A 72,089-nucleotide genomic window follows, 5' to 3' on the forward strand; every position below is an offset into this window, starting at 1 on the left:
AGGTGTCCATTGACACTGTACCTACCCCTGGCCTGGGTAGTAAGCCCACCCGGAAGAAATTTGGCTCGCAGGTGGGAACCCCATCCTGGGTGGCAGCTGCGGGGCTGGCAGGCTCCAAGGCCCTTGCGGCTGGACGGGAACTCCATAGCCGGCCTGGCTGGCTGGGAGGGGGTGTGGTCCCGAGCAGCAGGGATCCACGGCTGGGCTTACCTGAAGCAACAGGCGGGGAGTTGAGTGGCTTGGGGCCCAATGAAAAGTCTATGCCACTTAGGCCCATTGTGCTGCTGGCCCCTGGCTCGGGAAAGTGAACATTGGTTGTGCCAAGGTCCACTCTGGCAGCCCGGTGCCGGCATGCTGGGGCGTCCCACTTACTCTGAGTTGGCTCAACTGCTTTGGCAGACCAGCTAGGGATTGGCTGTGTGACGGTGGCGGGAGTCCCCATTCCTTGGAGTGCCGGCGGCGAGGCGGCTGCGATAACTCCTATCGAGGTTCCCACATCGCTCCTTGAAGCAGGGTGGCTCCGCTGGCTTCGCCTTGCACTGCCAGGTCCTGCTGCAAGCTTCGCTTCGGCAGTTGCTCCTTAGGCCAGGCACCCAGTTGGTGGGCAGCCTCCACGGCCTTTATCACTTCCACCATCCCAAGGGAAGGAGAGTAGAGGGTCTCAGGAACCGTTGCTGAGCCCATGCCTGCTGCTCCCTCCATAGGCTTCTTTTCCTCCTCCATCTTCCCTGAGTCTTCACGTCGCCCTGGGTTGGGTCGGTGCTTGGGGCTCAAGACCCTGAACAGCTCCCCAGGGTTGAGGAAGCTGCTCTAATTTTAAAGAAGATTCGGGTTAATGTCAGGGTTCCAAGTAACACCCCCAACGAAATCAAACTCCGAGGCTTGAAGTGCCTCAAAGCTCACTTTTATTAGGGATGTCATATTGGCACATCTGGGAAAACACGAATCTGAAAGCTTCCGGGCTTTCCTCACCCACAAGAAAGTTCAAGACCTTGCCCACATCTCCCACATGTCCACACAGCTTCAATCAGTTCTTTCCTGAACAGAAGACATCCTCCAATTTCTTCTTTGCACAGCTGCCGGACACCATGGCCTTGAACTTCTCTTAGAGAAGTTTGTTATGGCTATCTCTACTTCACTCATGCAATCCCCCCTCCCAACTGATTGTGGCAGGCCTGGATCCTCAAGGCAAACAGGTAAATGGCTTCCAGGCATGACAAGCTTGCCTCCAGAAATTGTGAACACTCCTTCACTGGATGTTTTTAAGAAGAGTCTAGATCAGGGGTGTCAAACTGGCGGCCCACGGGCCGGCTGCATCACGTGCAGGCCATGCCCATCCCAGCTCTGCAAAGTGAAAAAATGGCACAAAACGTCACGTGATGGCAACGTGACACCGCGGGTTTGACACCCGTGGTCTAGACAGTCACTTACCTCAAATTGTATAGGTTCTCCTGCTTGAGCAGGGGGCTGGACTAGAAGACCTCCAAGGTCCCTTCCAGCTCTATTCTATTCTATTCAGTTCCTCATTCAAAATCATCCCATTAGCTCATCTAGATTAGTTGAGAAGATAGATAAAATAATACAGGTAGTCTTCCACTTACAACAGTTCATTTAGTGACTGTTTGAAGTTACAACAGCACTGAAAAAAATGACTTATGACCATTTTTCACATTTATGACCGTTGCAGCATCCCCATGATCATGTGATCAAAATTTGGACACTTGGCAACTGAATCATATTTTTGACAGTTGCTGTGTCCCAGGGTCATTTGGCAACCTTCTGACAAGGAAGTCAATGGGGAAGCCAGGTTCATTTAACAACTGTGTTACTAACTTAGCAATTGCAGTGATTCATTTAACAACTGTGGCAAGAAAAGTCGTAAAATGGGGCAAAACTCACTTAACAAATGTCTCACTTAGCAATATAAATTTTGGGCTCAATTGTGGTAGCATTAAAGCAAAGGAGATCAGCAACTGTTGCTTACTCCTTTCATCTCAAGGGTGCTCAGTCATCTAATCAGAAGACTCCCCTCCCACAGAAATCCAGAGTCCTGTCTGCATCCCATCATCCATCTTTCTCTCTCTGACACACATGTGCACACACTCACATATGCAGCAGGCTAAGTTTATCTTTCTCCCAACAGCTGGGAAGTCATGTGTTACATTAGCACCCCATTAGAACAGGGGTCTGCAACCTTAAACACTCAAAGAGCCATTTGGACCCGTTTCCCACGGAAAACACCAGGAGCCACAAAACCTGGGTGGGCGTGGCCAACTCAACATCACTCCCACCCAGTCACATGACACCCCCCCCAGCTATGCCTACCCAGGTTTTGTGGTGCCCGGTGTTTTCTGTGGGAAATGGGTCTCTCTCTCTCTTCCTCCCTCCCTCCTTCTCATTTCTGTTTTTCTCATTTCCTCTTGCTCTCCCTCTCCCCTCTCTCTCTTTCTTTTTCTTTCTCTCCCCGTCTCTCTCTCATTTGTTTTCCTCTCTTTTCCCTCCCTCTCATTCTCTCCCTCTATCATTTTCTCATTTCTCTCTTTCTCTCCCCTTTTCTCTCTCTCCCCCTCTCTCTGTATCTCTCTCTCTCTCCCCCCTTTCTTTCTGTATCTTTCTCTCTGTATCTCTCTTTCCCCTCCCTATCTTCCCCTCTCTCCCCCCTCTCTGTATCTCTCTCCCTATCTCTCTCTCCCCCTTCTCTCTGTATCTCTCTCCCCCCTCTCTCCCCCTCTCTCTGTATCTCTCTGTGTGTGTGTGTGTGTGTGTGTGTGTAAATCTGTATCTCTCTCTCTCTCTCTCTCTCTTTCTCTCTGTCTCTGTGTCTCTTCTCTCTTTCTCGGAAAGCCGAAGCTGGGCCAACCCGAAGAGCTCTCCTTGGGGATCTTCGCTACTCCTTTTCTTTCTTCTTGGCAACTTTTTGGAAATCTGGGCTGGCTGAGGAATGAGCACCAGCCGCAGCGGAGGCTTCCCTTCGGGCGATTCTTCTCCTCCTCCCCCTCCTTCTCCTCTCACAACCCCCTGGCCAGATGTGGCGGGGCCAGGAGGGTGTGCACGAGCGGGAAGACCCTCCTCAAGTGAGCGGCCGGCCGCCCTGTGCTGCGCTTTGGCCGAGCCCTACAGCTTTCATGTTCTACTCCGTCCTCCAGGGGGTTTTCTTCCCTCTCTAGTCTCGGTTTTCCGGTGCGAATGTGCAAAACCCCCGTTTTCCAGTTAACCCGTGGGTTTCATCTACGGAGCCAGGGCAGTCCAAGTATGAGGGGTCGTTCCATGCTAGGGGCCACAATAAACCTGAGGGTCTCTACGTGATCCCCCAATTGCATTTCAATGGGTTCGGTCACAAAGCTGGCTGGGCCCCCTCCTGAAATCGATCCGTCCAACTGACAGAACGCAATGGGCCTTTTTAACGTTTTTAGCCTCAGGCCCATTTTCTCCACCACTTTCGGGCTGATTATGCACCTGGTGCACCCAGAGTCTAATAGGGCTAACATCTGCGCATGTGCCCCTGTGGACGGCACCCTTATTTCTATGTGGATGAGCATGGGGCCCTCAGTGTGACTCACCAGATCATCGGAGTCGGAGTCAGAGTCCGTCCCGCTGTCGTCCACGGTGGTCGGAGTTCCCAACTCACCCTGGTTTTGGGGAGCGAACTCAACGACTTCTCCTTTCAGGGTGGTTTTGCGAGCTTTTGCGGGTGCTTTGTCAGCCTTCTTTGGTCCCGAGCCGGTAGATTTTGGCACTGGCTTGGAGAAACATTTGGCAGCCCGATGGCCTTCCTTTCCACATTTGAAACACGTGAATGGCTTCGATTTTGGTTTGAATTCCGCTCTCCCCGCGCCCGCCTTTGGCGCTCCTTTGTGGTAGAAGGGGGATGACGGGTCCCCTGCACGGCCCCCTCAGAGTCGGCTTCAGGCCAGCTCGATTTCCACATCCTCAGCTACTACATACCAACTCTGCAAGTCTTCGGGGACCCCCCGTGCTCTACAGTCTTTGTATAAGTCTTCATTCAGTCCGTCCTTGAAACTCTCCAGTAGGGCCGCTTCTGACCACCCTGTCATGTAGGGTGCCAGTTCGCGAAATTCTTGGGTGTATTCTGCCACCGATCTCTGGCCTTGCTGGATACCCTTCATTCTGAGTCTCGCTTTCCGCTCAGCTAGGTGGTCTTCAAACCACCTCCTAAGAACCCCCATGAACAGGTTGTAATTCCTCAGCAAGGGAGAGTCATTATTGTGGAGGACCACCATCCATTCAGCTGCTACTCCCTCTAAGACATTCGTGATGCATCTCACTCGTGCCGCATCTGATAAGTAATCCTCCCCCCAGTCCTGCATGTGGTTCCACACTTGGGTCAAGAAAAGCCCCAAGGTCTTCGGGTTCCCATCATATTTTCCGGTTAGGGGGGGAATTTTTGGCTTTTTGCATCTGCGGGGTGGGGCCTGCAAGGCTGGGGGTCCCTGGGCTGCTGCCTCCCTCGCTTGAGCTCCAGAAACCTGAGATGTTTCTTCCCCAGCTTCCTCTTCCTCTCCCCCACAGGCTGTCTCTTCTGGATCCAGTCTGGGGTAGTCTCCTCCCTTCCCCACAGGGAATACATAAGACTCACAGTTTTTCTGGCTTTCCTCGGCATTGTGGAGGAGTTGCATTGCCTGAGCAATCATGAGGCTCTCCTTTTGCTCTTGCAGCCACACCGCCTCTCCTTTACGAGGTCTGGAACTGGTTACTCCTTGGGGGGTCCTCCCCAGGTCCGGCAACCTTCCTACTCCCCTCGACCATCTAGCTTCCTCTGGCTCCTCTCTCAGCCAATTTTTTTCCATCCATTCTGCAGCTTCCTTCTCCACTTGAAGTGAAGTTATAGTAGAGCCAGCAGCTCCCATCTGGTCTCCTTCACTCTCTTGGTCAGAAATATCTTGGGTTCAGCCCCCTCGGTGTTAATCCGGGATGGCTGGAGATGAGATTCTGATTAATGTCAGGTGTGCTTCCTTCAAAGTCCAGGAAAGAATGACCCAAACTCCATTGTTTACAGAGAAAGGTACTTTTACTAGAAGATGAAGTGAACGCAACCAAAGGAAAGCAGAATCTAAGGCAAAACGTGCGAAAATTGCATATAGAAAGCATCCCCTCCCACTGTCCACCGTAAATCATCCAATCCAAAGGTCTCCCAGGGGTCAGGTGGAAGCACACGTCTGGCAGCGTCATCAATCAGGAATGCCACGACCGTTGGCCTGACGGCAGCTTCAAAGATACAGTCCGGTGGCTTAACTATCGGTTTCATTTTCCTCCCGCATGCTTCCCCCCCCCCATGCTACCTGGCTCTCCCCCCTCCCGTTACTATGGCAAGCAAAGCAGAAAAGGCGGAGGCTGACACCCACGGTAATAAGATCAAAATTTGGGCATTTGGCAACTGGTCCCAGTTGGAGTTGTAGGTCGAGGACTACCTGTATGCATTTCTGAATTTTGCAGTGCAGTTTGTCACTTTCTGAAGAAAAATGGAGAACTATCTGCACAGAATATGCCTATATTCATTAACATTTTTATAATAATTCATTATGTCAGACATTTGTTTGCAAAAGCTGGGTGAATTCAGCAAACCCTCAAACAAAAGGGTGCATATTTAGAGAAACGTGCACAAAAATATCTCCCCGTTACTGAGTTCACAAACATAAGAGAGGCAGAAACACCAACATTCATATATCCAGCTATTCCAGTTCTATAGCTATGGGTAGTCCTTGACTTACAGCAACAGTTGAGACAGTTGTTAAGTGAATTTTGCCCCATTTTATGACCTGTCTTGCCACAGTTGTTAAGTGAATCACTGCAGTTGTTAAGTTAGTAACACGGTTGTTAAGAGAATCTGGCTTCCCCATTGCCTTTGCTTGTCAGAAGGTCGCAAAAGGGGATTGCATGACCTCAGGCCCCTGCAACCCTCATAAATTTGTGTCAGTTGCCAAGCATCAGAATTTTGATCACTGCAATCGTCGTAAGTGCAAACAACAGTTATAAGTCACTTTTTTCAGTGCCATTGTAAGTGATGTAAGTCCTCTATGGTGGTTTCCAGATGTGTTGAGATCACAACTCCCAGAATTCCCAGCCACACTGACATATCTTCCTCTAGATCAGCGGTCCCCAACCTTTCCGGATCTGTGGACCAGCAGTGGTGGTAGCGGGCGGCGGCAGCAGTGGGGGGGGGGAGGGAAAGGGATGGTTTCTCATGTGCAACCTAATCTTGAGCATGTGCAAATGGAGCTTTGCACACTCACCCGCCGCTTGTGCGGCACAGTTTCCAATGGCCCGCAGACTGGTAGTGGTCCAAGGACCGGAGGTTGGGGATCCTGCTCTAGATGTCTCTAGTTATTGGAGATTAACTCCACATTCTTCTCTTTCTTGGGGGTCTTCATGTTGACCCTAGTTTGTCTTTTTAATAAAATAGGTTGTCCTTTTTTTTCCCTATTGTGTCAATAATCTAGTCATGTAGAAGAAAACTATTACTGTACAGTTCATTAATTTTCATACTATCTGTCAGAACCCACTAGCGGGAATGGTTGCTACCCACTATGTAGGATTAACTGTTGCAAAACAAACTTAGCTTTAGGCTGCCATTAAAAAAAAATAGCCTTGGAAGCCATATGCAGTCTACAAGCATCATAAATCAATTGTTTATATATAATCTTTATTGAAACTTTTAAACAAAAAGATAAAAACTAACACACACTAATATAAAGTAGAGAAAAAGAAAGGAACAAAAGAAAGCAAAGAGAAAGCAAAAAGTGCAAGAAAAGAAAAAAGAAAGAAAAATATTCAAATATTTGTCACAGTAGTTATAAGTACAAATATATATTTAACCTCTCTCTCTAAAATTGCATTAAATTACTCATCTTTCTATAATCTATCCCATCTAATCATCAAAACCATGAATTGCAAGTTCATTTTTTTTTACACAAAAAAGTCCATAAGGGACTTCCCCTCATCAAGAAATGCAGATCGAGTCTTTTCTCTAATCAAAGAAGATTAGAGAAAATGTATCAATTTCCGCAAAATCTGTCAGCTTCACCAACCGTTCCTTCATAATGAGTAATGTCAAATCTTTCCATCTCTGTGCATCTAGTAATCATGTCGCAGAATCCTGTCACAATCCAAAGGCACTGTGAGAAGGGCCAGTGAAAAAGTTGGCAACCCTACCAACTTTTGGAAGTTCCTAATAATGAAAGGATGTGAGCTCAAGAACATCTACTGAAAGCTGCTATTTTAAATTAAATTAAGAGATTTATTGATCTCAGCAAGGGACTTTGTCCAGCCTCAGAAACTGTCAAATCTCCGTAGTCCTTGTACTGCAGTGGAATTTCAAGGCTGCAAAGGTTAGATTGGAAGCTGAAGAAATAAGAGAACAGCACAGACATTTCCCTATTAGGGAAGAGGTGATGGAGCTGGAAGACATGGCAAAACTGTTTTAATCAAAGAAAAGAATTTATCCAGTTTTGTTTCCGCTTGGAAACTGCATCTGGACTTTAGGCTCGAAACAGAAAAAAAAACTGTTGAGTTTAGGTTTGGATGATTAGATTATTTTGTTAGTCCTTACTAAACATGTAAAGCAAAAATTTGAGGTCGTTACTGTACTTACGACCACAATTGACCCAAAAATTTATGTTGCTAAGTGAGAAATTTGCTAAGTGAGTTTTGCCCTATTTGAATTTATATTGCCGCCTATTCGCCCATGGCGACTCAAGGCGGCTTACAGAATATAAAACCACATTTAAAACAATAAAACTAATAAAAAGAATCAAATAAATTATTATAGTATGATATAATAAAATCACCCCCCACTCCCCATCCCCTGCCCCGGCGACAGCAGACCACACGAGCCATTTAATGGGCTCCATCCCGCTCTGGGTTCCCCAGGCCCGCTGGCAGAACCAGGTCTTCAGCGCCTTCCGGAAGAGTATTAGAGTGGAGGCCATTCTAATCTCTGGGGGAATGATGTTCCAGAGAGAGGGAGCCACCATGGAGAAGGAGCGCATTGCAATAGTCAAGACAGGAAGTGACTAGGGCATGCGTGACTGTGAGTAGGGATTGTTGATCCAGGAAAGGGCATAACTGGTGCACAACCCGCAGTTGCGCAAAGGCCCTCCTGGCCACGACCACCACCTGCTCTTTGAGCAGGACTCATGAGTCCAGGAGAACCCCCAGATTATGCACAGGGTCTGTTTGGGGTAGTGCCACCCCATCTAAGACCAAAGTTGGCAATTCTCCCTGAGCCAACGAACCCCAAACCCAGAGCCACTCGGTCTTGCCAGGGTTTAGTTTCAACCCGTTGCTTCCCATCCAGCTCCTAACAGCCTCCAGGCACTGCGAGAGGGAGGACACACTGCAGTTGTTAAATTAGTAACATGGTTGTTGAGTGAATCTGGTTTCCTCATTGACTTTGCTTGTCAAAAGGTTGCAAAAGGGGATCACATGACCCCAGGATACTGCAACTGTCATACATGTAAGTCAGTTGTCAAGCATCCAAATGTAAATCACCTGACCACGGGGATGCTGCAACTGCCATAAGTGTGAAAAATAGTCATAAGTCACTTTTTTCAGTGCCTGTGATAACCCAGGACAAGGCATGAAGGTCACACAGCCATCTGAGAGTTCAAACTCCCTTTAATGCTCCAAATTTCCCCACAAATGCTCCCACATTCTTGACAAGTCCCAGAGCAAAGCACGTGCACACACGCACGGCAGCCTGTGGCTGCGCCTAGTCCAGCAAAGCAAAGGAACAGGGAAATGAGTCTACGAAACAAGGAACAAACAATGAGTCTACGAAACAAGGAACAAACAATGAGTCCACAAAGTAAGGAACAAGGCATTGAGTCAACGAAGTCAGGAACAAGACACTGAGTCCACAAAGTCAGGAAGAAGCAAGCAGTCCTGCAAACTCCAAGTCAGAGGTGGGTTTCAGCAGGTTCTGACCAGTTCTGAAGAACCAGTAGCGGAAATTTTGAGTAGTTCGGAGAACCGGCAGTAAAAATTCTGGCTGGCCCTGCACCCATCTATTCTCTGCCTCCCAAGTCCCAGCTGATTGGGAGGAAATGGGGATTTTGCAGTAACCTTCCCCTGGAGTGGGGTGGGAATGGAGATTTTACAGTATCTGTCCCTTGCCACGCCCACCAAGTCACGCCCACCAAGCCATGCCATGCCCACCAAGCCACACCCACAGAACCAGTAGTAAAAAAATTTGGAACCCACCACTGCTCCAAATGTCTGTACCGGCACACCAAACTCTACCAATTCAGCGTTTGTTCCCGACAAATGCCCCTCCCCACAGCGTCTCCTTAAATCTCAGTCCCCAGGTGTGCCTTGTGAAGAGGGGCGGGGCACTCTCCTCCCAAGTCGTCAGGTCGGCCTCCGCTGTTCCCGCCTTCTCTCCACTCTCTGTGCTCGGAGATCAGGAGGGGGCAGTCCTTACTCATCGCCTGAGCTCTGTCGTTCCTCATGTCCACTGCTTGCCCTCTCTCGGTCATTCTGCCCCATTCCTCCCTGCTAACAAGCCTTCCCAATCCTGAGGGGCCTTGGGCTGCCTCGGCCTGCTCCTCCCCACATTCCTCCGAAGCCAACGAAGCCACCCTCTCGATTTCTGTCGGCTCCAGCTCTGGCTCGTCCTCCTCCACAGATTCACGCTCTGACGGGGGCATGACAGTGCCATTGTAACTTTGAATGCTCATTGAGTGAACTGTTTTAAGTTGAGGACTACCTGTATTTTTTATTTAACTGCACTGAAAAAAGTTGGAAGTCATTGCTTTTTTATTTCTTTTACCCTACACACCTTTCCCCCTTCTTCACCTTCCCCTATTATTTTATTATCTTCCGTTTTCTTTGAATTTTGTAATAAACTTCAATGAAAACGTGAAAAGAAAAAAAGAAAAAGTAGAACTATTAAAATTAGAACCCTACTAAGAACTCAACCTTATTTCTTGCTTAAACTTAAGCCATGGGTAGAAAAACGTGGTAGATATAGCCATGTTTAAAAGTAGCAGAACTTCAGATGTTGGAGCATTTGAGGTTTCCAATGGGTGCAGGAGAAGACAACTAAACCCCTCCCTGCCTGCTTCCAAAGAGAACAATCTCAGTTTTCAGGAGTTTCTTTTGTTTTCTTTACGATCCTGCACATTCTTTCCCTGGAATGCAGGGATCAACCTCACACCTGTTGTCATTTTCCTCTCAACAAATCACAGTATCCCGGGAGGTTCTGAGACTCTTCCTATTTTACTATATCCTGCTTTATTTTATTATTACCAATTCAATCATTGGTTGAATTAGGTATTTGAATTACAACCAAACTATAAGTGGATTATAAGTATCTGGAGAAGTGAAAATGAAGAAATTTAAACAACCAGCACCAAGTCCCTCAGCAGCAGAAACACACAAAACCTCAGAGATAACAGAATTGTGAAATTTGATGCCGTCACTCCTGGCTGATATAAAACAGGAATTAAAAGAAATGAAAGAAATAATGGAGAAGAATGAGGAGAGAATACAGAAAGTAGAGGAAAAAGCAGAAAAGACAGGAAAAAAAAAGTCGAGGAGTTGATACAACAAAGTAAATCATTGATACAACAAAGTAAAAGAAGAGTGGTACTGTATGTTAAAGAAAGACTAGAACCCAAACAAATTTTTGAAGATGAGGAAGGCAGGTTCTTGATGGTCGAAATTAAAATGAACTTCAAACAAGTACTTTTGATAGCATTATATGCACCAAATGAAAAACAGGAAGAATTTTATCGGCGATTACACAGGAAAATTGTAGAACTGAACTATGAAAAAGTATGTATAAAGGGTGATTTCAAGTAAGTAACTAAGTATTCAAGATATTTGGAGACAGAAACACTTGAATGAGAGTCAATATACTTTTTACTCAAATAGACATTTATCGTGGTCAAGGATAGATATGATTTGGATGTCAATTGGACTTATAGAAGCGGTGCAGGAAGTAAATATTGGCTCAAACATATGGGCAGACCACAGCTCAGTAACAATAACAATAACATGGAAAGGGCAAAAGAAAAAGATAAAATGGACCTTGAATGCAACAATATTAAATGAAAAAGAATTTCAGAAATTTGTGGAAAAGGAATTGGAAATTTTCTTTAAAATAAATAAAAAGGAGGACACATCACTCCAGAATGTTTGGGATACAATGAAAGCATATATTAGAGGCCTGGCAATAACATATTTGGGGAAAAAAGAATAAAAAGAAATGCCAGAAACAAGTAAGATTGGAAGAAGAGTATAAAAGTCTGGAAAAAGAGTTCCAGAAAAATGGCCAAAACAATAAAAAAATCAAGAAATTGATGGAACTGAAGAAACACGAGATAATTTTAAATGAGCAAGAATCATTAGCAAATCAACTGAGAACATTGAGACAGAATTTTTTTGAAAATGCAAATAAACCAGGAAGATGGTTAGCATACAAATTAAGAAAAGAAGAAAAGAAGGAGAAGAAAACTATTAAATACCTTCAAGATGGAGAAGGGAAATTACTGTACAATATAGAACTGAGGGGAAAAAAAGTAATCCAAGAATATTATCAAAAACTCTATTCTCAAGAGAAGATTTCAGAGGAAGAGGTACAAAGCTACCTGGAGAAATCTGACTTAATTAAAATATCAGAACAATATAAAGAAATGCTAGAAGAATAACAATGATGGAACTAACAGAAGCCATAAAGAGACAAAAAAGTGGAAAAGCACCAGGACCAAATGGTCTACCAGCTGAACTGTATAAAACACTACAAGAAACGATTAGTAATGTAATGTTGGACTTATTTAATGACTTATTATTGAAGGCTAAGATGCCAGACTCATGGAAAGAGGCATATGTGACACTTATACCTAAAGAAGATACAGATTTACAATTGATTAAAAACTATAGACCGATTTTGTTATTAAATGTAGATTATAAGATTTTTGCCTCGATAATGGCTAATAGGTTGAAGAAACCACTACTGATCAAAATGGCTTCTTACCAAAAAGACAAATCAGAGATACCATGAGGATGATTTTAAATACTTTAGAATATTATGAGACTCACCCAGAAAAACAAATGGCGTTGATGTTTTTAGATGCACAGAAAACTTTTGATAATGTGAATTGGCAGTTTATGATGATACAATTACAGAAAATGGACTTTAGGGCGAGATTTATGAATACCATAAAAACAATCTAAGAAGGACAATTTGCTAAGATAATGATGAATGGAGAAATGATGGAAAAAATCAATATAATGAAAGGGACTAGACAAGGTTGTCCACTATCACCACTATTGTTTATTCTGATTCTAGAAGTCCTAAACAGAAATATTAGACGAAATGATGAGATAAAAGGGATGAAAATTAAAAAAGAGGAGTATAAATTGCAAGCGTTTGCAGATGATTTGGTATTCATTATAGAAGAACCGCAAATAACAGGCCCTAAACTATTAGAACAGATTGAAAGATATGGAAAAGTCTCTGGTTTGAAAATAAACAAAGACAAAACAAAAATCTTGGTGAAAAATACAACAGAAAAAGAAAACAGAGAGATAAAAGAAAAGTTAGATATACAAGTTGTGAAGAAAGTTAAATATATGGGAGTACATTTAACTTCAAAATGTGCAACAATAAAGGAAGAAAACTATTATAAATTAAAACAACAAATTGAAAAAGATTTGGAAAAATGGAAGAATCTCCAACTATCACTTATGGGACGGATTGCATTGATAAAGATGAACATACTACCAAGATTGTTATTTATATTCCAGACGGTGCCAATAAAAATTGAAAAGACATACTTTCATCATCTGAATAAAATAATGAGGAAATTTATATGGCAATGGAAAAAAGCAAGAATAAGTTTGAAAATGCTACAAGACACGAGGTTGTGAGGGGGATTTGGTTTACCAAATTGGGAATTATATTACCAAGCAGCAACATTGACATGGCTGAAAGAATGGATTGAATTAAGAAATATAAGGCTGTTAACACTGGAAGGGCATGATTTGCAACTGGGTTGGCATGCTTTTTTGTGGTATGGTAGAAATAAGATACATACATACTTTCATAGATATTATATAAGAAATACATTACTATTGGTTTGGGAGAAGGTTAGAGATAAATACTATGTGAAAATACCAATATGGTTATCAACGATGGAAGCTTTAATACACCCAAATGTTTTTAATTTTGGAAATATTGTTAGATATAAGGATTTGTTAACAGATAAGGGGGAATTGAAAGAGAAACGAGAACTGGAAGAACAGGGGATTGAGACAGATTGGTATATGTATATGCAGATAAGAACAAGATATGAAAAAGACGCTAAGTTACATGGTTTTTATTTGGAAAAGACTGAATTGGATAGGATATTCACAGGAACGGAAGAAAATTTAATTTAAAAAATTATAATTTTTTGCTATATATTGAATTGGAGGAGGAACAGGTAAAAGAAACAATGATAGCTTGGGGAAGGAATTTTGGACATTCAATTGAACTTGAACAATGGCAACAACTATGGGAAAGGAACTATAAATTAACGATGTCCACCGCATATAAGGAAAACCAATATAAAATGTTTTATAGATGGCATATGCCACCGGAGAAGTTAGCAAAAATCTTTAAAGATAAATCAGCGAAATGTTGGAAATGTCACCAACTACCAGGATCTTATTATCATATGTGGTGGACATGCCCTGAAGCAAAAAACTATTGGAATAAAATTAAAACCTGGCTGGAAGAAATGACACAATTACGTATTGAATTCAAACCAGAGGTGTTCCTATTGGGTATCCTACCTGACAAAATTAAAAAGGAATATATTTATTTGATTATACACGTAATAACAGCTGCAAGAATTGTTTATGCTAAAATTGGAAATTAGAGAAAATACCTTTGGAAGATGAAGTAATAAAGAAGATTTTAGATTGTGCAGAAATGAACCGATTAACTTTGTTGATTAAAGATAGGGAAGAATCAGAATACTTTAGAATATGGAATTATTTTTGTTGGTTGGAAAAGAGATATAAATGTTTAATTTTATAACTATGTGTAAAAATTTGATGGCAAGAATATGGTTATAGGAATGAACTTTTATAGTGGTTTGGATGATGATTAAGATAGAAGAAACTGTTGGAACAAGAAGAATAAAAAGAACTGAAGAAGTCAACACCGAGATGTCACAGGGGAGGGATGATTGATGTATTAAATGTTTGTTTGTCTTAAAAAATAAAAAACTTTTTTTTTAAAAAAAATCACAGCATCCCACACAAGGGGTGTGGGGCCAGTGGGGAGGAAGAGAGAGAGGTATTCTGGTTACCTCATTATAAGGGATCCCAACCTGCCATGCTACCTCTGCTCCTGGAGAAGCCAGTGCTTGCTCAGAAAGCCAGCGAGATCTTTGGCCTTTCTGCTTCCAGGTGAAGATAGAGGGGAGACTAGCATGTGGGGACCTAGTAATGCTTATGGGTACCTGTATAGGGTGACATTTAATCTGCATGCTTGGGGTGCAGGAATGTACACATACCTTGAAGGAACAGATGCGGAGATGGTTTGGGCAGATGTAACTTTGGACTTAAAAAGACAATGTGAGTCTTTATATAAGCTCAAGACATTGCCTTAGGTTACCTTGGACCCCTTCCTTCCTTCCTTCCCTCCCTCCCTCCCTCCCTCCTTCCTTCATTTTCCTTTCCTTTCCTTGTTATTTTCCCTCCCTCCCTTCTTTCCTTCCTTCCTTCCTTCCTTCCTTCCTTCCTTCCTTCCTTCCTTCCTTCCTTCCTTCCTTCCAGTGGTGGGATTCAGCCAGTTCGCACCACTTCGGGAGAACCGGTTGTTAACTTTCTGAGCAGTTTGGTGAACTGGTTGTTGGAAGAAATCATTAGGGCAGAGAACTGGTTGTTAAATTATTTGAATCCCACCACTGCTTCCTTCCTTCCTTCCTTCCTTCCTTCCTTCCTTCCTTCCTTCCTTCCTTCCTTCCTTCCTTCCTTCCTCATAGATTTAAGTAAAATAGCCAACTCCAGTCTCCATTCCTTCTCCAACAAGTAGCTACTTGGCTGCTCTGCAGTAGGAACGGCCCTCTAACTGAATCAGAGTTCAGTTCAGTGGTGAAATCCTCTGCGGGTTGCCACCGGTTTGCGAGGTGCGCGCCAAATGCACGCTGTGCACACATGCGTGGTGCGTGCCAAATGCACGCTGTGCACGCATGCACAGTGCACATAAAACACACGCTGCATGCGCACATGCACAATGCGCACCAAACGCACACTGCGCATGGAAAAAGGAGCCTTTTGAAGGTAAATAGAACAGCGAGGGGGGGGAAGAGCTGTGCCGTGCGATTTAGATTCGCTAGAAAGCAGGATTTCCTGCTTTCTAGCGAATATAAATCGTGCGGCACAGCTAATTGTTGGAAATACCGGTTTGGACGAACCGGTAGCTTTTTTTGATTACCAGTTTGCCCAAACCGGTAGCTTTTATTACTACCAGTTCTCCCGAACTGGTGCAAACTGGTAGCATTTCACCCCTGGTTCAGTTATGTCTCTTCTACTCATTAACCTGGATTTTCTGCCATTACTCAACTAAATGTCTAGAATGTTTACAATGCAGATCTATGAAACAGATTTAATAGAATGACCAGGAACAGACATTCACCTTTTTTTTTACCTGATCAAAATTCCTACTCTGCCTTTCTAATGTGTACTTATTATATAAAATGATTAACAACAGTTACAGGAAGTGCAAATTTAAATAAAAAGAGAGTGAAAGATGAGTGGGTTATTTGGTTTAAAAGTAGAATCTAACAATATAGAGAACAAAACATAAAAAATAACTGAATTAGCAGAGCTCCAGGGAAAGTACCTACCACCTGCAATCAAGTCAAAGAGGAAAATGTTAATATCCTCTTATTAAATTATTAAAATGAAGTCAAAAAATCTGGGGCAGCAGGAAAACAATGCTTGGCACCTAGTGCATATTTCTAAGGGGTATTTTCCATTACATGTTTCCAAGGAATGTGCCACTGAAAAGGCCTTTTCATCATTAAATCACTCAAATGTGAAGGCAAAAACTAGAACTAGGAGAAATTTCCTGACAGAACAATTAATTGGTGGAACGTTTTGCCTCCAGAAGTTGTGGGTGCTCCAGCACTGGAGGTTTTTAGGAAGAGATTGGACAACCATTTGTCTGAAATGGCATAGGGTTTCCTGCTTGAGCAGGGGGTTGGGCTAGAAGACCTCCAAGGTCCCTTTCAAGTGTTCTACTGGTATTAAGTAGGCAGAGAAAGATTGTGCATCTAGAATGAGACTTAGAAAAAATACTGTAGGTGAAGACATGATCTTTTAGAAGGGATTATGAGCTATCAAGTTGTTGTCGACTCTTAAACACCAGATAAAATTTCTCCATTATTTAGAACAGGAATGTCCAACCTTGGCAACTTTCAGACTTGGGGACTTCAGCTTCCAGAATTTCTCAGCCAGCATGATTGGATACCCCTGTTTTAGAAGAAGAGGTCCCTCAAATGTACTGTATGGGCACAATGGCAAACTTGGAATGTGGCACGCATGTTAGGGGCACACTCCCAACATGGCTGTCATGAGAGCTGGACAATCCTAAAACACCTTTACCAGAAGTCAACTGGGAAAGGTGTTCCTCTCCAGCTTTTTAGGTGTGCAACCTCACAAAGCTGGATAAGATCAAGGAAGAAAGATCTATGCAGATTTCAGGAATGGGTTTTTCATACTCATCTGGAACCAGACTGAGGAATTTCCCAATCTCATTTATAGGGAGTTCATTAAGACTGAGTTTCTATCAATGACTTGACATGCTTCTTCCAGGTTCCAAGCTTCCAATGGACCTGCCTTCATTTCCCCATTGTCCCCCTCTCCCTTCTATTGTTTTCCCAACCTCCCCACAGTGTCTCACCCAGTGGTGAAATCTAATAATTTTCCCTACTGGTTCTGTGGGCGTGGCTTGGTGGGGGGGGTTCCTGTGACTGAGTGGGCATGGCCAACTTGACATTGCTCACAGCCATGCCCACTCAGTCACATGACCCCACCACCAAGCCACACCCACAGAACCTGGTAGGAAAACACTTTTAATTTCTATTCTGCCTATTTTCCCCTGTCCCAAGATACCACAGCTTCTTTTTTTGGTGCGCCTGGAGGCGCTTCTTGTGCCGAAAGATGCAGCAGCTGCAGGCTTCTTGTAGCAAAAGTTACCAGAGCTGCTCCCCTTCTTAAACGCACCGCCACCATCGCCGCCCTGTTCCATGCGCTGGCCGCGCATGCGCACACTGTTGCCTGCTCTCGCTGATGAATGACAAATGAATAAATAAACAGTGTGCGCATGGAGAGGATTTCACATCGGAATCGGCACACGTGAGGTGCGTCACCATGGCCCTGGAGGGGATGGCTGCTGATTGGTTGGTGGGTCTCCATAATGAGGATTCTCCCCTGCTGAGGAATTATGACAAGTTTATGATGGCCCTCCGAGTGCATTTTGAGGACCCCTTAGTTGAGCGAAAGGCTAGAATCAGGATGAAGTCTATAAATCAGGGGCAGAGATCGGTGGCCGAATACACCCAGGAGTTTCGCGAGCTGGTGCACCACATGAGGGGGTGGTCCCAGGAGCCCCTGATGGAATGTTATAAGGATGACCTCAATGAGGACGTCTACAAGGACTGCTGCTCCCGAGGGGCCCCTCGAGACCTGCAATGCTGGTATGTGCTGGCAGCCGACGTGGAGATTGACCTAGTCAGGGATCGCTATCGTGGGGGCCGTGCCTGGAACAAGCCTTCCTCCTCTTCCCAGAAAGGGGCTCCCAAAGTTGCCGGAGGGGGGCCAGCTTCCAAGCCTAAGTCCAGACCCGGCTCCAAGTCAACCCCTGCTGGAGGGAAGAGAGCCAACAAGCCGCCAGCAAAGAACCGCGAAACAGCCCTGAAGGGGGTGGAAGTCATTGAGTTCACTCCCCCTGGCCCGGGGGAGTTGGGAACTCTGATCACCACAGGGGACAGCGAAACTGAAACTGACTCCAACGATGACCCCCTGGTTAGTCAGCATGGGGGGCCCATGACCATCCTGGTATAACTAAGGGTACCATCATCCAGTGCCCATGGGAAGATGCTAGCCCTCTTAGACTCTGGGTATACTAGGTGTGTCATCAGCCCAGAGGTGGTGGAAAAAGTGGGACTGAGACTAAGGACAATGAAAGTGCCCATCGCATTCTGCCAGTTGGATGGGTCAGTAGCTGGGGGGGGGGGTGCAGCCCACTTTGTGACTGAACCAGTAGAGATGTGGATGGGGGACCACCGTGAGACTTTGAGCTTTATTGTGGCCCCTGGTATAGAACAACCCCTCTTGCTTGGACTGCCCTGGCTCCGGAAATGGAACCTGCATGTGAATTGGAGGAAAGGCTTTTTGCACATCCACTCCACCCAGCAGGGGAAGGAAGTGGGAAAACCCTTCTGCATGGCCAAAGCTGCAAAGGAGTTGGCAGCAGCAGTGAGCGAACGCATTGCGGGGGAGGAAAAAGTCCCTAAGGAATATTGGGACCTCAGGGAGGCATTCAGCAAGAGGGCATCAGATGTGCTCCCACCCCATCGGCCCATGGACTGTGGCATTGAAATCCTCCCAGGGGTGAAACTCCCTAAACCAAAAATCTACTCCATGACCCCTCGTGAGCTGGAGGAGCTGTGGAGCTTTATTGATAAAAACTTAAAATGGGGCTTCATCCAACCAGCTAGGCCAAGAGTGGCCACCCTGGTACTGTCCCGGGAGAAAAAAGATGGCTCTCTTTGCTTATGCGTAGAAAATGTTTACCCACTGCCCCTTATGAAGGACATGTTAGCTCACCTGGCCAAGGGGAAGATTTTCACTAAGCTGGACCTGAGAGAGGCTTACTACAGAGTTCGGACTAAGGAAGGGGACGAATGGAAAACTGCCTTCAATTGCCCCCTGGGTTGTTTCCAGTTTAGGGTGCTCCCCTTCGGACTACAGGGGCCCCCGGTGGTGTTCATGCAATTGATTAATGAGGTGCTACATGAACATCTTTACAAGGGGGGTCCTGGTCTACCTGATTAACATTCTTACTTACATGGAGACCATGGACGAACATGTGAAAATAGTGCGGTCAATCCTGAAAAAACTCAGGGCGGCTGAGCTGTATGCTAAATTGTCATAGTGCGAGTTCCATCAGAGTAAGATTGACTATCTGGGTTACCGCATATCACATGAGGGGATAGAAATGGATCCGGAGAAAGTCCGGGCAGTCCTGGAGTGGGCGCCTCCATGCACCCGCAAGCAGCTGCAAAGCTTCTTGGGTTTTGTCAACTTTTATCGACAGTTCATGTCCTCGTTTACAAAAATTGAATTACGAATTACCAACCTCCTAAAAACAAAGGGATGTGGCCGTGGGGGCAGTGCTAATTCAAGCAAATGCTGATGGAACTTTACAACCCTGTGCCTACACCTCCCAGAAATTGTCTGAGACCGAAAGGAGATGGGCAATCTGGGAGAAGGAGGCTTTTGCTGTCCACTGGGCCCTGTTAACCTGGAGGCACTTTCTCGAAGGGGCGAAACAGCCTTTTGAGGTGTGGACAGACCATAAGAACCTAGAGGCCCTAAAAACGCCCCAGAAGTTGTCACCCAAATAAGTCCACTGGGCACAACACTTTAATTGCTTTAATTTTTCTCTGTGCTACCTCCCTGGGGGAAAGAACTTTATGGCAGATGCTCTCTCGAGATTGCCTCAATACAATAGCACATGGCCGGAAGTAATCCGACCGGTTATCCCTTCAAAGCAGCTGGCGGCTCCTGTTGCCACTAGAGCCCAGGCGAAAGGGGACCTGAACCTATCCACCGACTTAAGCGAGCAGTTAAAAGAAACACTAAAAACTGACGAGTGGTTCATATCCCACTCCAACGAGTGTACGCTTCGTGATGGTCTCGCATGGGTGGGGGCCAAGTTGTACGTCCTCGCCAGGGGAGCAGTATTACAACAATCCCACGATGCAAAAGTCACTGGGCATTTTGGGTTTGTGAAGACATTACACTTAGTTAAATGACAATTCTGGTGGCCCTCCTTAAAGAAGGACATAGAGGCATACATTGCTAGCTGCCCTGTATATGCTTCGGCAAAGAGGCCACCTGGGAAGTTGCCTGGGATACTCCAGAACATTGCCAGACCTGGAGCCCCTTGGAAGGAGATATCCATGGACTTTATTGTTGAACTACCCGAAAGTAGTTGGAAATACCGTCATTTGGATGATTACGGACTTGTTCTCCAAACAGGTGCACTTTGTACCATGTCCCAAGATTCCATCAGCAAAGATTTTGGCTAAACTGTTCATTCAGCATGTGTATAGGTTACACAGTGTTCCGGAACAAATAATTTCGGACAGAGGGGTTCAGTTCACCTTCCACTTCTGGAGGGAGTTCCTGAGGTTGCTAGGCTCCGCCCAAGGGCTAAGCCCCTCCCACCATCCTCAGACAAATGGGGCTTGTGAAAGGGCTAACTCGGTATTAGAACAATACCTCAGGTGTCATGTAAATTACCAGCAAGATAACTGGGCAGACTTACTGCTGTTTGCAGAGGTCGCCTATAATAACTCCATACACAGTAGTGCTGGTTTTACCCCATTCAAGGTGGTGTTGGGTCAGGACTTTGTGTCCATCCCAGAACTACTGCAGGAAAAACCTCAAATACCTTCCTTGGTGGACTGGATCGAGCAGCTTCAGTTTATCTGGCCTGTAACTCGTAAGGCGTTAGCAAGGCTCACCAAGCCCATAAGAAACAAGCGGATAAGAAAAGAGCTAGGCCAAGGGACTACCATGTGGGGGATAGGGTTTTCCTCTCCACTAAATACCTACAAACTACCCAAAAGTCAAAAAAACCTGGGCCTAAATATGTGGGCCCTTTTCCTATTGTACGAATTGTAAACCCGGTCACGGTACAGTTAGAACTACCAAAAAAACGCCGGAGGATCCACCCAGTGTTTCATGTTAGTTTACTGAAACCTGAACATATCTCCTCGATTTGTCTGGACCAAAAAACCCCTCCAGTTCCCCTCCTCATCAAAGGAGAGCAACATTTCGAAGTCAAAGAGATCCTTGATTCTAGAAAACATAGGGAAAAAGTGCAGTATTTGGTAGCTTGGAAACATTTCCCTTCCTCTCAATCTGAATGGGTGAATGAACGAGATGTAAGAGCTCTGAAACTTTTACAGTTATTCCACTCCAAATACCCTGATAAGCCTTAATTGTGTTATTCTATATGTATTGTCTGTTTTTATGTAGTTTAGGAAGTGTCTACCCTGTCCATTTTATTTTATTTTATTTTCTAGGACTAATGTCTCTTCTGCAGGAGGGCCAAATGTCAGCCTCTATGTTGCTTGCTTGCTATCAGCTGCCATAGTAATGAGGGGGGGGACTGTATAGGTATTTGGGAGGGGGAAGTGAGCTGGTGGAGATGTCTCGTGAAAGGGAATGAAAGGGGGGGATTTTCTCATTGTCTACAGTGCAGCTGAATAGAGTTGCTGATAGTCCATCAAGGTCAACCATTCTGGCATACCAGAGGGATGGGACCATCTAAAGATGCACCTCACATGATGCCTTGGGGGGCTGGGGATTGGACATTCAGCCAGGGCCCTAGGGGGGAGGGATTTGGGAATACTTTCAATATGTAATTTTCATGCCTATTGCCTCAGATCTTGCTTTCTTTTTGTTGCATTCAGTTCATGCTCAGTAAAAGTACCTTTCTCTACAAACATGGAGTTGGGAGTTTTATTTCTTGAGTTTTGAACGGAGGAACACCTGACAGTCCCAGACCAAGGTAAGGAGGGGGAAGAGTAAGCAGTTTATACCTCATTAGAGTTGCAATCATTTTTCTCCATCGTTCTCAGCTCCTGTGTCTTTCTACAATGAAATCCCATTTTTCCTCCATGGTGCTATCTTATGAACAGAAGATGTGATTACAAATAGTCCTTGACTTCCAACCATTTGTTACAATGGTGATCACATGACTCTGGGACAGGTGCAACTGTCATAAATCTCTGAGGAGCTGACGGAGATGAAGCGCCGGAAAAGACGCCTGGAGAGTAGTTGGAGGACCAGCCACTCCGAATCTGACTGAACACTGGTGAGGTCTCATATTAAGACCTACCTAGTGGCGATAAAAGCGGCAAAATCTAGCTATTTTGCCGCTCTTATCGCGTCATCAGATAATCGCCCAGCCACCCTGTTTAGGGTGACCCGCTCCCTCCTCCATCTGGAAGCGCGGGATGATCCCTTGCAGGGTCGAGCTGAGGATTTTGTGCAGTATCTGTATGACAAGATCGCTCAAATTCGGGAAGGCCTGGCCTCTGACTGGGTAAGTCCGGACGGGATGACTGAGGCAGGTCTTGAGAGTGTTATCTGGGAGGAGTTTGATCCTGTGGCTCCCGAGGACATGGACAGGATCCTGGGACAGCTGAACACGACCACATGTTTATTGGACCCGTGCCCCTCCTGGTTGGTACTGGCTTCCCGGGAGGTTACACGAGGCTGGCTCCAGAGGATTGTTAACGCTTCTTTGAGTGAGGGAGTCCTGCCGGCCGCTTTGAAAGAAGCGGTGGTGAGGCCCCTCCTCAAGAAGACCTCCCTGGATCCGGCTATTTTGGCTAACTATCGTCCAGTCTCCAACCTTCACTTCGTTGCGAAGGTTGTTGATAGTGTGGTGGTGCGGCAGCTTCCCCAGTACCTGGATGAAGCTGTCTATCTAGACCCGCTCCAGTCTGGCTTCCGGCCTGGGCACAGCACGGAAACGGCATTGGTCGCGTTGGTGGAAGATCTCTGGAGGGCTCGGGATAGGGGTTGTTCCTCTGTCCTGGTCCTGTTAGATCTCTCAGCGGCTTTTGATACCATCGACCATGGTATCATGTTGCACTGGTTGAAGGGGTTGGGGGTGGGGGGCACCGTTTTGTGGTGGTTCTCCTCCTACCTCTCTGACCGGTCGCAATCTGTGTTGACAGGGGGGCAGCGGTCGACCCCGAGGCGCCTTGTTTGTGGGGTGCCACAAGGGTCGGACCTCTCGCCCCTTCTGTTCAACATTTATGTAAAGCCGCTGGGTGAGATCATCCGTGGCTTTGGGGTGGAGTTCCATCAGTACGCTGACGACACCCAGCTGTACATCTCCACCCCAGGCCACCCCAACGATGCCCTTGAAGTGATGTCCCAGTGCCTGGAGGCCGTGCGGGCCTGGATGGGGAGAAACAGGCTCCGACTCAACCCTTCCAAGACTGAGTGGCTGTGGCTTCCAGCATCCCGATATAGCCAGCTGGTGCCATCTCTGGCTATTGGGGGTGAATCACTGGCCCCCACGGAGAGGGCTCACAACTTAGGCGTCCTCCTGGACGCACGGCTGTCTTTAGAAGAGCATATGACGGCCGTGGCCAGGGGGGCTTTTTATCAGGTTCACCTGATACGTCAGTTGCGTCCCTTTCTGGATTGGGACTCCCTACGCACAGTCACTCAAGCACTCGTCACTTCCCGCCTGGACTACTGCAATGCTCTTTACATGGGGCTCCCCTTGGGGTGCACCCGGAGGCTGCAGTTTGCCCAGAATGCGGCCACGCGGGGGATTATGGGAGCGACTTGGCACTCACATATAACACCTCTCCTGCGTGAGCTGCATTGGCTTCCTGTGGTCTTCTGGGTGCGCTTCAAGGTGTTGGTGACCACCTTTAAAGCACTCCATGGCTTAGGGCCGGGGTATTTGCGAGACCGCCTTCTGCCACCAATAGCCTCCCACCGACCGGTTCGCTTGCACAGAGAGGGCGTCTTCAGGGTGCCGTCGGCCAGACAGTGCCGGCTGGCAACCCCCAGGGGGAGAACCTTCTCTGTGGCAGCACCTGCCCTCTGGAATGACCTGCCCCCTGAGATACGCACGATATCAGACCTCCGGACTTTTCGTCGGGCCCTGAAAACACACTTATTCCATCTAGCTGGGCTGGCTTGATCCCATCCTCTCAGTTTTTAATTTGAATTCGGTTTTAATTGGGTTGTTTTAAACTTGGGCCAAAATTATTTAATTGTTTTTTAAAATGTTTTTTAAATTTTATATGCTGTGTTTTATCTTGGCTGTACACCGCCCTGAGTCCCGCAGGAGAAGGGCGGTATAGAAAAAAAATAAAATAAATAAATAAATAAAATAAATAAATACATGCCAGTTGCCAAGCGCCTGGATTTTGATCACGTGATCATGGGGATACTGCAATGGTCATAAATGTGAAAGATGGTCATAAATTACTTTTTTCTGTGCTGTTGTAACTTCAGATGGTCGCTAAAAAATGGTTGTAAATTGAAGACTACATGTAATAACCATAGTTTTATCCTTATATAGTTTGCAATGTAGGCCTTTACTGGCTAGCCACACAGTGGAGTACTTCAATGCATGTGATGGAACATGAATATTTTGCCTAGAATTTTATACCTATTCCAGACAATTCCAATCAAGTTGGGTAAGGAATTTTTTGTAGATTTAAATAAAATGATATTGAAATATATTTGGCAGGGAAAAAAGGCGAGAATAAAATTGAAGTTGTTACAAGATGCTAAAATTAGGGGTGGTTTTGGCCTGCCTAATTTTGAATTGTATTACCAAGCAACAAGTTTAATGTGGATTAAAGAATGGATAACTTTGAGAAACACCAGATTATTGAATTTGGAGGGACATGATTTGTTGATGGGGTGGCATGCTTTTTTATGGTATAAAGGAACAAAAATACAAGGGTATTTTAGAAGGCATCAGATACGTGAAGCTTTATTGTTGAATTGGGAGAAGGTTAAAAAACATCATTATTTGAAGATCCCAGTCTGGGTATCTACAATTGAAGCTTTTTCATATCCAGTAATATTTAAAAGGGAACAAATTATTAGATATAGTGAATTATTGGATGAAAAGGGTGAACTCAAATTAAAGCAGGAATTAGAAGATCAGGGATGTAAGATGGACTGGTTTTCATATATGCAAATATTTTCTAGATATCGAGAAGATCTCAAACAAGAAGGTTTTTATAATGTTTTGACTAATTTAGATAAGATTTTAATGAGTTCTGATGACCATGTAATTAAAAAGTTATATGGATATTTGTTAGAGATAAAACTGGAAGAAGAACAAGTTAAAGAATCAATGATAGCGTGGGGGAAAAATTTTGGTCATGGTATTGATTTAGAGAAATGGCAAAAATTGTGGTCGCATAATTTTAAAATGACAATGTCTACAGCATATAAGGAGAATTTGTATAAGATGTTTTACAGGTGGCATTTACCCCCGACGAGGATAGCCAGAATGTTCAAGAATAAATCGGAGAAGTGTTGGAAGTGTCATCAGACTCTAGGATCATACTACCATATGTGGTGGACATGCGTAGAAGCAAGGAGATATTGAACTAAGATACACACGTGGTTGGAAAAAATGACAAAGAGACATATTAACTTTAAACCAGAGATATTTTTATTAGGGATCTTACCAGAGACCTATAATAAAGAATTGCAATATTTAATCGTGAATATTTTAACAGCGGCTAGAATTGTATTTGCTAAAACCTGGAAAGGAGAGAAGATACCTACTGATGAAGAAATTATTAAGAAAATGATGGACTGTGCTGAAATGAGTAAATTGACATTTGAAATTAGAGAACAGGAAGATAAACAATACTATTTGATATGGGATTTATTTTATCAATGGATAGATAATATAATATGGAGATAAATATGAAATATGAAGTGGAAGTTGAGATAAAATGAGTGAAATATTTTTTATGAAAATAAGCTTTGGTCATATATTGATATTTTGAAGATGGGATTGAGCACAAAAGGATGTTAACCGATTGATACACTGTCTGTAATTGTTTGGAATGATGATGTTTTTATGTTTTATTTTTTATTTTAAAATAAAAATTGTTTTTTTTAAAAAATGCATGTGATGGAACATTGTCCTGCATAAAAATAATGGTCTTCTTGAAATATGCAGACTTTTTCCTGTACCACTGCTTGAAGAAAGTGTCTTCTAAAAACTGGCAGTAGGTTTGGGAGTTGATTTTGAGTCCATCTTCAACCTGAAAAGGTCCAACTAGCTCATCTTTAATAATACCAGCCCATACCAGTACCCCACCTCCACCTTGCTGGCATCTGAGTCGAAGTGGAGTTCTGTGTCCGTTACTGATCCAGCCACGGGCCCATCCATCTGGTCACTCTCATCAGTCCATAAAACCCTTGAAAAAGCTGTCTTCAGATATTTCTTGGCCCAGTCTTGCCATTTCAACTTATGTGTCTTGTTCAGTGGTGGTCGGGTTTCAGCCTTCCTTACCTTGGCCATGTCTCTGAGCCCTAAACACCTTGTACTTCTGGGCACTCCAGGTAGGTTGCAGTTCTGGAATATGACAGCAATGGAGGATAATGGGTTCCTGGTAGTTTCACGTTTGATTCTTCTCAAATCTTTGGCAGTTAATGTGCGTCTTTTTTTCTCAACACATTTCTTGCAACCCTGTTGACTATTTGCAACAAAACGTTTGATGGTTTTGTGATCATGCCCCAATATCTTAGCAATTTCAAGAGTGCTGCATCCCTCTGAAAGACTTTTTACAATTGTTGACTTTTCAGAGTCAGTTAAATCTCTTTTTTGGCCCATTTTGCATGAAGAAAAGAAGCTGCCTAATAATTATGCACACCTTGATATAGGGTGTTGATCTCCTTAGGCCACACCCTCCCTTATTACACTGTAAGCAGTGGTGAAATTCAATTTTTTTCCCTACCGGTTCTGTGGGCGTGGCTTGGTGGTGGTGGGTCCTGTGACTGAGTGGGCATGGCCAACTCGACATCACTCACAGCCACGCCCACTCAGTCACAGGACCCCCCCTCACCAAGCCATGTCCACAGAACCCAGTAGGATTTTTTAAAAAATTTCTATTCTACCTATTTTCCCTTGTCGCGAGATGCTTGCAGCCACAGCCTCTTTTTTTCGGTGCGCCTGGCAGCGCTTCTTGCGCTGAAAGATGCAGCAGCTGCAGGCTATTTGCAGCGAAAATTACCGGAGCCACTCCACTTCTTGAATGTGCCGCCACCATCACCACCCTGTTCCATGTGCTGGCCGTGCACGTGCACACCATTGCCTGCTGCCGCTGATGAATGACGAATGAATAAATAAATGGTGTGTGCGTGCGCGGCTGGCACATGGAACAGGGCGGCGATGGCAGCAGCGTGTTCAAGAAGTGGAGCAGCTCCGGTAATTTTCGCTGCAAGAAGTCTGCAGCTGCCGCATCTTTCAGCGCAAGAAGCGCCTCCAGGCGCACCAAAAAAAAGAGGCTGCAGCTGCAGGCATCTTGCGACAAGAGGGGCAAGATGTGGGCTGGCAGGGAGTCCAGCAGCAATGGCTCAGCCCTGGCTTGCCTTCCCTGGCAGCCAGCTGCAGGAGGAAGGTAAGGACGCGTCGTTTGGTGAAAGGAGAGCGGGCAGTGGGCGGCGAGCGGACAGCGGCTCCGGGGCAAGGCTAGAGCTGGAGAATGGTGCATTCCCTGACCCAGTCAAGGCAGGTGGTGGCTCCGGGGCCTCAGGGAATGGTGCGACCCTGGGCCCCGGCCCCTGACCCAAGGTGAAGGGCAAGCAGGCGGCATGCATTGCTTACCTTTGGTGAGCTGAGCAGGCGAGGCGACTGGCGAGGTGATTAGCTGGGCCATGTGGCGAAGGCCGGAAGGGGTGAGCGGATGAGCAGGCGGGCATGGCCGGGGCTAACCAGGGGTCCTGTCGAGCCTAGCAACCTGCTCGACATCTCTAACGCATGCTGAAAGCATCGAGGGACATATACATACTTGGTGGTGGTGGCACTGGGTGAAGGAGGCCGTATGCGGGGTGTGGGGTGGTGGTATCGGGTGCGACGGGATTAGGACCGTTCCGGAGGACACAGCGGCAGCACCTTCCAGAACACGCTGAAGACCAATTACGCCCCTAAAAGAGGGGCGTGGTAATAAACAAGGGCACGGTCTACGCCCCTAAAAGAGGGGCGTTTGCTGTTCATTGGGCTCTTCTCACCTGGAGGCATCTTTTGGAAGGAGCACAGGTACCATTTGAGGTGTGGACGGATCACCGCAACCTTATAGCATTACAAACTCCCAGACGACTGTCTCCTAAACAAGTCCGGTGGGCACATTATTTTCAGCGTTTCCGGTTCACACTAAAACACATGCCCGGTGGCAAGAACTTCCTGGCCGACGCTCTCTCTAGGATGCCTCAATTCCAGAGCAAACGGGATGAGATAGTGCAAGCTATGGTGCCCAACGGTGGTAGGACTGCAGCAGCCGTAACCACAGAGACTACAATAGACTGGAAAGAGCAGGTGCAAAGGGAGTTAAACACTGATAGCTGGTTTAAGGAAAACAAACACCTGCTCACGCATAGGGACGGGTTTTCGTGGAAAGGGGACAAAATGTATGTACCGGAAGGGTTCCGGGGCCTGGTGTTACACCGATGCCATGATAATAAATTGGCTGGGCATTACAGTTTCCTTAAAACCCTGCATTTAACACGGCATCAGTTTTGGTGGCCACATATGAGGAAAGATATAGAAACATACACACAAGACTGTTCCATATGCGCCAAGGCCAAATCCTGCCCTGGAAAACCTTTGGGAGTACTACAGACTGTAGCCACACCTACCCAACCGTGGGAGGAGATAGGGATGGACTTTATAGTTGATTTGCCAGACAGCAATGGGAACACAGTTATTTGGACTATTATCGATTTATTTTCTAAACAAGCTCATTTCATTCCGTGCCGATGATTACCCTCAGCTCGTAAGCTATCTAAGCTATTTATACAACACATTTATAGGTTACACGGGGTACCCCGTCGTATTATTTCTGATAGAGGGGTGCAATTTACAGCCCGCTTTTGGAGGAACTTCCTTTCAGCTATTGGATCAATGCAAGGCCTCAGTTCGGCATTCCACCCTAGTACCAATAGGCCTGTAGAGAGAGCAAATGCAATGATAGAGCGATACCTTCATTGCTATGTTTCATATCAACAGACCGATTGGTCTTCACTGCTACCTTTTGCGGAGGTCGCCTATAACAATGCAGTTCATAGCAGTATGGGTCTCACTCCTTTTTGGGTGGCAATGGGACGAGACTTTGTAGCAATACCCGAGTTAGATCAACCACCGACAACATCGCCAATGCCCCATGAGTGGGCCAATAAGATGAATACGGTATGGCCCCAGGTCAGAGAGGCATTAGATAAAGCAACTCTCGCATATAAAAGCCAGTCGAATAAGAAACGAGCACCGTTTCAACCATTCAAGGTAGGGGACATGGTATTTCTCTCTACCAAATACATCAAATTAAGGCTTCCTAGTAGGAAACTGGGACCGAAATATCTGGGCCCGTTTCCGGTGATACGAATAATAAATCCTGTGACTGTAGTACTAAAGTTACTTCCGTTATTGGGGAAGATCCACCCCGTATTTCATAGTAGTCTTCTCAAACCCACCAAACATATCCAAGTATTCGACCGTCCTGGTCCAGTCACGGAGGGCCATTACGAGATTGATGAAGTCCTAGATTCTAGATGGACAAGGGGGGTCCTCTCTTACCTTGTTAAATGGAAGGGGTATCCAGTAGAAGAGGCTTCTTGGATACCGCATAGTAATGTAAAAGCAAACCGACTGATTTGACGGTTTCATAGAATGTATCCTCACAAACCACGGTTATCTACTAATACGTGTAACTTATCTCTTACAGAAGGACACGTGGTGAAAGGGGAGCCGCCTGTCGAGCCTAGCAACCTGCTCGACATCTCTAACGCGTGCTGAAAGCATCGAGGGACATATACATACTTGGTGGTGGTGGCACTGGGTGAAGGCGGCCGTATGCGGGGTGTGGGGTGGTGGTATCAGGTGCGACGGGATTAGGACCGTTCTGGAGGACACAGCGGCAGCACCTTCCAGAACACGCTGAAGACCAATTACGCCCCTAAAAGAGGGGCGTGGTAACAAACAAGGGCGCAGTCCTAATGAGTTAATGGAAAGATAGGCTATATAAACGCCCCATTCTTGGTGTAACGTAGCGCCGATTTCAATCGTGTTTACGAATCACAGTGTGCAGCCGGATGCGGATGCGAATAAACCAGCATGCCAAAAGAGCTGAATAAGGCTGTAGCTGTGTTTTGATTGCGTCTCGCACGGCATTCCTGAGAGGTGATTTTTACCGGTTCAGCAAACCAATTCAAATTGTCCCTACCTGTTTGCCCGATCCGGTCGAATTTTACCCCTGACTGTAAGGTTCAGAGATGCGCTTAAGTCAACGATGGACCAAAGAGAAGATCTTAAGCAGAGGCTTAGAAAATATAACAGCTTTTATTTTGATCAAAGCAAAAGAGCTGGGTGGACCATTCCACAACATACAGGCAAAGAGCATGCAGAGAAAGGCCACACCTAGGGAGAGTGATGAACATCTTATACCTGCAGGTAACCAATCAGAGACAATAGTTGGGTACCCAATCCTGGCCCCCTGGCCCATGCCTTAAGCTTTCCTTGTAGCCCTGCATGTCCGTTCTCTCCTACGCCAGTGCAGCATGGAATGGGGGGTGGGGGGTGGGGGGCTGGGTGCTTAGCAACACAGGTATTTGCCCGATGTCTGAACTACATGCACCAGGCACAGGGTCGTACAGAAAAACAACCAAGCAGAAGTGGTGCTTAATTCTATTACTGGCAGAAGCAAAGCAATTCTTATATAAGTGAAAGAGCAGTTAAACTAATTCTACTGATTCTATTATTATGTCCCACTAATTCTACCTATTCTATTATTATTATTATGTCCCTTCAACACAAATACACATCACTTGATATGCTTATATCCAATAAGCACATTGGCGAACTGGTAGGGAAGGTAAGTAAATTTCACCCCTGAGTCTGACCCCATCATAGTTCTGCAAAGTCCTGAGGACATGGCTGTTTCAGCAGGCCCTGGGGCAGGGTGGTGTAATGGCCTTCTGGACTGGTACATTGAAGGAGGAGGAGGAAGCAGAACATAGAACATAAACTCATAGGGTTGAAAGGGATCTCAGAGGTCTTCTAGTCCAACCTCTTGCTCAAGGCAGGTGAACTTATACCATCCTGGTCAAATGGTTGATCACTCTTATTTTTGAAAACCTCCATTGATGGCGCACCCACAACTCCAGAAGGCAAGCTATTCCATTGATTAATTGTTCTCACTGTCAGAAAAATTCTCCTTACTTCTAGGTTGGATCTCTCTTTAAGAAGCTTCCACCCATTATTTCTTGTCCTGCCCTCTGGTGCTTTGGAGAACAAGTCAATCCCCTCTTCTCTGTGACTGGAGATCAGTAGTAGCATTCTTCCAAGTACTGGAAGACAGTTATCATGTCCACCCTAATCCTTCTCTTCAATAGGCTTAGAGCCAAGATAGAGGCAAGGGCATCTAGGGATAATAGTCCTGGAGACTGTGATTCCAGAAGTGTTGAAGCCAAGGATTCTACTATGGTTGAAGCTGATCCAACAAGGCCCCAGGACTCCGTGTCTGCCCCATTGACAGCCCTTTAGGCAATGAAGTCTAACCACCCAGTTCCAAGCGGAGGTGGGCATTTAAGAACATGCCTCTGTTCTGGCTGTGTTTACACATCATGTGTTGAATCTGCAGCAAAGAAACCAAATATTGGTAGGCAGATTGAACTAAAGCCACATTGATTTAGGCAGGAAGGAGTCCTGTGGCACCTTAAAAGCTAACAAAGCTACTGCTACATGAATTACAATCCCAGTCTGATTCTTTTTTTTTTTTTTTGGTGTTCATTTAAGGATACAAACAAAACAAAACAAGTAATAACAAGACATACAAAACATATACACAAAAAAAGAAATCAGGTATAATCTTATCAAAGTTATCGCAACTGTGGTCTGTTGTATGGTTCTCATTTGTATGTTTGACTCCTCCCTCATTGGGTCTTTTATGTTGTGTTTAAACTTTTTTAAGTCACTATTGGCCTACGGTAAGTAATTTGTGTTTCTAAATCTATCTTAGATTCCCTTGGCTACCTCCTAGTCCTGTTTTTTCCTTTTTCTATCTTCCAACCAGGTGTACCACTTATCCCATACTAAATAGTAATCATGTTCTTCCTTATCTTGAAGTTCCTTTGTGAGTCTGTCCATTTCTGCACATTCCATGATTTTACTAATTACTCTCTCTTCACTTGGTATGTCATTACTCTTCCAATTTTGTGCAAAAATTATACGTGCTGCCGTTATTATGTGGATTATTAGGTATTTTATTTCCTTTTCATATTGTCCAGATATAATGCCTAATATGAAGGTTTCTGGCTTCATTTCTATTCTGTGTTGTGTGATTTGTTCTATTTGTGTTTTGATCATTCGCCAGTATTGTTTTGCCTTTGGGCAGGTCCACCATGTATGATAGTAGGTTCCTTTGTGTAGCTTACATTTCCAGCATGTTGGAGATGTATTGGGAAACATTCTTGCCAACCTGGCCGGGGGGAGATGCCACCTATAAAACATTTTAAGCAGGTTTTCCTTATAGGGTACAGACATTGTTAATTTGTAGTTTATTGTCCATAGTTTTTCCCATTTATCTAATTTGATGTTATGGCCGAAGTTCTTTGCCCAGGTTAACACGTTATCCTTGACTACCTCCTCTTCTAATTTGTATGCTCGTAAATAGTTGTAAACTTTTTTAATCAATTTATCCTGTGGTCCTTGTAAGATTTTGTCTAGCTCGTTTTGGCCTTTTTGGAATTCAAATTGGGTCAAATCCTTCTGATACCTTGATTTTATTTGTAAGTAGGGCCACCAATCGATGTCTGTACCCATCTCCTGCAGTTCTTGTCTTGTTCTTAGCTCTCCTTGGTTGTTTAAGAAGTCCTTATAAGTTTTCATCTTGGTGCTGTCCAGGGCATTTGGGTAAATCTGGGCCTCCATGGTTGATAACCATTCCGGGATCTTGTAATAATGTGCTTTTTTGATGCCCTGCCATGTGTGGTATAGTGACTGCCTGACAGTGTGTCTCTGAAAGTATCCATGTTGTTTATCAGTGCCCTCCCACAAGAATGCATGCCATCCACGCTGTAGGTCAAATCCTTCTAGATTTAGCAATCTTTTGTTTTTTAGCTCCATCCATTCCTTTGTCCAAATCAATGTTGATGCTTTATAATATATTTCCCAATCCGGTAACGCAAGTCCTCCTCTTTCTCTTGAATCTTGTAAGTATTTAATTTTAATTCTTGCTTTCTTGCCTTGCCAAATGTAATCCGCTATTAATTTATTAAGATCTTTGAAGAAATTCTTTCCCAGCTTTATTGGAATCACTTGGAATAGGTATAACATTCTGGGCAGGACGTTCATTTTAATTGAAGCAATTTTTCCCAACAGAGATAATTGTAATTTTTTCCAGGTTTCTAGGTCCTTTTTGATTTGTCCTATGAGTTTGTCATAATTGTCTTATCTAATTGATGTACATTTGTTGGTGAGCCATATTCCTAGATATTTTATCTTCTTTGTAGTTAGTATACCTAGTTTATCCTCTAATTCTTTTTCTTGCTGGTTAGTAAGGTTCTTCGTTAATATCTTTGTCTTTTGTTTATTAATTTTAAGTCCCACTACTCTCCCATATTTCTCTATTTTGTCTAATATTTTGGTGCCCGTTGTTATTGGTTGTTCTGTGATAAGTACTATATCGTATGCGAAGGCTTGGAGTTTGTATTCCTCCCTCTTGATCTTTAGACCTTGTATTTCCTTATCACTTCAAATTTCCCTTAAAAGAATTTCCAATGTGATAAGTACTATATCGTCTGCGAAGGCTTGGAGTTTGTATTCCTCCCTCTTGATCTTTAGACCTTGTATTTCCTTATCACTTCAAATTTCCCTTAAAAGAATTTCCAATGTTAATATGAATAGGAGGGGAGATAGGGGACACCCTTGTCTTACACCTTTTGTTATTTGAAATTGTTCTGTCAGGTCGCCATTAATTGTTATTTTTGCTGTTTGAGAAGAATAGATTTTCTTTATCATATTGGTAAATTTATTGCCGAATTTCATAGCTTCTAATTGTAATGTGAGGAATCTCCAATTTAGGTTGTCGAAGGCCTTCTGCGTGTCTAAAAAGATTAAGGCCATTTGTTTGTCTGAATTTGTTTCATAGTATTCCAATATGTCCATTATCTCTTCTTTTGTCGTTTTCTTCGTAAATCGAATATGGACGTCTTTTGGGAGTTTGTTCCTGCATGCATAATTGGTATGCACTCTGTACACCTCGTCTATATCCCTTTGTATATCGTCTTTATCTCTCTGTGTTGTTTCAGCGAGGATCTCTATCATTGTCTCTCCCAGGTCTTCTTCCTTGGTTTCTACTATATTCTGGAACCTTAAATAAAATGATGCCTTTTCCATTTCCAGATAGGTGAGTGAGTCTTCGAGCTCCCGATTGGTTGCCATCTGTTGTTGTTCCAGCATTTCTACTTTCTTAACCGTCTGTTCCATCTTCAGCTCTGTCTTTTCAATTCTTTGTTTGTTTTTGGCAATGTTCTGTTGGATTTTTTCAATTTTGTCATCCATTTTCTTTATATTGTCATTTATCTCTCCCACATCAGCTTTCAGGTCATCGTGATTTCTTTTGGTCTCCTCATGATTGTTGGCAATCATTTCTTGGGTCTTGCTCATGGCTTCCTGTATCATTGCCAGTACTGACTGGATATTTTGCATACTGGAAATGGAGGCTGATTTTTCTTTTTCCATTCCAAGCATGGTTTCTATGGTTCTTTGTTGTGCCGGGGATGCTGTTTGGGAGGCCTGATTTGGAATTATTTTCTTGCTTGTTTTGGTTATGGTAGTTGTGCTGGTGCTTGTCATCTTAATTCTTTTTTGCAGGGTCTCCCAGATTCTCATGCACTAAAATGTTCTTATTTTGTTTCAACCTTGTTGTCTATAAAAGTGTTAGTCTCAGTAATAGTATCTAGCTTCTATGTTGTATAGGTCTTTATACACTAAGTGATCTTATCTAGTTGTAGGTTGCTTCTATACGTGTCTTTAGAGCTCTAACAATCAATTGAATAGTTATTTAGGCAGTTATATATACTCAAAAAAAAGGGGGGGAAGAAATATATAGGATGAAGGAGGTTGAGGGAAAACTTAGGATTCTAGCACTTCATTAAATCTTACTATAACAATCAATTAATAATTAATTAATAATTAATAGTTTAAATATCAAAACAATGTAATAATTAATAGTTTATGTATCAATACAATATAGTGGTCCAACTATCAAATCTAAATCTACCAGGATCTATTTCCTAGATATCACTAACATAAGTATATGATTAAATATTTATTCTTTTTCTGATTAGTATTTACTTAAAGTTATTTAATTAATTAATCAATTAATCATTCAATTAATCATTCATATAAATAGTTAGTTGTCAATTTATCAAGTAGCTCACCAATAAAAAGTGTTAATGAATATTTATATTTTAACAAGTCTTAATCAGATATAAGTATAAAATTAGTTTGCTCTTAATATACGATTCTCTTTCAATCTTACGTGTAGAGGTTCTTGTACCTAAGGTTTTTGTTTATTCAAAGTCTTAGTTTTGGTGTCTCTCTCTTTCAAATGTCCAAATAGCCAAAAGGTCCAATTGTCCAAAGTTTAAGATTTCAGTGTCAACTATCCACAGCTATCAAACAATTAAATCCGGTTTGGTGTCTCTCTCTTTCAAATGTCCAGATAGCCAGAAAGTCCAATTGTCCAAATTTCAAGATTTCAGTATCGACTATCCACAGCTATCAAACAATTAAATCCAATTTGGTAGTCTCTGATTTTTAGTCCAAACGCTGCTTCTTCACTACCCGTCTGGTGTGCCGCTCTTGCTTGTTCGCACTTTCACTTTCAGCTATTAATGGCTTCCGACTCTCTCAGCGATCCTTTGCCCTTCTATTAGTTCGTCTGTGCTTCTGCTGTGTAACTTGCTTTTCCAGCCTAAAAAAGTCCTTCTTCACTGTTTAGTCCAAATTTGGGGTCTGGTCCAAAATCGCCTCACATAAGTCCCTGGAAATCTCTCATTCCAAGCAGTCTCTCTCTTTTTTTTGCACAGTCACCGCCTGTCAGCTCTTCTTCCGCCCTGTCGTCTTTCGCTCGCCGCTTTTCCTGGCTGCTGTTCAGTCGTCTCCTCGGGGTCTCAAATTCGCTGTCTGCCAATATCAGCTTTCACTCTATCTCTGTGCTTCCCGCTTTTCGTTTCAATCTGCTTTCAAGTCAATTTAGATACAGTTGCGATCTTTTCGGTTTGATCTTCACTCTCCTGCTGTGCGGTTGCAACGCTTCGGGCCAGCCGAGATGGCTGGTTTTTTCCCTTCTGGAATTAGGAGGTTTTTCCTGAACGTTTGGGTTGGTTGCTTTCCCTCCCGAGGTCCTTGGAAGTTCCCCCTTTTTCTATCAATCTCTACAAGATCAATAGTGCCTACAGCGGCTTCCTAGATGGGAATTTTGGAGTTTCAAGAGCGGAGCTCCGTTCTCTAACTCCATATACGTTGACGTCACCGCCGGAAGTCCCCAGTCTGATTCTTTTATTTAACCACATATGCTACAGGATCTGCAAGGGTGAAGTCAGCTTTTTTGTTTTCTGTGTTTGAGTCAATTTTGAGATCCGGTATCCATGTGGACAAGTCCAGCTTTTTTGGCAAGATTTTCAAAAGAGGCTTGCTGTTGCCTTCTTCCTAGGGCTAAGGGACAATGGCTAGCCTAAGATCACCCAGCTGGCTTTATGCCTTAAGCAGCTTAAGGCATAAAGGCAGCTGGGTGATCTTAGGCCAGCCATTGTCCCTTAGCCCTAAGCAGGACATGGTCTTCCACTTTATAGCCTGATGTCTTTAATCACTACACCAAATTGACTCTTTATACCTGCAGATAGTCCTTGATTTATGACCACAACAAAGACCAAAATTTCTGTTTCTAAGCAAGGCAGTTTTTTTAAAAAAAATTTTTTTTATTTTTACTATATAAAGAAAGAGCAACAGTTTCAATGTCTATATAAACAGTGTGTTGTCTGGTTACAGTTAATTTGAGCAATAGTCATCATCATCATCATCATAATGTTCATTAGTAGTGATCATATAATAACAGTATTTTCTCAACATAATATTAATACTTAATTGTTGATACTAAATCATATTAATAATAAACATCTCATAATAAACCCTCATGGTAAAATTAATCCTTCTCTTATCATTTTAAATGTTCTAACTTCTGTTTCTGTTATTTAACGATTGATAAAAGGAATCCCATGTTTCAAAATATTCCGTATCTTAATTCTCTTTAATTTCAAGTGTTAATCTATCCATTTCTACACATTCTAGTATTTTTTTAATTATGTTCTCTTCTGTAGGGATCTCCACACCTTTCCAATGTTGTGCAAATACAATTCTGGCCGCTGTTAACACATGTAATATTAGATACATATTCCCTTTATTATATTTTTCTGGTATGACACACAACAGAAATATTTCTGGTTTTAAATCTATATGTTCCTTTATCATTTTTTCTATCCAAGTATGTATTTTTGTCCAGTATGTTTTTGCTTTTGGGCACATCCACCACATGTGGTAGTATGAGCCCGGAGTCTGATTACACGTACAACATTTAGCTGACATATCTTTAAACTTCTTGGCTAATCTTGCTGGTGGGAAGTGCCATCTGTAAAACATTTTATATAAATTTTCTTTGTATGCAGTAGACATTCTTAAATTATAATTTTGAACCCACAACTTTTGCCATTTATCCAATTCTATAGAATAATCAAAGTTTTTAGCCCACACTATCACTGTTTCCTTTACTTGCTCTTCTTCCATTCTAATACTAATAATAATAGGTAGGTATAATTTTTTAAAATTAATTTCTCATCAGTTCCTGTTAGAATCTAGTGCAATTCTGTTGGTTCTTTATAAAAACCATATAATTTAGCATCTTTTTCATATCTTGATTGTATTTTTACCTGCGGCCACCATGCTAAATCTATCCCTTGACTATTCAGTTCCTGTTTACTTTTCAATTCCCCTTTCTCATTCAAAATATCTTTATCTATATATATAAAAGTGAAAACCACTCAGGCTGCGATCACAAAATCTCCAGAACCATAAAGCCTACAAACTTGAAATTTGGCACGTATGTTCCTCTTGGCTTCTAGGTGCTCGCTAAGAAAAGATTTTTCAAAATGACCATCAGATCATTAGTATTTCTTATATTATTATTAACATGCTCTGATGCTAATTAGTTAGACATTCTACTCTCCACCCCAAACTGAAAATAACTCTGGAGAGAACGGGATAGGACAGGAGTGGCTTCTGTGGGGCAAGCCTGAGGGAGAGAAGGGGATAGGATAGGAGAGGCTTCTGTGGGGCAAGCCTGAGGGAAACAAGGGGATAGGATAGGGGAGGCTTCTGTGGGGCAAGCCTGAGGGAGACAAGGGGATAGGATAGGGGAGGCTTCTGTGGGGCAAGCCTGAGGGAGACAAGGGGATAGGAGAGGAGAGGCTTCTGTTGGGCAAGCCTGAGGGAGAGAAGGGGATAGGAGAGGTTTCTGTGGGGCAAGCCTGAGGGAAACAAGGGGATAGGATAGGGGAGGCTTCTGTTGGGCAAGCCTGAGGGAGAAAAGGGGAGAGGAGAGGCCGATCGTAACTACTCATTAATTTTCAAGCTGTAAGTGTCGATTTATCAAGCCTGATCACAACAAAACCATGTTGTTCCGCCAGGCTGGGCTATCAATGTAAAGATTTTAATTGGTTTTAAATGGGATTTTAAATTTGGGGTTTTATAAATTGGGCCTATTATTTAATAATTTTAATTATTTTTAAATTTTGTCTGTCTTTGTGTTTTTAATTAGGCTGTACACCGCCCTGAGTCCTTCGGGAGAAGGGTGGTATAGAAATAAAATTAATAAATAAAATAATAAATAAATAGTTCCATGTTGAATTCATACTGGTGGGCTTCTCATGTGAGTTTCAGTTTAGGAGAACACAGGACAAGCATTTTCTCGGGATGAGAGAGCAGCAAACAAAAGGCTACAATCTCTTTTATTAGTTACCCAAATACAGCGTCATCAGAAGGCGTTATTATGGCTACACATCTCATATTACATACGAGAGATAGGAAAGCAATGGTGAAGATGTAAAGCGAAACCTTGGTACCAGATACTACCAGGCGAGAGGCCCATCTCCCTTATCTGATTCTCAGGAATGTGTTTACAAAGAGATAGGAGATGTGTCTGCTTTGCTTCTCAGGAAAGTTTATACAAAGAGACATCTTTGCTTTTACAGGCACAGCCTATGTTATAAACAAAGAGAGAATGAATAGGGCCCTTCAGAGAGTATCCATATGAACCCGCTTTTCATAGTTTGATTATTTCGATGCTAAGCTCCATACAAGTGTCCAACCAGTTAAACTGGTCTATACATGTACTATGGCCACCGCATTCCCACATTTCCTCTGTTTTTGTTTTTTTGCAACAGGGTTCAGCTGTGTTGTTATTATGATGTTCTCTTTATGCCTGGGAAACATGTCTATCATCATAGCAAACAAAGCAGGAATATATTGAATACTACAACATACAGAAATAAGCAAAGCAATGATCATGAGTACAGTAGACAATATGTTCTTCAGCCATCTGGTTTCTGCAAATGTTTTTAGCTCACCCATCCTTTTATTACGGTGAACAAAGTTAGTGGAAAAATGGCCAGGAGATGTCAAGCGAGGTAGGCCATCATGTTTCTAAGTTGTACATTTCCACAAATCACTCACACAAATTGTAAATCCATCCGAATCCAGACACCCAAGAAAACCACATGTCAGGAGTTTGTAACCTCTGAGTTATCTTGGAAGCCCTATCTTGCAAGTCCCGAGCACCTTCTCTGACCACACCTGATTTGTTCCTCCAGTTCCAGAAGGGCTTTGGTTTCACTTTTCAGGACGTCCTTCCTATTGGAGGGAATAAAACCTTTGCACATTTGCAGAAGGGAGGGGAGACATTGGATACAGCAACAAAGCAAAACAAGCAGTACAATTATAGATACAATATTTGGCATAATTGATTTCAACCAAGAACCATCCGGGAGCCATGACCAAAGAGCAGCCCAGATGTCAATGGCGCCAGATCCATTGGATGATAAGGGATTGTTTTTTGATCAAGTTTTCCATATGTTCTATGGTGTGAGTGATGTTATACTGATAATCAGATACATAGGTATAACAATGTGAATGTATAAGGGCACAATCGCCTCCTTTAGCTAAGGCATATCGGTTTTGTAAGACTACCTCTCTGATTTCAGCCAGTTCTTTATTCATCAGCTTCAGCACCTTGATAGTCTCGTTGAACATATATACTGTCCAGTTATTTAATAAATGAAGATCCCAATAGTTCATTGCCACCCGAGATTGGGCAAGATGCCTCTGGATATCTGAGTTTTTAATGAGCCACCCAGTGTCAGTGATGGGTGTGGTTTAGGAAATAGGAGTAGTGGAGTTTGTCCGATTAGCAGCTATTTGAATGTCTTTTATTACTGTCCCATCATGATTGAATGTAGAGGCTGCTGACATGAAGGATCATGAGATGTAGGGGCAATAGATGCAAGATCGTGACTTAATTCCAGAATCCATGATATATAATCTCCTTTATGCAATTGTTACAGAGGCCCATTGTCCTTATCCACTCCCCCCTCAGCTGGAAATGTCAATATGGGAACCTTAGGTGTTGGAGTAGACTTAGGTAGAAAGTAAGGACCTTGTGCATAGACAATGCGTTTGTGGCAGGAGCGTTCTTACATGGTCACTTGAGAGTCCCAAAGCTAACAATGTCCAAGGCCATAAACAAATCATAGTCACTTATACGTGTGAAACAAAATTACTAGCAAAATCAGAAAAACAATTCTGCTAACATTAGTATGTGTAAGAAAGTGTTAAAATGTATATGTACAATGTGAAGGTAGTTTTTTCTCCTGATGAATATTCGCTGTGCGCAGGGGACCAACTTCCGGTGTAGTTCTGCAAAGCTGATGGTCACCACCTTGCGTTAAGAGTCTGTTGCCGGGAGGACTCAGCAAGATGTTTTTTCTCTTAAATCTCAGCACCAGGGGTTTCTCCTTCTTTTTGTTGTAAATGAAATGGTCTTACGTGTCTTTTGGGGATCCAAATGATGCGATCATAGTCCTGGACAGCAGCATATCCATGGCCCCAGGTAATAAGGTCAGCAGGTCCTCTCCATGCAGGATCAGGTAGTTGGTGGAAATAGACCTTCGGTTTTAGGGCAGCTGATGGATAAGCAGAAAAATGACGGGTCGCAGCCGATGTGGGAGGCTGTCCAGTCAAGTTAAGAAAGTTCAAAGTATATAAGCAAAGATTGAGTTTGTTTTGCATGGCTGGGAGGCCGAGGCATTTTTCCTCTTTCAATTTTATAAGCCAAATTTGTGTGTGATGGACCACTTGTTACAAAAGTTTGTAAAGGCAGTACTGGTGTAGCAGATCCATTGTCAGTTTTAAGTTCAATTGGGCGTCCCATCGATGCAGAAGTCCGAATACAATGATTTATTACATGTTTGGTTGCTTCCTCCCTTTTTGGGAATGCCAATAATAAATCCTGAATAAGTATCCATGGAAACATGCAAATATTTCCATGGGGCAAAGGATGGGTACTGAGTTACATCCATTTGCCAAATTTCACAAGCTTTTAGTCCTCTAGGGTTACACCCATAGGGATAGAATGAGCTTGTTGACTACAGGTAGGACATTGTTGTATGATGGCAGTCACTTCAGCTGCCATGAGACCAAATTGTTTCGCTAATGCTTTTTATTTTGATGAAAATAGGCATGACTGTCCCATGGTGTGATGGAAGATATAACCATGAGCGCAGTTGCAGCTTTGTCATTTCCCTCTTCCAATCTCTGTCTCCGCTACCCACAATATCTATAACCTTCCAATAAACAAATCTCCTTATAACACTAAACATTCAAGTCCTTCTCTCACTGCCATTCTGACTTCCAAGCCAGCCCGTCTGTGCAAACCAACTTTCTCTTAAACAATTCAACTCCTTCTCTGCACCAATATCTGAACGTCCTTCTAAATCTCCTTGTAGACAAGCATACTTCCAAAAGTCAACTTTCTACTTTCCTTCACTAACTCTCTCTTACATTCTCTGTAACACTGGGTTCTTTGCATACCAGTCTTTATTCAAAATAGCACAATTATCTATTCACAGCCTACAATATCCAGTCAATCCTAAAAATTTCCTCAACTCTTCAGGTGTTACTTCTTTCATTAATTAAATGTCCTAAGTATTTTATCTCTCTGTCTACATATTGTAATTTCTAACTCATCTCTGTGATAATTCCTAAAAATGGCAGCAGTTTTTGCTGCTGACAAACAAAAAAACAAATAAACAAACTGTTGGAAGAAACATCCCTCTAGGTTCTGCTCCAAGTGGGGAAAACAGACACTGGAAACATGGAGACTGCTTGGAAAGATGGTTTAATGGTGGACAGGATCACATGGCTTGAGTTCCTGAACAGAAAAGGGCAGATACAGTAAATCCTCGGGTTTTTATGCTCTCTCTGGCTCTGCATTTCTTGGGGCCCCGAAAGAGTATCCTGATTGGTTGTCAGACTCCCAGGGGGTGGGGGCCTTGCTGGCTGATGGTCACATGTGCTTCCCAGGTCACATGTGGTGAGTTTCTGCTACTATTGTGTAGAGGGCTAATCCTATCTTTGGCAATTCCTACTATGGCTCTGCCTGAAGGAGGCAGATCTTTGTTATGTAGAATAGACTGGCCCAGGCCTTAATGGCCCATTGACAAAGGGTGGGGGGCAGGAAGGTGGGAGCTGCTTTGTCTGTAAAATATGCTTCTCCCAGGGAAATATAATATTCTGCCTTTTTCATATTTCCTAAAATATTTCACTCTTCCAGGAAAGGGGTGGGTGCTAACTTCCTACAAAACAACAGACAAACAAAGAACAAACATGCCATCTGTTAAGTATGCAAAATGCACGTAGACATAAAAACATTAAGGAGCATTTTGAGTCAATGCTCTGAAATAGAATTGGGTATGAAAGTATTTAAAACGTCAAAAATGTTCAGAAGGAAAAAAATCAAAATTGCATTCTGAGCCATTCAGTGCTCTGCAAAGGCAGGTATCAGATATCACCCTTTCACTCCCGCCTTTCTCTGGCTCGTTCTCTGAGAGAAAAAAAAATGGTTAAAAGTACAAAGTAGCCCCCCCCCTCTTTCGTGCCTCTCATCTCCCAGGGAAAAAAGGAGGGGGTGAGGGAAAGGAAAAATTTTTAAAACAGACCAAGCCTCCCTTCTCCTCGGAGGGCAGGGAGAGAAAAGAAAAAAGGTGCTTATACACAAAATTACATTTCATGCAATCCAATACACACCCATTCACCTCTGTACTGCAATCAGACCTTTTATATAATACATCCTTCATGCGAATCAGTCATTCAAATTATTTCAATGAACTAGTTTATTCCCAAAACAGTGAAAAACTTTCAGGCAACAGTCTTAATCACAAAAAGTGATATGGGCCCATAACCATTGCCCGGTTTTCCACAGTTTCAAGTTCAAACCCAGTCAATTTTTGCTGGCCAGCCAAGCATATCAATTCCACACACTATCATTATAGATGCACATCAACAAAATATTTTTAACAGAAATCACTTCAAGTTGATTAGTTCAAATTATCTGAGTCTTCCCATTTAGACAGGCTCTAATTTTATTTCCTGCTAAACCCCGGGTGGGAAGAACAATAAACAATTTATTTATTTATTTATTTATTTTTTCAGCCTGAGAAACATACTGAGAGTCAGAGATCAAATTAAAAGCTTGTTGAGAAAAAGTGTGAGAGCTAAGATAGTCGCAGACAATTAGTGTAAGATTCTTTCCAGATGTCATCATGAGTATCCTTGTAAGCAATGGCTCCTCTGGAGAAAATCATTAAGCAAGTAAACCTAGGATCTTTAGGCAAATGATATGAAATACAGCTTACATAGTCAGTTAGAGCACACTGAAGAGATGAATCATTCCGAAGACAAAAGTAAAAGTCAGATTTTGAGATAGAAAGAATAATATTTATTAGATCAGTTCCATTTCTTCGACAGTCTGGATTACGTCCCAAGGTTATAATTTCAGCAATAGCTTAAATAAAGGGTAAAACATTTTTAGATGGTAATGAGACAAATAAAGCAATGTACTTTTTGCTGTTCTAAAACAGAATTAAATCTCCTGGCTTTTTCTTTTAGTCAATAACTCAAATAATGGACTAAGTAAATGCATAGGTAAAGAGAAATATGAGCAGTCCCAATTAATAGTACCCAGTAATTGTTGCAAATTTAACTTTGGGTAACTTTAAAAGCCGGAGCAGAAAGAGATTGCACATAGTTTATGCCCTATACAGATAAGAAGCGTACAGCTGTATTTTTTCTGGGGCAATGTGCAATTCATTTACACATAAATCATTTTGTATTTTCAAAAAGCCAATTAGGTTGTATTTTTTGTGCTCCAATTAAAATGTCATCTATATGATGATCCTGACACACTTTAATCATATCTGCCAAATTAAGATTTTTTCCCAGCCCAACAATAGCTTTTAAGTGGTGTTGTTTTTTAGCTTTCTTTCTTTATGTTAGAGAAGGCTTGTTGACGCTTGCCAGAAACAAGCATTTTTCTGAAGGCTTGTTAAGCACATTCAGAAGAAGCTTGCAAAATTGCAGCCGGCAGACACACTGAAAGCATTTCAGCAATTTATTCTATCCATCCCCCTTTTTTGTCTAACTGTTTCTTTAAATTCTGCTTAGTGGGGGTGTAACTGACTCCTTCAGAATGAGCTGATGTTTAATTTCATGCCGTGCGTCTGCGTGGGTGATTTAACGTGAGAGCAACCTCTCAACAAAGTCTGAAAAGGAACTATTAACAGTGTCCTGAAGGCTTTTTTATTTATTTATTTTTAATGTATCATAAAACACTCTATAACTAATCTCCAGAGTGCAAAAAATTTTTCAGGGCTGGGGAGGTTTGTGGAGGCATGTTCCCATCTGCTTCCACATATTCACTTTTAAAGAGCCCTTTTATTGCCAAAAGTTTTTTAGAAGGTAAATCAAATTCTTTTCATGGGCAGGACTTTCCCGTTATCTTTTTTAAAAACAATAATATTAGTCTTGGATATCTCACCAAGCTCCTCAGATACTGCGTCTGCTGCTTGGAAAGACCTCCCCCCCATACTCACGAAAGATTGTCGCCGTGTTTCAGGCTAAATCGTGGTGCACAGCCTCTTCCAGGCGGTGAGAACAGGGGTTCCAAGAGACGTATAGCCTCAAGGGCTATCATGTCGGGGTACCTGGCAATTCTGCCTCCATACTCACGATTTATGGGAGGGTGCTTCGTCCGCAGATGACCGGCCCTGGTTTGCAGAGGCTTCTTCCAGCCGAATGAGTATGAAATTACCAAGAGACATATAGCACCAAGCAGGGTAATCACGTCGGGGTCACCAGATGTTGAATTCATACTGGTGGGCTTCTCATGTGAGTTTCAGTTTAGGAGAACACAGGACAAGCATTTTCTTGGGATGAGAGAGCAGCAAACAAAAGGCTACAATCTCTTTTATTAGTTACCCAAATACAGCGTCATCAGAAGGCGTTATTATGGCTACACATCTCATATTACATACGAGAGATAGGAAAGCAATGGTGAAGATGTAAAGCGAAACCTTGGTACCAGATACTACCAGGCAAGAGGCCCATCTCCCTTATCTGATTCTCAGGAATGTGTTTACAAAGAGATAGGAGATGTGTCTGCTTTGCTTCTCAGGAAAGTTTATACAAAGAGACATCTTTGCTTTTACAGGCACAGCCTATGTTATAAACAAAGAGAGAATGAATAGGGCCCTTCAGAGAGTATCCATATGAACCCGCTTTTCATAGTTTGATTATTTCGATGCTAAGCTCCATACAAGTGTCCAACCAGTTAAACTGGTCTATACATGTACTATGGCCACCGCATTCCCACAGTTCCATAGTGGAGCATGGGTATTCAGCTAGTATCTTATGATTTTTTCCATATCAACCACATTTGGATATATAGAATAGAATAACAGAGTTGGAAGGGACCTTGGAGGTCTTCTAGTCCAACCCCCTGCTTAGGCAGGAAACCCTACAACACTTCAGACAAATGGTTATCCAACATCTTAAAAACTTCCAGCGTTGGAGCATTCACAACTTCAGGAGGCAAGTTGTTCCACTGATTAATTGTTCTGTCAGGAAATTTCTCCTTAGTTCTAGGTTGCTTCTCTCCTTGATTAGTTTCAACTCATTGCTTCTTATCCTGCCCTCAGGTGCTTTGGAGAATAGCTTGACTCCCTCTTCTTTGTGGCAGCCCCTGAGATATTGGAACACTGCTATCATGTCTCCCCTAGTCCTTCTTTTCATTAAACTAGACATACCCAGTTCTTGCAACCATTCTTCATATGATTTAGCCTCCAGTCCCCTAATTATCTTTGTTGCTCTTCTCTGCACTCTTTCTAGAGTCTCCACATCTTTTTTACATCATGGCGACCAAAACTGGATGCAGTATTCCAAGTGTGGCCTTACCAAGGCATTATAAAGTGGTATTAACACTTCACGTGATCTTGATTCTATCCCTCTGTTTATGCAGCCTAGAAATGTGTTGGCTTTTTTGGCAGCTGCAGCACACTGCTGGCTCATATTTAAATGGTTGTCCACTAGGACTCCAAGATCCCTCTCACAGTTACTACTATTGAGCAAGGTACCACATATACTGTACCTGTGCATTTTGTTTTTCTTGCCTAAATGTAGAACTTTACTTTTTTCACCTTTGAATTTCACTTTGGACATCCAGTGGTGACATCACGCTGTAGCGGGGCAAATGAGCAGGGCTCCGCTTGTTTGTACCTGATTTTCCATGCTTTTGAAGCTTTTTTTGGCAGGTTGGATCTTGGAGGGATCGGCGAGGTGGAGGGGTTTCTTCGGAATCTGAACGTGGAGCAGTGCGAGTGCCCGTTCGGCGAGAGGAGCCCTCCGGATATACACAGAAGAAATCTGCTAGAGAATGGTGGATCAAGAGGCGTGATGCCCCGATGATTTGTACAGGGAACAAATAGTGGAAAGCAGCTTGAAGCACCAGAGAGAGGAGAATAAAAGTGACAGAAAGGGAAAACTCTCAGAGATTGTTAAAAGATTTGAAAGAAAAGTGGTAAAGTGTGGCTCCAAGAGGGAATTTGAGCGGCAAGGCGGTGGTGGGAGCGGAGATTGAGAGCTGTCAAACAGGAAAAGAACTTATCGTGGTGAGTAGAGCAAGCGAGTGGATTGGGACTTGTTTGCTACATTTTTGGTGCTAGAAGAAACTTTATAATCTTGGATGCTGCTGTTGGGGGGTAAGAAGAGAAAGTGTCGGCTTTGAAGGATACGTTGGAGGTGATGGATTAAAATCTGAACTACAGACAACGAAGGTGACTGTGCAGTTTTGAATAAAGAAGACATCTTGAAGGCAGGGGTGAAAAACTCTTTTAAAAAAAACCTCATGTGTGTGTTAACAATTAATTGAAGAAACGGAAGAAAAAACTTCTTTAAAAAAAACATCCAGAACTCTTCATATATATATAACTACACATCAACTGAAGTATTTATAATATTTATAATTAAATATCTATATTTTTACTTATCATTATATATTTAGATAATACTTATTTTTATTTACATATACTGAAATACTTATAACTTGTATTAACCCATATTAATCTCTGTTTATCTATATACTTATATATCCAGTTCTGTATATTAATAGACCTCCATTTAATTGTAAGTGAATAGAGATATATAGAAATATAGGAATATATTTAAGGTTGCTAACTGTAAAGGCAATAGAAGTTTAGGAAGGAAGGAACATATCGATGAAGTATTGATTACTACTGATTTATATATTTAAATATTAATAATCACTAATCAAGTATTAACTGTTTATTAATCAATTGATTGTTAGAAATTGGAACTGATTTAATTAAGGATTATATCTTATTATACTAAGAGATTACTGGGGAACATTATAACAGCTAAAGGGAAAGAATATAAGGGAAATACGGAAGGATAGAGATTGGAAGAAAGAAATACGGTTGATTACATGGTACTGTGGAAAAGCCTATCTTCTGGAGTGTTGGCTATTCCTGCTAGCTTGGTGTCATCTGCAAATTTGATGAGTTCCCCATCTATCCCCTCGTCCAAGTCATTGTTGAAGAGTACTGGGCCTAAAACAGAGCCTTGGGGTACTCCACTGCATACTTCCCTCCATGTAGATGCAGTTCCATTGAGGACTACATGTTGAGTACGTTTGGTCAGCCAGTTACGAATCCATCTGGTGACGATGCTGTCTAACCCACATTTTTCTACTTTATCAAGTAGTAGGTTATGGTCTACTTTATCAAATGCCTTACTGAAGTCCAAGTAAATTATATTGACAGTATTCCTCTGGTCCACTAATTTTGTCACTTTGTCAAAGAATGCAATAAGATTAGTCTGGCATGATCTGTTTTTGACAAACCCATGTTGGCTTTTGGTTATTACTTGGTTTGCTTCTAGGTGTTCGCTGATTCGTTGCTTGATTATCTTTTCCAGAATCTTCCCTGGTATTGAGGTCAGGCTGATAGGTCTGTAGTTTCCTGGATCTATTTTTTTTCCTTTTTTGAAGATGGTAACTACATCAGCTCTTTTCCAGTCCTCTGGCAGTTCCCTGGTGCTCCAGGATCTTTGAAAGATATAGTTCAGTGGTTCTGAGATCTTGTCTACCAGTTCCTTCAGAACCTTGGGGTGTAATCCATCTGGTCCTGGTGATTTGAACTCGTCTAGGGTAGAGTCTAGGGTATCAGTGTCTCCATCGTAGAGAGCCAGACTGGTATTTTCAAATAGTGTTTTCCCTTAATTTTTACCCATACTGAAAAAAGATTTCTAATGTAATGTCTTTGGAAATAACTGTGTATTTTATTTTTCCCATACCATAGAAAGGCGTGCCACCCCAATTGCAAGTCTTGACTCTCCAAAGTTAATAATCGCCTATGTCTCAAGGTTATCCATTCTTTTAGCCACATAACTCCAGATGCCTAGTAATATAACTCCCAATCTGGCAGCCCAAAGCCTCCTCTATTATTAGAGTCTTGTAACAGTTTCAGACTTGTTCTTGCTTTTTTTACCTTGCCAGATAAATTTTGATACTAATCTATTTAATTCCTTGAAGTATTTCTTTGCCAGCTTTATTGGAATTGTTTGGAACAGGTATAATAATCTCGGTAGAGTATTCATTTTAATGATAGCTATTCTTCCTATTAGTGATAGCTGCAAGTTTTTCCACTTTTCCAAGTGGATTTGCTGTATGAATTTAGCATAATTATCTTCTTTTATAGTTACACATCTCACTGATAGATGAATACCCAGATATTTTACTTTCTTCACTATCTGAATGTCTATCTTCTCCATTAACTCTTTTTTCTGTTTATTTGTGAGGTTTTTGACTAGAATTTTAGTTTTCTCTTTGTTTACTTTTAATCCTGCAACTTCCCCATAGTCATCTATTTTCTTCATTAATTTGGGTCTAGTTGTTTGTGGTTCATCTATGATAAATACCAGGTCATCTGCAAATGCCTGTAGTTTGTATTTTTCTTTTTTTATCTCCATCCCCTTTATTTCTGTGTCCTGCCAAATGTTTCTATTTAACACTTCCAATGTGAAAATGAATAGTAAAGGGGACAGTGGACATCCCTGTCTTGTGCCTTTTTTAATATTAACATTCTCTGTTATGTCCCCATTTACAATCACTTTTGCAGTCTTTTTAGTATATATTGCCTTGATCATATTAGTAAATTTTTCACCAAATTCCATAATTTTAATTGCCATATCATAAATTGCCAACTTACATTATCAAATGCTTTCTGCGCGTCTAAAAAGATCAGCACCATTTGTTTTTCAGGATGTGCTTCATAATATTCCAACGTATTCAAGATTATTCTCATGTTGTTTTTAATTTGTCTCTTAGTGTTGTGGCTCCGTTACCTGAGCCTGTGTCAGCGGCAGGAGAGGACTCCGAGAGTGAAGGAGAGGAGTTGGCAAGGCCTCCCTCTCCAGGACCCTCCTCTCTGGCAATGCCTTCGGTGTCCGCTGAAGGGCAAGAGATAGGGCCGGGGCCAAGCACGTCCACGCAGCCACAGATGGACAGTGATGAGGGTAATGAGTCTTGGCTGGATCCACGCCAGCGTTGCAGAGATAAGCGCGTGCAACAGAAGAAAAGGCGTGCCCGAGATTAGGCTGAGTCACTGGACCGCACCCCACAGGATATAAAAGGGAGCGTGGTGGCCAGTCAAACCTTGTGACGAACAAAGCTGAAAGCTTCCACGCCATTCTGCATTGCCGGACTTTTGCTGGATTATCTCTGGACTTGATTGACTCCGTAATTATTGAGCTGTTTCTTTTGATGTACCAGGAGTGGGGAGAAGTTATCTCTCCTCTTTGTAAATAATAAACTCTTGGCAGGCAGCCACTAGGTTGTTGCCAAGTTCTGTTATCATAAGGAAAAGGATTTTGCCGGCTGGTTTGGTCTTTAACTCTTGAACGTCTGTTGGTGTGTGTGCATGTGGTTGGGGACAGAACACTTAGGCAAAAATCCCTTTTGATCTGATTGTATAAATTCATTCAAGAATCTCTTTAATCTTTCAGCTATTATTAACGTATAAATTTTATAGTCCACATTTAGAAGTGAGATTGGTCTATAATTTTTAATTTGCAATAAATCTGCATCTTCCTTTGGTATAAGTGTAATATTTGCTTCCATCCAGGTTTTTGGAATCTCAGCTTCTAACAAGACTTCATTATAGACTTTCAGCATTGATGGTCCTAGGGTATCTTATAATTGTTTGTAAACTTCTGCCGGTAGGCCATCTGGTCCTGGCGTTTTATTGTTCTTCTGTCTCTTAATCGCCTCAGTGAGTTCAAACATTGTTATCTTTTCGTTTAACATAGTTCTTACTCAGTGGTGGGATTCTAATGGTTTGGACCAGTTCGGCCAAACCAGTAGTTCCCACTTCCTGCTGAGAGTGAACCAGTTCTCTGTTGCTGTGAAAGTGGGCCCACCTGCCCACCCCTGGGTTATACTGACCTTTATTTCTGCTTCTGAAGCCCAGCTGATCAGGGGCAGCAGATTGAATTGGCCCTCCTCAGCTGTTTTCCTTGCTCCTTTCTTTGTTTGCAACGTGGAAGTTCAATTTTACGGAAACTGCGCACACACACGCAGAGTGTGTCTGGCGCGCACGCTCAGCGAACCGGTTGTTCAATCGGTAGGATCCCACCCCTGTTCCTACTGCTTCAGGAACTTTAGGCAGCCTGGCTTCTACCAAATATTGTTTTATTTTATCCTTTGATAGTTCCTCTTGATTGTACAAATTTTCATAATATTTCTGGATTATTTTCTTTTTTAAAAAATCATTTTGGTGCTGAAGCATACCCTTCTCATCTACCAGACTTTGTATCTGTTTCTTTCTTTCTCCTTTTTTAATTTATATGCCAGCCACCTCCCTGGTTTGTTAGTGTTTTCAAAGAAATTTTGTTTTACACTTTTAATTTTTCGTGCCAATTCTTCTTTTTCAATTAAGCTTAATTTATGTTTTATTATTTCCATTTGATTTTTAAAATTCTTTTTTTGTGGTTCTTTCTGTAGCTCTGATTCTAGTCTTTTATACTCTTCTTCCAGTGTCTTTTGATGTTGTTTCTTTTTCTTATTTTTCCTTCCTGTATAGGTTATATCCCATACATTTTGCAGTGAGGTCTCTTCCTTTCTATTCTCTTTAAAAAAGAACTTCATTTCTTTTTCAGTTATTTCTATAAATTCTTTGTTCTTTAATAGATTGATTCAACATCCATCTCACTTTTTTCTTATATCCTTTCCACTTAATCCTAACTGGATTATGATCTGCCCATATATTCGATTCTATTTCCATTTCTTGTACATTAGTACTTAACTCAAGTGACATCCATGCCATATCTATTCTTGACCAAGATTGGAGTCTGTTTGAATGATATGTATACTGGTTTTTCTTAGGGTTTCTTTCTCTCCATACATCTTGAATGCACATTTCTTCCAACATTTTAAAAAAAGTCTTTGGTAGAATTTTCCTTACTTTTTTGCTTAGTTTACTACAGTTTTACATCTGTAATTGCATTACAATCTCCTATTTCACAAATATTTTCATAGTTCAGTTTTGCAATTTTCTCATAAAGCTTCCCATAAAATACTTCTTGTTTATTGTTTGGTGCATATATTGCTATCAAGAGCACCTGTTTATAATTTAATGTTACTTTCACCATCAATATTCTCCCATCTTCATCTGCATAAATTTGTTTAGCATTGATTGTTTCTTTAATATATAAAACTACCCCCCTTTTCTTTTGTTGTGCTAACAAGGAATATAATTTCCCAATTCTGGGGTATTCTAAAAATTTGCTATGTTGTCTTTTGATATGTACTTCTTGCAGGCAAATTATATCTAATTTCATTTTTTGCAATTTCGTAAAAGTTCTTCTCCTTTTCATGGGAGAATTTAGTCCATTTATATTAATCGACAATAAATTTGTTTCTTCTTCCATTTTTCACTTATAAATGGGTTTTGCTGATCTAGTTGCTGTTTTTTCTCTCTGCTCTTTAGCTCTTGCTCCTTCTTGCTCTGCTCATCTTTTTTGTTTAGTTTCATTTTCTTCTTTTTTTCCAGTTTTTTTATTTAAAAAGGTTTAACAATCATTACAACAATATAATATATTCCTTCACCTTTCTGTAATCTAATAATATTTTTATTACATATATATGTATCAATCAGTAATATATCCCCTATATTTTTTGTATATTTCTAATTTTTAACCAATTATACCAATTATTCCATATTTTATAATAGTCTGATTCTTCTTTTTCTTGTAATTCTTTGGTTAACCTATCCATTTCAGCGCATTCTAAAATTTTCCCTATTACTTCTGTTTCACTTGGTATTTTTTCTTGTTTCCAATTTCTTGCATAGGTTATTCTTGCAGCAGTTAATATATGAATTGTAAGATATTTGATATCCTTAGGGTATGATTTGTTAATGATTCCTAATAAAAATGTTTCTGGTTCTTTTTCAATCTGTGTTTTTGTTATTTGTTCCAACCATTTTTTGATGTTAGACCAAAATTTCTTTGCTGCCGGGCACGTCCACCATAAATGATAGAAAGTCCCTTGTGCCTTTTTGCACTTCCAACAAATTGGGCTATTTTTAGGTTGTATTTTTGCCAATCTGGTTGGAGACATATGCCACCGATAAAACATTTTCAGTTGGTTTTCCTTGTACGCCGTTGCTTTCGTTAACTTTAGGTTTACCTGCCAGAACTTTTCCCATTTTTCCAAAGGTATTGTGTGTTTGATATTTTGAGCCCACTTAATCATCGTTTCTTTGACTGTCTCTTCTTCCAATTTATAGCGTAGGAGAAATTTATAAATTCTACTAATTAATTTATTTTCTGAATCTAATATAATTTTATCTATTTCTTGTTTTTGATTATAAATTTCATATGTTTTTATATGTTCTCTGTATTTGGATTGTATTTGAGTGTAAGTCCACCAGTCTATTCCTCTGTGTAAATCTGTCTCCAATTGTTGTTTTGTCTTTAGTTTGCCTTGATAGTCAATTATATCTTTATATCTAATTATTTTTGTCTTATCTGTTAAGTTTGGGTGTCTAATTGATTCAGCCGGTGCTAGCCAATTTGGTATCTTCATATAATGTTGTTTTTTAATTTTAAGCCAAATTTGTAATAGTGAGTTCCTTATTGCATGTGTTTTAAAATATGAATGTGTTTTGTATTTCTCGTCCCACATAAAGGAGTGCCAGCCAGTTTGAAGTTCGTGTCCCTCAATTGTTAAAGTTCTAGAGTCCTTTAATTCTATCCAATCTTTGACCCACGATAGTACTGCTGCTTGGTAGTATATCTCCCAGTCAGGGAGTGCAGCTCCTCCTCTATCTTTTGTATCCTGAAGCAGTTTAAATTTTATTCGTGGCCTTTTCCCTTGCCAAATAAATTTAGATGTTATTTTATTCAGCTTTTCAAAAAACGGTTTATCTATTTTAATTGGGGTGACCTGAAACAAATATAAAAATTTAGGTAATATAATCATTTTAATGGCCGAAATTCTTCCTAGGAATGAAATGTGTAAATTTTCCCATTTTTCTAAGTCTTTCTTTGTTTGTTCTAGTAATTTATCATAATTGTTTTCTTTAATTGCTGATGTTCTTGTAGATAAGCAGATTCCTAGATATTTTATTTTTTTTGTTGTTTGAATTTGTATATTATCTATCAAATCTTTTGTTTGGATTTCCGTAAGGTTTTTAACAATTAGCTTCGATTTACTTTTATTAATTTTTAGTCCAGCCACTTCTCCAAATTCTTCTATTTTTTGGAACAAATTAGGTATAGATTCCATAGGATTTTCTGTCAAAAACACTAAGTCATCAGCAAAGGCTTGAACTTTGTATTCTTCTCTATTAATCCTTAAACCTTCAATTCCTTGATCTTCTCTAATTTTTTTCAACAGGGTTTCCAATGATAGAATATATAGTAAGGGGGAAAGTGGACAGCCTTGTCTGACTCCTTTTGTTATATTAAATTTGTCTGTTATGTCATCATTCATAATTATCCTTGCTGATTGCTTGGTATAGATTTCTGCTATAATTTTCCCAAATTTTTCCCCAATTTGCATATTTTGTAGTTGTTCAATCATAAATTTCCAATTTTGGTTATCGAAGGCCTTTTGGGCGTCAAGAAAAAACAACACTGCCTGCTTCTCCGGGTGTGATTCATAGTATTCTAAAGCATTAAGTATTATTCTCATGTTGTTCTTTATTTGGCGTCCCGGCAGAAATCCATTTTGGTCTGGGTGTATATATGTATTTAATATTATAGATCACCGTTTCTTCTCTAGATTTCTTATAGGCTTCATCTCGGATTAATTTTTTTTAAAATTTAACATAGACTTCTCTCGCCAATCTGTGTCTTCTTATATAATTTGTTTGTACACAATAAGTTTCTTCCAATTGTCCTTTTATTTCTTCTGGCTCTTTTTGTATCATTCCTGCAATAATCTCCACCATCTTTCCTTCTAAATCCTCATTTTTTTCTTCTGGAACGTTTTGAAAACGCAGGAAGTATGAGGCCTTTTCCATTTCGAGCATGGCCAAGGAGTCTGACATTTCTTTGTTTAGTTGTAGGGTTTTTTGTTCCATTGCTTCTACTTTTAATTCCACGTGATCTATTTTTGTTTCCGTTTTCCTAATTCTCTGTTCATTTTCTGCTATAGAATTTTGAATGCCCCCAATTTTATCTTTTATGGTCTTAACATCTTCCTTAACTTCTCCTAATTCATTTCTGATCTCTGCATGGAACGTTCTCATTTCTTCCTGATTTTCAGCTATTTTTTCTTGTGTTTGGAGCAGTATTTCCTGGATCTTTTGAAACATATCTTGTATTACATTAGGTGCCATTTCCAATTTTTCTTTTTCTTTTTCTTTCCCCATCATGCTATCTATTGTTTTTTGTTGTGAGGGGGAAGGAGTCATTACTAACGTACTAGTTGTAGTTTTTTTCCCTGTCTTTGTTATGGTGGATGTTGTATACATTTTTAATATTCGTGTAAAGCTTTCCAACCTTAGCATCAATTATTAAGTTATTCCTTAATATCTCTTTTCCCCTCCAAATACTACTTATACACCACACAACTTATATATAGTTATATTATATTATATTGCCAGTTATCCCGATTAAGCAATTAATTCTTGTTCATAGTATAAATCTATTTACTTATCAATCAAGATTTTAATTTAATTTTCTTAATTTCCTAATTAGCAATCTTTTCGATTACCCCCTTTTTCAATCAGTCTATCTCAGAGATACAGTCAACTCATCTGTTATTTTATATAAAAATCAGTCTTTCGCTTTAACAATAATTCCTTGTCTAACTACAATTCCACAATACAATTTATAGCTATAAAAATATTGTCAACTTATATATTTCTTTCAAATATTAAACTTATTAACTAATTAAACAATTCAAAATTAATAGTTCACTTAATTTTTATTTTCTTTAGTCCTTATTGTCTTCTTGTTTTACCTCTCTCAGTCTGTTCTTTCACAATCATGAAAAACGCAATCTGTGTCGTCTCAGTCTTTTTTTTTTTAATTTCTTCTCCCAGTAATCGGATCTCTGCATTCAATTTTCAAATCTTTTTTTTTTTTTAAACTTGAGTTCTTATTGTCCAAAGTTATTTGTAAATCCAGAGTTCGAAATCCCGACAGATCTTCTGTATCCGTGAAATTCACCACTTAGTCCGGTATTTCAGTCTCTGTATTCGGTTTCCGATGTTTGGGGTTTGAATCAGTTATAATTCCCAAGATCAAACAGCTTGTCTCTATATCCACAAAGTCCACAGGCTGCTCCCTTTGATCAGCTGTAAAGGTCCGCAGTCAGACCGCTTCGAGCGCTATTTCTCCTTTTCTGATGTTTTGCTTAGTCATTCTATGGGATTCTCTCTTCCGCGCTGTAGTTATTTCCCCTTTTTTCCTTCTCCTCTTGTATCGCCGCTGTTGTAACTCACTTGTCTTTCTCTGATTCGATCGCACGTCCCGTTTGCCGTCTCTATTATAGGTGATCTATCTGACAGTCACTCGGAATTGCTTCCACTTTTTGCTTCGATCTAGGCGGGCGCCATCACTCCTGTCCGCCGATAAGGCCGACTTCTTCTCCACCAATTTAAGAGGTTGATCGCTTGACCTCCCTGATGACAGCGCAACACCAGGGGGCTTCGCAAATTCCTCTTTCGTTTTCCGATCCCTCCAAGTTCGGGAATGCCCTTAAAGAGCAATTAATGAGGAAATTTGGGTTTCAGAGATGGAGCCTCCGTTTCCTCACCTGTTCGTGATGACGTCACCACCGGAAGACCAGAACCTTGAAAATTTTAGACAGGAAATTAAAGAGTTGGTTCAACAAAAGTATGATATTCTGAAGCAACATATGAACAGTTTCTTAGAAGTAATTATGAAGATGGATGAAGTTATAAATTTAAAAATAGAGTCTAAAATGAAGGAAGTTGATGATAAGATTTATAATTTGGATAATAAAATACAAAGAATTGAAAATGATTTAATAATGATTCAAGAAAAAAGCCCAGAAGTAGAGTTTAAAAAAATAAAGGAAGCTGATTACAAGACTCACAGTGTAGATAATATAAAACAAAGGATTGAAAATGAAGCCACAATAATGCAATTCAGATTCATGGAATTTGCGGTTAGAATTAGGGGAATACAGGAAAATAAAAGAGAAGATTTGAGAAAGGTGAAGTTCTGGCTGGGATTTTAAAGGTTAGTTCTGAAGAGGTATCCTGCAAGATTGACAAGGCCTACAGAGTTAATTCTTGGGTGGCGAAGCAAAGGCAGTTGCCTAGAGATGTGGTGATTTACTTTACTGATAAAGAAATAAGAAATGACATTGTGCAAAAGTCTTTTAACTCCACTCTTGAAATGCATGGAAGGAAGATTTGGATATTTACAGAGCTGCCGCCCAAGATGTTAAAAGATAGAAAGGATTTTGGATTTTTGGTGACCGAGCTAAAGAAACAAAACATCCCATTTAGGTGGGATGTTCCAGTTGGTATAATATTGAGATATCAAGGAGAAAGATATCAACTAAATACTGTTGAAAAAGCGGAAGAATTTTACTATAAGGTTCTTAAAATGGGTTCAATATCTCCATGTATAACACACGAGGGGAATAAAGAAAAGCAAAATCAACAAGAGATTGAAATTCAGGCTAAGCAGATGAAGGTGGAGGTAACGGAAAAACAACAAGTTACAGAGGCCTTTCTGGACGAGCCGCTTTTGGATTCTCCTTCAGAGGTTATAGTTGGATTACCTATAAATACAAGAGAGGCGGCTTTGGATTCTAATGTGATGACTTATCAAGTTACAGACCAGCATGGAAATCAATCAGTTGATATACAATTTATAGAAAGGAAACTAGGATGGAGATCTAAACCACAAAAAGTTAAGAAAAGAAGAAGCAGGTCCTACAAAAATAAAAAATTTTAGACTAAACAACAGTGTAATGACAGTTACTTAAGAGACGATTGAATACATGAAAATATAGTTGAGGCAAAGTATTGGTTTATATTATTTTGAGGAGAGTGACAGATCTCTGCAGTGCTGTACTTTTGGGATGTGGAAGATGGCCTTAAATTGAGTGGATTGGAACTTTCTTTTTTGGACTCTTTGACAAATGGATTACGTTTATGCTGAGCTACAAGGCAAGAGAATTATGGGATTGGGGCATGCAGAAGATCTGGTTGTTACCCTAACACGGTGGTTGGAATTAATAATCTAGATGGAAGACATTACAGAAGACACTATATGGAATATAAATATAAAGTCACTCGGGTGGTTTTTTATATACGAAAACATTTATTATTGATGGGGGCAGATGGTAATTGAAGATACTGAACATGCTGTTGGAACTAGAATTTGATGTTAAAATACCATATGGATTACAAGCTTAAAGTCATTAGAGGATTTTGTTTAAGATCTGGTTGTTACCCTAATACGGTGGTTGGAATTAATAATCTAGATGAAAGACATTACAGAAGACACTATATGGAATATAAATATTAAGTCACTCGGGTGGTTTTTTATATACGAAAACATTTATTATTGATGGGGGCAGATGGTAATTGAAGATACTGAACATACTGTTGGAACTAGAATTTGATGTTACCCTAACATGGGTGATGGAATTAACAATCCAGCTGAAAGATATTACAGAAGATACCATATGGATTACAAGTTTAAAGTCATTTGAGGATTTTATCTATATATGGAAATATTTTTTAGTGGTGTGGGCAGAAGAACAAAGATATTGAAAATATTATGAATGGTAGACCTGCAGAAAAGTGGGTGGAGATAGGCTAGTTTACTGATTGTTTAGTTTAGGAAAAGGGATGTTATGTTATATTAATATACGTAAAAGATTTGAATTAAGAGATATATGTATGGGGGAGGAGGAAATGGATAGATTATGAGTTGAAATTGCCAAATTAAGATTTATTATATAATTTTATAGTTGAATGTTGCTTTGAAATGTATAGTATAAGGGGGATATAATAATATTGTTAGAAAGAAAGGGTCAGCATATGGGGGGTGGAGTAAAAAGGATGGTAAACTATTATATAATCTGTTATTAATTTGGGTTTTATTCTGGAGAAGCCACAGGGGGAGGGGAGGGGGAGGGGGGGGTTAGGGAGGAGGGGGGGGAAAAGGGGGGAAAATCTGTATTTGAAAAACTTTTTCAATAAAAAAATTTATAAAAAAAAAATAAAATAGGCAAGTCTTCCTTCTTCCAGTACTGTGCCACCAAGAGTCTGGCTGCTGTTATTAAATTTAAAATCAACTTAGTCTCTATAACAGTACAGTTTCATTTTCTTCTTGTTGTTTACTTGTGTCTCCTGCCATTAATTCCTGTTGTCCTCTATCTTCTATTTACTCTCTTCTTTCTTGTTCCTTGTCTGGGTTGAAATGGTAGTCATAGAATTCATATGCTTTATCTAGAGAATCCAGTCTCTGTCTTTTGTCATTCCACGTAACCAAAATTCTTTCAGGTATCAGCCATCTGAAATTTATCTGATGTTTAATCAACTGTCCTGTCAGGAGTTGGTATTGCTTCCGTAGGTCTCTTACTCTTCTGGGCACCTGTTTTAAAACAAAAATCTCTCTCCCTTTATATTTCAATGAGTCCTCTCTTACTTTTTAAAGATTTTTTGCTCTTATTGTTTTTTTTTTATGAATCTCACATGCACCTCCCTTGGGAGTTTCTTCTTCCTGGCATAACTTGTGTTTCTTGTGTAACTTGTAAACACTTCATCAAACTCCGCTCTCATCTCCTGTTTGGTTATCTGTAAGGCCTGTGCCAATAATACTGCCATCAATTCAACTAGATCTTCCTCTTTTTCTTCTCCAATATTCTGGAATTTCAGAAAATGTTGGGCCTTTTCAATTTGTAATTGAATTACAGTTTCCTCGAGTTCCTTATTGGCCTGCATAAGTCTCTGGTTCATTTCCTCTGTTTTTTTTTCTCTGTTTACTCTGATTTCTCTTCAATTGTTCTGATCTTTTCTTCAGTTTTGGCTAACATCTGCTGAAAGTTCTCCATTTTTTCATCCATACTTTCCATTTCCTCCTTCAACTCTCCCATCTCCATCTTCATCTCTCCCATGTCGTTCCTCATTTCATTATGGTTCTTGGTTATATATTCTCATAGTGATTGAAACAATGCCTGCATGTCTTTCTGAAGTGAATTCATCTTCTCCTGCTGAATCAAACTTTCTATGGACCTTTGGCTTGAGGGACTTGACATTGCTGATGATGGTGCAGATGATGGTGCTGATGGGATTTTCCCCCTAGTTTGGTTAAATTTGAGTTTGAAATTTTAAACTATGTTGAGCTTCCGGCAGTGACGTCACGTGGTGTGGGCGAGGGAGAGTTTGACAGCTCCCGTAAATCCAGCTAATCCTTGTATAGGAGCCCCATAAGGGCAGTTCCAGACCCGGAGAGTCCGGAACATTAAAGGGGAAGGTTTCAAGCTTCGGACGAGGCGCTAGTGTCCTGGAGAGTGAAACCGGACCCCTTAAATCCAGCAGGGAAAAATCTGCCTGTCAGGCAGATCAAAAGTGATGGTGGCCGCCTCAGAGAGGAAGTAAGGAGTGATTACAGCTACAGCGATCGGAGGTGGAGGAAAGAAGAAGAGAAATTAGTGAGACGGCAAAAAAAAATAAAATTGGTGTTGAAAAGAGAGTTGCGGAGGGTATTTAAAGAGGCGACTAAGGAGAAGGGCGCTCAGCAGGAGACGATCGAAAGAAGACAACAACGTAATGGAAATAGTGAGCTGAATCAACAAAAAAAGATACAAAGTAACTACCCTGGACTTTCTGGATTGATACAAAGGAGACGGTGGAGAAGAGTGAGAATAATTGTAAAACGGTGATTTTGTCTTAACGGATACTTTTGGTGGGCGATTTTGGAACAATCTATCTGATTTGGTTTTGGAAAGGAGATTTTGGACAGAGCGAGAGAAGTAAGTAAAACATTTGGACATTGTGGATTTATAAATAACAAGATCGACAATAAAGTTTGAGACTGTGTAGGATTGGAAATAAGGAAGAACTGAATGGCGGTGTGAAGAGTGGGAAAAAAACCCACTGAACTGAACAATCTGATGCAATAAGGAACGGAAGGAGCGGAAGAAGGCGTCTGGAAAAAAAAACCCTCTGGTTTTGAATTGGATTTAAGTAATCTTAAGTAATTATTAAGTAATTATTATTAAATAATACCTAAGAAAGAATTTTGTAATTGGGAAAAAGGAGGATTCTGTTTTGCTGATTGTATGAACAAGAAATATAGGCTTTATAGAAAGGAGTAAGGATTAAAGGAGATCAGACAGTGGTGAAAAAGGGATTGGCTTAAACAATGCAGTGTACAGAGGGGGGAGAAGAGGTATAACAGTTGATAATTGTTGTTTGAAAATTATATTTGAGAGAGGTAGCGATATTTTAATTGAGTACTAACGTGGCAAAGTAAAGTAATACCTAAAAATGTATGATACTGTGGAGGAATTGGACCAAAAATATAATAATGTCAACAACAATAACAATAACGAAAACAGGGGGGAAAAAACCTATAGTAAACCCAACTGTGACGCCCTCACCTACAATGCAGCGATCGAGTGAATCCATGCTGGGAAAAGAAAAGGAAAAGATGGAGCCAACCATGAGCAGCATGCAAAATATGCTACAAACAATTCAAGAGACCTTATTGAAATCGCAAGAAAAAATGGCAGATCACCAAGAGGAAGCTAGAAGATATCACCAAGAAATTAAAGATGAATTAGGAGAGTTAAAGGATGATTTGAAAAGTATGAAAGAGAAGATGGAGAATATTCAACAGACAGTAGCAGAGAATGAGCATAAAGTAAAAAAAAAAAAAGAAGATAAAGTAGACCATTTGGATTTAAAGTTAGAAATGGCAGAACAGAAAATACAACAAAATAAAGAATTGGCTGACTCAATTACTTTCTTAGAAATGGAGAAAGCCTCCTTCTTCCTATGCTTCCAGAACGTTACTGAAGAGAGAGAAGAAGATTTGGAAGAGAAAATGAGTGATATAATAGCGGAAATAATACAGAAAGATAAAATAGAAGTAAAAGACTCGATAGATGAAGCATACCGAGTACACAACAACTACATTAGAAGGCACTGACTGCCACGGGAAGTACATATCAGATTTTGCAAAAAAAACAATAAGAAATGAAGTATATAAAAAATCAAGGGATGGAAAAATAACATACAATGGGAAAGAGATTATTATCCTAAAGCAAACTCCACAAAGAGTACGGGACCAAAGACAGTTATATTACTTCCTGATATCCAAATGAATTCAACACAAAGTAATGTTCCGTTGGATCATGCCCGAAGGAATCCTTATTACTTGGCAAGACAAAAAATTCAAAATTGACACAATAGAAAAAGCGCAGGAGTTCTATAAAAATTATCTAGAAGAAGAACAAGAAAGTAAGGAAGAAATAGAAGACAAAAGTCAGGAGGAGGAACAACAGGAAGAAATAGAAAGAGAGGAAGAACAAAAGAAAGCCCAAGAAAAGGAACGAGAAGAAAGAGAGGGAGCAAGAGGAAGAGTTAAGAGAGAGTCAAGAAACACCAAAAGGCAAGTACAGTAAGAGATGGAAGAAAAAATATCTCTATTCTTTTATTTATTTATTATTAAATTTATTTATTTATTAAATTTTTATACCACCCCCCTCTCCCGAAGGACTCGGGGCGGTGAACAGCCAAAATTAAAAACACACAATACAAATATTAAAATACATTAAAACGAAATTAAATTATCTTTGGCTTCTCCAATTTAAAATCCCTTGCCCATAAAATTCCCCAGTTAAAAGATTTTTAACCCAGCCCAGCTTGCTGAAATAATAAAAAAGTCTTCAGGGCCCGGCGGAAGGTCCGGAGGTCCGGGATTAGTCGTATCCCTGGGGGTAGCTCATTCCAGAGGGCGGGTGCCCCCACAAAGAAGGCTCTTCCCCGGGGGGGTCACCAGCCGACATTGCCTGACAGACGGCACCCTGAGGAGGCCCTCTCTGTGGGAGCGTGTTGGCCGGTGGGAGGTTATCGGAGGCAGAAGGTGGTCTCGTAAGTAACCGGGTCCTAAGCCATGGAGCGCTTTGAAGATGAGAACCAACACCTTGAAGCGCACTCGGAAGACCACTGGAAGCCAATGCAGCTCGCGCAGGAGAGGTGTCACGTGGGAGCGCCATGTCGCCCCCATAAGTACCTGCGTGGCCGCATTCTGCACGAGTTGGAGCCTCCGAGTGCTCCTCAAGGGGAGCCCCATGTAGAGAGCGTTGCAGTAGTCGAGGCGGGAAGTAATGAGGGCGTATCAGGCGAACCTGATAGAAAGCCCCCCTGGCCACAGCCGTCATATGCTCTTCTAAAGACAGCCGTGCATCCAGGAGGACACCCAAGTTACGCGCCCTCTCCGTGGGGGCCAATGTCTCGCCCCCAATAGTCAGCGATGGCACCAGCTGACTATATCGGGACGCCGGCAGCCACAGCCACTCAGTCTTGGAGGGATTGAGTCAGAGCCTGTTCCTCCCCATCCAGACCCGCACGGCCTCCAGGCACCGGGACATCACTTCAAGGGCATCATTGGGGTGGTCTGGGGTGGAGATGTACAGCTGGGTGTCATCAGCGTACAGATGGCACTGCACCCCAAAACCACGGATGATCTCGCCCAGCGGCTTCACATAAATGTTGAACAGGAGAGGCGAGAGGACCAACCCTTGTGGCACCCCACAAACCAAGTGCCTTGAGGTCGACCTCTGCCCTCCAGCCAACACAGACTGTGACCGGTCGGAGAGATAGGAGGAGAACCACCGTAAGACAGTGCCTCCCACTCCCAACCCTTCCAACCGGCGCAGCATGATACCATGGTCGATGGTATCAAAAGCCGCTGAGAGGTCTAATAGGACCAGAACAGAGGAGCAACCTCTGTCCCGAGCCCTCCAGAGATCATCAACCAATGCGACCAATGCCGTTTCCGTGCTGTACCCGGGCCTGAAGCCGGACTGGAACAGATCTAGATAGACGGTTTCATCCAGGTACTGCGGGAGCTGTCGCGCAACCACACTCTCAACAACCTTCGCCAAGAAGCGAAGGTTGGAAACTGGACGATAGTTTGCTAAAACAGCTGGGTCCAGAGAGGGCTTCTTGAGGAGGGGCCTCACCACCGCCTCTTTCAAGGTGGCGGGGAAGCAGCCCTCACTCAAGGAAGCGTTGATAATCCTCTGGAGCCAGCCTCGTGTAACCTCCCGGGTAGCCAGCACCAACCAGGAGGGACACGGGTCCAATAAACATGTGGTTGCGTTCAACCTCCCCAGCATCCTGTCCACGTCCTCGGGAGTCACAGGGTCAAACTCATCCCAGATAACAGTCTCAAGACACACCTCGGACAACCCGCCTGTACCTACCCAGTCAGAGTCCAAGCCTTCCCGAATTTGAGCAACTTTATCGTGCAGATAATGCACAAAATCCTCAGCACGACCTTGCAAGGGGTCTTTCCGCGCTCCCAGATGGAGAAGGGAGCGGGTCACCCTAAACAAGGCAGCTGGGTGATTTTCTGCCGACGCGATAAGAGCGGAAAAGTAATTACACTTCGCCGCCTTTATCGCCAGATAAATTGTCAGATTCGGAGCGACTGGCCCTCCAACTACTCTCTAGGCGTCTTTTCCGGCGTTTGATCCCCCTCAGCTCTTCGGAGAACCAAGGAGCTGGGCAGATTCGGTGCTGGGTCAGAGGCCGCAAAGGCACGACCCGATCTAAAGCACCAGCGGCCGCCCTATCCCAGGCGGCCACCAGGTCTTCCGTCGAGTCGTGAGCCAGAGTCTCAGGAAATGGCCCAAGCTCCATTCGGAACCTATCAGGATCCATCAGACGCCTGGGGCGGAACCACCTGATCGGTTCCGCCTCCCTGCGGTGGGGTGTAGCGATCAGGAAGTCAGGTCTAAGGAAAGAATGGTCTGACCATGACAAGGGTTCAATAACTATAGCCCCTGTATCTAAGCCATTCAACCACTGACCAGAGACGAAAACCAAGTCCAGCGTGTTTCCTCCTGTGTGAGTGGGGCCCTGAATTAACTGGGTCAGGTCCATGGCCATCATGGAAGCCATGAACTCCCGAGCCACCTCAGATGCTTCACCGATGGACGGCAGGTTGAAATCCCCCATGACTAAAAGCCTGGGGGTATCAACCGCCACCCCGGCTATAACATTGAGGAGCTTGGGCAGGGTCGCTGCCACGCAGCAAGGAGCCAGGTACGCAACCAGCAGGCCCATCTGCCTCCCATGGCCCCACTTCACAAGGAGAGACTCACAGCCGGCTATCTGAGGTACAGTGGCCTCCCTAGGATCAAGACCTTCCTTTACAATAACCGCCACCCCCCCCACCCCTACCCTGGGCCCTCAGCTGATGAAATGCGTGGAAACCCAGTGGGCACATTTCTACGAGGGGGACCCCCCCCTCCAGGCCCAGCCAGGTCTCTGTAATACCCGCCAGGTCCGCTCCCCCCCTCCTGAATCAGCTCACAAATGAGGGGGGCTTTATTAACCACGGACCTGGCGTTGCATAACATCAGCCTAAGACCCAGGCTCTGAGACTCCGGACAACCCAGGGAACGAGAAGAGCATTGGGAGCCGGAGCACGTCACTGCTTGGAGACAGCGGGTGCGTGCTCCCACAACATGATATGGCCCCCTGCTCCCACCATACCTGCCCCTCCCACTGATGACATCGCCCTCTTCCCTACCAACACCAACCCTCTCCGATCCCCGCTCCGCACCTCCCCTAACGCGACCCTGTGCCGGGCCTGGTCCCCTCCCCAGCAAATCACCCTCCCTATCCTTTGCCAAACAACCCTCCCCCCTCCCAAAACCCCTTAAAAGATTGGCAAATGACAATTTTAAAAAACCCCTCAACCCCCTCTTCGCCACATGCCACCTCTCGGGATTCCAAAATCTGTCATCGAGGTAGGCCCTCGATAAAGTGGAGGGCCAATCCTGCGAGAGGGGGGAGTCTCGCAGAACAAGAAGCTCAGCTGCCGAATACATCTTGCCACAGAGGATAAGTGACCATGTCCCAAGGGTCCAGATGGAAAATAAGAGGTCCAAGAGGGAGCAAATAAGATGGGGGCATCCAAAATCCGAGGTCCAAAGTCCACTGTCCCCTCACCACAGTGGGTAGGATCTCTTGCCAAGTCGACACAGTTCAAGGGGGATACAACCCAACCACCCTCTCACAGTGATTGGTCTGATGGTCAATCCCCTCTACTGGTGAGATGGAAGTAGTGAACCTTTGCAATATCAGTACAGCACAAGGGGTTAAAGTCCATAGCCACCCTCTCACAGTGGCTGGTCTAATAGTCCACAACCACCATCTCACGGTGGTTGGTCTGATGGACAGTCCCCTCTGCTGGTGGGATGGAAGAAGTACACCAGCTCCCATAATCTCCCAACACAATTTACAATCCCCCTCCACGGCAGGGAGAAGGGCTCCGATGAATATGAGCCAGATTTCAGTGCCAGTGAGTCAATAAACGGCAACCAATCCGAGATAGGCATAATGCCAAGGGGAACGATGGAGAATAGGGGGAGAAATCTCCCAGCCCCCAAAATTCAGCGGTGGCCTCCCAACAACGTGAGGGACTAACCCATCAACTGGGCAGCCCTCCCGCTGGTCATAGCCTGTCCCGGATGGTCGATGTTATAATATGCCGTTAAGCCCATCGAGCACCTCAGCAGGGTTGATGGCCGACACTCTCGTTCTCGCCGTTGCCAGACGGCCGCCATTGCAGCCACAGCCGCCGCTGACGCCGCTTTCGCTGCCGCTGCCAAAGAAAAAAAAAAAAACTCTGGCAGCGTCCCTGAGCTCACCAGGGAGTCCGACAGCCCCAAGGCAACTGGGGAGCACCCCTGGGCCTGGGGCCATCCCCAGGACCGCCGACGACCTCAACGGACCCGTCGCCGCCGCTGCTCCGACCTCCAGCCCAGAAAAACGCCGCTGCCGCCCAGCTGATGCGCCCGAGCACCGGATCTCACCAACGCCGCCATCCCCCCCAGCCTCGATCTCCCGGGGGGACAAACCCCTCAACCGGCTGGCGGGGAGCTCCCACGACCGGGCCAGGGGTCAGAAACCGTTCAGAGGACCCCGAAACGGACCCATGGGGCAAAAGCCCCCGTCCTCAAGCCGCGGCTCAGGCAGACGCCGCCATCTTGGACATGCGCAGCAAATACCTTTTCTCAGTGAATATTAACGGTCTAAATGTTCAGAAAAAGAGAGCTCAGATATTTACAAAATTAAAAAAATTAGACATGGATGTGATCTGCCTACAAGAGGTCCATATAAAGGAAGACCATCAAAAATTGTTGGAAAATAAGAAATTAGGAAAACTATATGTAGCACTTTCTCAACAGAAAAAAAGAGGAATAGCAGTGTATATAAAAGAAAGATTAAAATCAGAATTGAAATATGCAGATGATGAGGGAAGAATTTTGATGAAATGAAACAATTCTTATTAGTAGTGATTTATGCCCCTAATACAAACCAAAAAGATTTTTATAAAAAATTACATGATAAAGTATTAGAACAAGAAATAGAAAATATATGTATAATAGGAGATCACAACGCGATAGTTGACACTAAAAAAGATTATTATAGTGATAATAAGAGCAAAAAAAAAAGGAGATACTACCAAAAGAGTTTTTTAACATGATATCAGAATTAGGTTTAAAAGATGTGTGGAGAGAACTCAATAAAGAAGAAAGACAATACACATACTATTCCCATCCGCACCAATCGTGGTCCAGGATCGATATGGCCTGGATGACAGTACAACTGCAATTGGAGATAGAAAAAATAGATATTGGAATAAATGAATGGGCGGACCACAATCCTATAATAATACATTGGAAGGGACAAAAGAAATACAAAAGGTGGACTCTAAGCCAGTATTTATGTAAGGAGAAAGAATACAAACAACTAGTGGGAAAAGAGATAGAGATCTTTTTAAGTATAAACAAAAAAGAACACACGTCGCCCCAAAATCTTTGGGATACTTTGAAAGCTTACATTAGGGGGGTGTCAATTGCATATATTGCAAAGAGGAACAAACAGAAAAGATACCAACAAATTAAATTACAGGAAGAACTCCAAAGAGTAGAAGAAAAACTATATAAAGAGCCACAAAATAAGAAATTTAAAGAGGAATGGAGAATAACTAAACACAAATTAAATTTGATTACACAAGAAGAAATTGCTTTGAAAATAAAGGCAGCGAAACAAAACTATTTTGAGCGTGCAAACAAAATAAGTAGATGGCTAGCTTATAAGTTGAAAAAAGAAAAAGAAAAAAGGATGATACAATATTTGAAGAATGAAGAAGGGGAAGTATGTTACAAAACAGAAGATAAAAAAAGAATAGTACATTACTTCCTCTCTAGACTATACACTCAGGAACAAAAGAAAGAAACTGAAATACAGAGATATATAGAGGAAATAAATGTTTGCAAGCTGACAGAGGAACAGAAAGAGATATTGAATAGACCAATCTCCGAAACTGAATTTGGAATGGCATTGAAAAAACAAAAAAATAATAAGTCCCCAGGCCCAGACGGATTACCGATTGAATGGTACAAAAATATGATAGAACAGACCGGAGAACTTATGTTAGAAATATTTAATGAAGTATTGCAAGAGACAAAAATACCCAAATCCTCCAATTCTCCCTTTTGAAGATCTGTCATGTTTTTCACTATCATTTTGGTTTTGTTCTTATTAAGTTTTAGGCCCGCCACCTCTCCATACTCCTGGATTTCCTGCATTAATTTTGCACCGGATTCTAGTGGGTCTTCCATTATGAGGGCTACGTCGTCCGCGAAAGCTTGGGTCATTAGGCCTCCAGACAGTTAGGAAAATAAAATACCTGGGAATATGGATTACCGCGAGACTCTCCTCACTAAAAGAGGATAATTATATTCCCCTTCTACAGAAAACACGCCAAGACCTAGAAAGATGGAAAAAGCTCAAATTGTCCCTGATCGGTAAAATTGCAGCGATCAAAATGAATATCCTACCAAAAATTCTGTTTCTATTCCAAAATATTCCGCTATCACTAGACAAAAAATTCTTTCTGGATCTGAACAAATGCATTAGGAACTTTTTGTGGGAGGGTAAGAAATCGAGGATCTCCCTTAAGATACTCCAAGGGAAAAGGAATTTGGGAGGCTTTGGGCTCCCTGACTGGGAACTATATCAAAAGGCCGCAAAATTAATTTGGATCAAGGAGTGGATCAAGTTACAGGATAGGAGAACCCTGATCTTGGAAGGACATGACCTCCTAGAAGGATGGCACTCCCATCTCTGGGATATAAAGAATAAGAAAAAATCCTATTTCCATAAGCACAAAATCAGGGAGACCCTCATTTGTACGTGGGACGAAATTAGACAGAAGATCTACACTAAGGTACCCATTTGGCTTTCTATTATGGAATCGTTGGCGGCCCCAAACAGGAGAGATGATTATAAATGGGGTACATATAAGGACATCCTCGATGAAGAAGGGAAACTTAAATCGCTGGAGCTATTGAGGGATCAGGGCTTTAGTTTGGATTGGTGGAACTATATTCGGATCAACTCAAGATTCCAAAAAGATAAAGACAAATTCGGAATAGCAGCAAAACATGGAAACTTTGACAAAATTATTTGGGGACCAGAAAAAAAAATGTTAACCAAAATTTATCACTTTTTATTGGATGAAGATAAGGCAGAGTCCATAGCAAAAAGACAATTGAACATCTGGGAAAAAAATCTAGGACATAGCCTAAATTTCAATGACTGGGAGATAGCTTGGAATAGAAACTACAAAATAACCAAATCGACAATGTTTAGGGAAAATCACTATAAATTGCTACATAGGTGGTATCTAGCCCCAGCGAGGCTAGCTAAGATGTTCCCAAATCTCTCTCCCATATGTTGGAAATGTGGAAAATCGGTCGGCACCTTTTACCACCTATGGTGGACCTGCCCTGAGACTAAAAAGTACTGGTCCAAAATCCAACACTGGCTCTGTGAAATAACTGGACAGGAGGTAGCCCTAGTTCCGGAACTTTTCCTCCTTGGCATGACTGAAGAGGGCTTAAACAACAACAAAACCCAACTGATAATTCAGATTATAACTGCGGCTAGAATAGCCTTCGCAAAATGGTGGAAAAACAAACTTATACCCTCAGAAGAAACTCTAATAAATAAGATCTTAGAGTGCGCAGAAATGGCGAAACTGACAGGCGAGTTAAAAGACGAGGACAACTCAAGATATTATGATGTATGGGGTACTTGGTACCACTGGCTTAAAAATAAGACGAAAACATGACTTTAGAATCTTGACTTGGCACATCTACTATAGTCATATTGTATAGTATCATGTATAGTTATGATTGTAGCCTTATTTTTCCTAAATTTTGTTTTATTATACTGTAAATACACTGTACCTCCGAAAGCAGAGATGGATTGTACATTCTCTTTTTTGTTTTGGAAAAATCAATAAAAAATTAAAAAAAAAAATACCCAAATCCTGGTCAGAAGCTCTAATTACATTAATCCATAAGGAGGACTCAGACCCACAACTAATACAAAATTATAGGCCTATCTCTCTACTGAATTCTGATTACAAATTATTTATGTCAATAATTGTGGAAAGACTAAAGGTGATTCTGAACAAACATATACATTTGGACCAAAGCGGATTCCTGCCAGGATGGCAAATTAAAAATAATACACGGACGATAGTAGATATACTAGAGTATTATGAGGTACACGCAGAGAAACAATTTCCACTGGTTTTCCTTGATGCGCAAAAAGCCTTTGACAACTTGAACTGGAATTTCTTGATACAATTAATAAAGAAATTGGATTATGGACAAAAATTTGGACAAATGATTGGAAAAATTTATTCAAAACAGACGGCAAAAGCATTGGTTAATCAGGATATGACAAAAGGCTTTGAGATAACAAAAGGAGTAAGACAAGGCTGCCCACTCTCCCCACTTCTTTTTATTCTAGCACTGGAGCCACTCTTAAATAGAATTAGGGAAGACCAAGAAATAAAGGGCCTGAGAATTAAAAGTGAGGAGTACAAAGTCCAGGCATATGCAGATGATGTGGTTTTTATAATTGAGGAGCCTTTAGAATCCGGCCCCAAATTGATTAGAAAAATAGAAGAATTCGGTGAAGTAGCAGGTTTAAAAATTAATAAGAATAAATTGAAATTATTAACTAAAAATCTTACAAAAAAACAGGAGATAGAATTAGAAAAGATTATGAATATCCAAGCAACAAAAAAAAATTAAGTATTTGGGAATTTGGCTTATGGCAAGAAGTTCCTCAATTAAAAAAGAAAATTATGATAAATTAACTGAACAAATTAGGATGTCAGGCTTCGACAAGCTGCATTTACTCAAGTGCTGACATAGGAAAGATTTGGAAAACTGGACAAAGTTGCAGATTTCATGGATGGGAAGAGTGGCAGTAATAAAAATGAATATCTTACCTAAATTTTTATTCCTCTTCCAGACTATTCTGATAAAAATGGGGAAAAAATTTTTCGACTTATTAAATAGATTGACCACAAAATTTATTTGGCAAGGAAAGAAGCCTAGAATTAGGTTAAAAGTATTACAAGATTCCAGAGAGAGAGGAGGAGCCGCCCTCCCAGATTGGGAGACCTACTATCAAGCAGCAGGATTAGTTTGGATAAAGGAGTGGATAGAATTGGAAAATAAAAGACTGCTAATACT

This window comes from Pituophis catenifer, unplaced genomic scaffold (assembly GCF_029215685.1).
Source record: "Pituophis catenifer annectens isolate HBS135680 unplaced genomic scaffold, rPitCat1.0.hap2 SCAF_5, whole genome shotgun sequence".
Lineage (NCBI taxonomy): Eukaryota > Metazoa > Chordata > Lepidosauria > Squamata > Colubridae > Pituophis > Pituophis catenifer.